A 72089-nucleotide genomic window follows, 5' to 3' on the forward strand; every position below is an offset into this window, starting at 1 on the left:
CCACAGTTGATATGTCTGTCAGTGAGTTCATAAACAGACCTAAGTAGTGATGAGTGGGGGTTGTGATCCCACTCAATTTTTTTTTTTCATTAATTTGGTTTGGTTTTTAGTTTGACCACCTTTTATTTATATTCACATTTTTTAGATTTGAGCTTACTCATTTACTTTTCCTTTATTTTATATTATATTAATAGAACTTGCCTTCTCTAAATTAATTTCTGGATCTGTCCTTGAGTTTATTGACTTTGTTTAAAGTTGTTGAGCACTTCAACACACATATTCTTTGGTATGATGCTCGAAGTTGAATTACCATTTTAAAACAAGTATGTTGAGGACTTAATGGGTTGAAGTGCTATCATTCTATTAAAGTTTAGTTACATATAATGACAATTTTTGTTCTTATACGGTTGATTAATTCTGGGATGTATTTGTAAAATTTTAAAAATTAGGACTTGAAGGAATTTGATAAACTTTAAGGTGTCAAGACTCCAGCAACAGAACAAAAAGCCAAAGCAAAAAAATTTAACACAAGAATATATTTTTTTAAAGAATTATAAATTTTATGGTAAAATATTTTTTTTTTAAATTTTAGAATAACCGAAATTATTTTACTACTAAATTTAAGGTGTAAATTAGACGATAAAAAATTAATTTAATATATTATTAATTTTAAAAATTCATATACGGCAAGTGATTTTATTATTTTTAAAAACGTTAATAAAGAAAGTTATTCATATACGGGGTTATATTAAATTTAACCATTTTTTGAAAAAAGGCTACAAGTAAAAATAAAATAAAGCACGCAACCGCCATTTTTCTAAGGCATGAAAGAAAATGTTCTTTCCATCAAATTATGCTTTCCACTGACATTCAACATTCCATCTACCCTTCAATCATCAAATTCAATCATTGCCTAGGTGGGTTTGTGCTTGTTTTGCGTCTGTATTCGTTGGTTTCAGAGAAAACCATAACTGAGGAAAAAAGAGAGAATTTTGGTGAAGAAAAATGGGGGATTCGGAGGAGGAGAAACGTCTCCTGATTTGTGAAGAATACGCCCTCCAACATTGCAAGATTGGAGGATGTGATGAGAATTCGAAAGGAAGGCAGAAGTATTTGGCTCAGACTAGGAGTCCCTCTGATGGCGGTGATGTGCGGTGGTTCTTTTGTAAAGTCCCTTTGCTTCCCAATGGTTAGTTTTGCTTTGGTTTGGTTTTGACCATGTGAACGTTTTTGTCTTTCTGTTGAGTTTGAGATTTGTTGGGTTAGTGGAATTAGTTGTTTGGTTTTGATTTGGGTTATGCATTGAGTTCCTTTGCTTTTTAATGGTTAGTTTTGGTTTTATTTTGTTTTATTCATGTGAAATTTTGTGTCATTTGTTGAGTTTGAGCTTTGGCAGGTTAGGGAGATGTTAGTGTGATTAGTTGTTTTGTTTTTTATTTGAGTTATGCATGAATTCCTTTGCTTTTTAATGGTTAGTTTTGGTTTGATTTTGTTTTATTCATGTGAAATTTTGTGTCATTTGTTGAGTTTGAGTTGTGGTAGGTTAGCGAGATGTTAGTGTGATAAGTTGCTTTGATTTTGATGTGGGTCTACATTGAGTTCCTTTGCTTTGTTTTTGTTTTACCCATATGAAAACTTATGAGCTTTATTTTATTTTATTTTTTTTATTTGTCGAGTTTGAACTTTGTTGAGTTTGTGAGCCGTGACTGTGATTAGTTGTTTCGGTTTTGATGTGGGTGTGCATTATTTTCTTTGCTTTCTAATGATTAGTTTTGCCATGGTTTGCTTTTGTTTTAGCCATGTGAAAAATTAGGTCTTTCTATAGAGTTTGAGCTCTGTTGGGTTATTAAAGTTATTAGTATTACTGTGATTAGTTGTTTTGGTTTAGATGTGGATATGCATGGAGTTCCTTTGCTTCCAAATTATCTGTTTTGCTTTGGTTTCATTTGGTTTCATTTGATCCATATGAAACTTTATCTTTCTAAAGGCTTTGAACTTTTTTGGGTTGATAAGCTGTTAGTTTGATTAGTTGTTTTAATTTAGATATGGGAATTCATTGAGTTCCTTTGGTTTGGTATTGCTTGTATGATAATTTTATGGTCTTTTGTGGACTGTGAGCTTTGTTAGCTAAGCAAGAACTTTACTTTTGTTGGTCATCGTGATTTAGATGTGGGTATGTCTGCATTAAGTTCACTTTGCTTTCCAGTGGTCTCATTGCTTTGGTTTGATTTGGTTTTACCCATATGAAAGTTTTGTGGCTGTCTATGGAGTTTGAGCTTTATTAGGTTAGCTAGCATGTTACTGTGATTAGTTGTTTTGATTTAGAAGTAGCCACAAGTATGCATTGAGTTCTGTTGCAGTGTTACTTTGCTTTGTTTTTACCCATATAACATTTTAAGTTTTTATCTGGATTTGAGCTTTGTTGGCTTAGTAAGCATGTTACTTTATTAGCTATTACAAGTTAGTTGTATGTGGAATATTTTATTTGATAAATGTAAGTACTATCAGAATGTTGAAGACTAAGTCATAGTGCCTCCCAGATGGGGTTCCATTGTGAGCAAATATTTGATTAATAGCTGCAGCAACACAAATTCTAGTGGTTTGTTTCTCTTTAATAGATTTAGTCATTAATATCTGTGTCAAATCAAAGATACGTGTGAGTTTTGATGAAATATTGCTCCTTTTGTGACTCTACAGAGCCAGCTGCTTCACTCCCTCGAACTGAGATAGTGGGAAAGAATGAATACTTTCGTTTTGGTATGAGAGATTCTCTTGCGATAGAGGCATCTTTCTTGCAGGTTTGTTAAATGATTATACCTTTCCTTCAATTTTTATTAGGATTTTGGATTGGCTTTCAGACTATCAACCTCTTTTGATTAACAAATAAGTTCCTTCTAGTTGATGTTTTGTTCTGATGCAAGATTTTATGAAATTTCCTTAAGATATTGAGGAGTCATGGTTAGAAGCAACCAATATAAGTGATTTAATATAAAATGATTTTTAGTTCTAAGAAATTTTTGTTGAGCAATATTTGCATGCTACTGTTAGACAGGTCTTTCTCACTAATGCAATTCGCTAAATGCTTATCTGTTGAATGTACCTTTACAGACAGAGGAAGAATTGCTCTCTAGTTGGTGGAAAGAGTATGCAGAATGTAGTGAAGGTCCAAAGGAACAACCTAGTTCCAATAAGAAATTGGAAAAGCAACCAAGTCTTGCTTCCTCAGAAATTACTCCTAGCTATATGTAGAAGAAGAAAGGGTTGGAGTTCCTGTAAAGGGAGGACTTTATGAGGTAACCCTTTTTCTGAGGTTTCAGCTGTAATTGTTGTGCGTGTTGAGTAAGAGTGAAATATGGCTTAAGACATGATTTATTAACTTCTTATTATTATTACTGTTATTTTTTTGTCATGTAGATCTGGATGCCATGTTTCTTGTTCTTTATTCATTTAGTTATTTTAAAAACTTATGTTTTGACCTTTTTAATTATTTATATATTCTGGTCTGCGAAACTCTGAACTTTTGAGCATAAATTTTAATTTGATTTTTTTAATTATTGATTTATATTTAAGAGCCGTCTTTTTTTATTACTCAACTCAGAGAATACTTCTGAAGATCAAATCCTTAAAAATGTTGCAGGTAGATTTGGTAAAGAGACATTGTTTCCCTGTTTATTGGAATGGAGACAATCGACGTGTTCTTAGAGGTCATTGGTTTGCTCGTAAAGGGGGCCTTGATTGGCTTCCACTTCGTGAAGATGTTGCTGAACAGTTAGAGATTGCTTACCGTAGTAAGGTTTGGTGCAATAATATCTGATACTGTGAACGATTATGTTATTTGATAAGTTGGAATCTATATAGACCTATTTCCTAGTTCATAATGTTAGTATGCCTGTAATTTGTATATATAATGACCTGCCCTCTGGGGTTAGGAAACTCATTATGAAAAGTGTATATATTTAAAAGACTGATGTAGATTGATTACCTTCTTTAATCTATGCAATTTTAGGATGCAATGGCTTTCTGACAATAGCAGTCTACAGTTTCTTTGTCATTTAAGTTGTACTTTTATTGTCATTCCCTTCTTTTAATTAACTGTATTCGGCATTATGCGTTGGTTTACCATTTTTGTATGGGAACAGTAAGAAGTTTGACTTTCCCTAGGTTTGGCACCGGAGAAGATTTCAACCCTCTGGACTTTTTGCAGCTCGAGTTGATTTACAAGGCTCTACCCCAGTATGTATATTGCCTTGTGGATGGGAATTTCCAATACCTGCTTATGAATGTCTGCTGCATATGTACGTGAAAAGATTGATGTATCTTGAAGTTGTGCATGTAGGGACTTCATGCACTTTTTACTGGCGAGGATGATACCTGGGAGTCTTGGCTCAATGTTGATGCTTCTGGTTTTTCTGGTGTCATTAGTTTCAGTGGAAATGGAATTAAGTTAAGGCGTGGTTATTCGAAATCCCAGTCAAAAAAACCAAGCCAGGTCTCTAATCTTTCCCTTTTAAAAATTTTACTAGCATAAAAACTTCTATCATCTTCATTTGTGCCTTATGCTTCAGGAATATGTAATTAGATCCTGGTTAGGGAATTTAATAGCATTTCTTTTCTTGGAATATATTATAAGTAATTTATGCTTGATTAAATAAATTCAGTTGGAACTTTCTGTCTTTCATCAAATTGGTCTGCTTCTGTTTGAAAATACTTTTGATTGGTGGTAATTATTTTTCTTTAAAGAATTTAAGTAATGTTATTTATGTGTATTCCAACTACATTCAGGAGGAATTGCGTCAGCAGAAAGAAGAGGAAATGGATGATTATTGTTCTCAGGTATGGAATCTGGCATTCCGCTTCTTGTTCTTATTTGTCTTTTTTTCACCATTAAAATTATGCATGCCATTATTAAGTTTCCCTGAAATGCATTTTGGCTATTTTTTCTTGATTATTAATTTGAATAATATCTTTACAAATTCAGGGTTTCTTATGAATAAAAAACATGAGGTTTTTTTGGGGGGCTAAATTTGTTATATTTGTAAGAAAGTCAAGGCATTGGTGATTGAGTGAGTAGGCAAATAATTTATTTAATCCTGACTGGGGACATTCTCTAGGATATAAACTCACACGAATATATGATTCACCTATCTGTCTTAGTATTATAACATGCTGGTCATTGTATCTAAGTGTAGAATATATGAACATCAAGCAAACTATAAGCGATAGACATAAATAATATTGCATCAGTAAAACACTCGCTGGTGTTGGAATATTTGTGGGCCTATAATGAAACCTATTTTTCTCAGTTTTTTATGGATTAAGTGATGCATTCGGTGCCCTTAGATGCTAGCATCTACTGCCATGTATTTGCTATGATCATGTTTATGGAAAGAATAGGGTTACCAGGAAGCTTGGCAATTTACAGTGGTTCTTATGAATTTTTGAGTTGAGCTTTGGCAGGTTAGGGAGATGTTAGTGTGATTAGTTGTTTTGTTTTTTATTTGAGTTATGCATTGAATTCCTTTGTTTTAATGGTAGTTTTGGTTTGATTTGTTTTATTCATGTGAAATTTTGTGTCATTTGTTGAGTTTGAGTGTGGTGGTTAGCGAGATGGTAGTGTGATAAGTTGCTTTGATTTTGGTGGGTCTACATTGAGTTCCTTGCTTTGTTTTTGTTTACCCAATGAAAACTTATGAGCTTTATTTTATTTTATTTTTTTATTTGTCGAGTTTGAACTTTGTTGAGTTTGTGAGCCGTACTGTGATTAGTTGTTTCGGTTTTGATGTGGGTGTGCATTTTCTTTGCTTTCTAATGATTAGTTTTGCCATGGTTTGCTTTTGTTTTAGCCATGTGAAAAATTAGGTCTTTCTATAGAGTTTGAGCTCTGTTGGGTTATTAAAGTTATTAGTATTACTGTGATTAGTTGTTTTGGTTTAGATGTGGATATGCATGGAGTTCTTTGCTTCCAAATTATCTGTTTTGCTTTGTTTCATTTGGTTTCATTGATCCATATGAAACTTTATCTTTCTAAAGGCTTTGAACTTTTTGGGTGATAAGCTGTTAGTTTGATTAGTGTTTTAATTTAGATATGGGGATCATTGAGTTCCTTTGGTTTGGTATTGCTTGTATGATAATTTATGGTCTTTTGTGGACGTGAGCTTGTTAGCTAAGCAAGAACTTTACTTTTGTTGGTCATCGTGATTTAGATGTGGGTATGTCTGCATTAAGTTCACTTGCTTTCCAGTGGTCCATTGCTTTGGTTTGATTTGGTTTTACATATGAAAGTTTTGTGGCTGTCTATGGAGTTTGAGCTTGTTAGGTTAGCTAGCATGTTACTGTGATTAGTTGTTTTGATTTAGAAGTAGCCACAAGTATGCATTGAGTTCTGTTGCAGGTTACTTGCTTTGTTTTACCCATATCATTTAAGTTTTTATCTGGATTTGAGCTTTGTTGGCTTAGTAAGCATGTTACCTTATTAGCTATTACAAGTTAGTTGTATGTGGAATATTTATTTGATAAATGTAGTACTATAGAATGTTGAAGACTAAGTCATAGTGCCTCCAGATGGGGTTCCATTGTGAGCAAATATTGATTAATAGGCAGCAACACAAATTCTAGTGGTTGTTTCTTTTAATAGATTTAGTCATTAATATCTGTGTCAAATCAAAGATACGTGTGAGTTTTGATGAAATATTGCTCCTTTTGTGACTCAACAGAGCCAGCTGCTTCACTCCTCGAACTGAGATAGTGGGAAAGAATGAATCTTTCGTTTTGGTATGAGAGATCTCTGCGATAGAGGCATCTTTCTTGCAGGTTTGTTAAATGATTATGCTTTCCTCATTTTTATTAGGATTTTGGATTGGCTTCAGACATCAACCTCTTTTGATTAACAAATAAGTTCCTTCTAGTTGATGTTTGTTCTGATGCAAGATTTTATGAAATTTCCTTGTGATGTTTAAAACTTAACCCTCCCTCAAGGGCAAGTAAATTAATCTTGTATAACAAATAATAAATTAATAATTGTGATATTTCATGGATTAAAAAAAAAAAGAAAGAAAGAAAACTACTATAGGGAATTCATAAGACTATTTTGAATCTGAAAAAAAAGTATTAATTTAACAAATTATTACTAAATATTGAAGACAACTTTCCCTGATTTGCACCCGAAAGCCCAAACCCGCTTATAAAGCCAGGAATCCGATCCAAAACAATGCCAGCTAGGAATTAACGACTATAATAATTAGAACTAAAAACAATACAAAAAACTACAAAAGGTAAAATTACAACCCCAAAACTTACTATAGACATTTGAAAAACCTAACAACAATACCCCGGAATTGAATATTATTATTACGCATATTAATTAACAAATAATGAATCAAATTTCTCTTAAGTAACGTAAAATCTTAAGTAACATTTTTCTCTCGAGTTTATATCAAATAAAGTACTTTGTATTTCAGTTGAGGGAGGTTGAAGAATAACCATATTTTAAGGGTTTTTTTTTTCTTGAAAAATAAGTCCTCTAAATAATTTCATGTAGGTCGAGCAACTATTTTTTATTTAACCAAATTCGAACAAACATAATATTTCTTAAGGTTACCTTCATTTTTTTAATAAGACGCTTAACACACTCAATAAAGTGTTAGCCACAGTTGATAATATGTCTGTCAAGTGAGTTCATAAACAAACCTAAGTAGTGATGAGTGGGGGTTAGTGATCCCACTCAATTTTTTTTTTTCATTAATTTGGTTTGGTTTTTTAGTTTGACCACCTTGTATTTATATTCACATTTTTTAGATTTGAGCTTACTCATTTACTTTTCCTTTATTTTATATTATATTAATTCGAACTTGCCTTCTCTAAAATTAATTTCTGGATCTATCCTTGAGTTTATTGAGTTTATTAAAAGTTGTCGAACACTTCAACGCACATATTCTTTTAGTATGATGCTCGAAGTTGAATTACCATTTTAAAACAAGTATGTTGAGGACTTTAATGGGTGTAAATGCTCTCATTCTATTAAAGTTTAGTTACATATAATGACAATTTTGTTCTTATACGGTTGATTAATTCTGGGATGTATTTGTAAAATTTTAAAAATTATAGGACTTGAAGGAATTTGATAAACTTTAAGGTGTCAAGACTCCCAGCAACAGAACAAAAAGCCAAAGCAAAAAATATTTAACACAAGAATATATTTTTTTAAAGAATTAATAAATTTTATGGTAAAATATTTTTTTTTTAAATTTTAGAAATAACCGAAATTATTTTACTACTAAATTTAAGGTGTTAAATTAGACGATAAAAAATTAATTTAATAATATTTTTTAATTTTTAATAATATAAATTTTAAAAAATTCATATACGGCAAGTCATTTTTATTATTTTAAAAACGTTAATAAAGAAAGTTATTTCATATATCGGGGTTCATATTAAATTTAACCATTTTTTGAAAAAAGGCTACAAGTAAAAATAAAATAAAGCACGCAACCGCCATTTTTCTAAGGCATGAAAGAAAATGTTCTTTCCATCAAATTATGCTTTCCACCTGACATTCAACATTCCATCTACCCTTCAATCATCAAATTTCAATCATTGCCTAGGTGGGTTTGTGCTTGTTTTGCGTCTGTATTCGTTGGTTTCAGAGAAACCCATAACTGAGGAAAAAAAGAGAGAATTTTGGTGAAGAAAAATGGGGGATTCGGAGGAGGAAACGTCTCCTGATTTGTTGAAGAATACGCCCTCCAACATTGCAAGATTGGAGGATGTGATTGAGAATTCGAAAGGAAGGCAGAAGTATTTGGCTCAGACTAGGAGTCCCTCTGATGGCGGTGATGTGCGGTGGTACTTTTGTAAAGTCCCTTTGCTTCCCAATGGTTAGTTTTGCTTTGGTTTGGTTTTGACCATGTGAACGTTTTTGTCTTTCTGTTGAGTTTGAGATTTGTTGGGTTAGTGGAATTAGTTGTTTTGGTTTTGATTTGGGTTATGCATTGAGTTCCTTTGCTTTTTAATGGTTAGTTTTGGTTTTATTTTGTTTTATTCATGTGAAATTTTGTGTCATTTTGNAAGCTTCTTTCAATCCAGGTTCCTTGTTTAAAATGACATTTTTCTGCACAGGTTCATGATAGTCTTTCTAAAGCTTTGGACCATAATTAGATGGGTTGTTTTGTAGTAGGGGATACCTGATCCACTATCTAAGTTTTGCCAAAGCAGTATACGTCTAAGTTTCCTATCAAAAAAAAGTTCTAAAATTGCTTCACATCCTATGCACACTAAACTGGAGCATTGGTCTGTTGGAGATATCTTGAGCATAGACTGTCACATTTTCTTTTGGCAAATATTATGCTATAATTCTTTATAGTCTTAAAAAAAGAAAAATGTAGCTGATGTCTTGAGCATAAAACAGTCACATTTCAGTCTGTTAAGGTTGAAATTTGAAATTTGTTTGAATTTTGAACTGATGAAGATGCACTTCTGCTCCTCCAGGTTTCAAACCAATTAAATTGGTTATATCTGAAATTTCTTAAACAAAATCCTGGTTATGACGGAAAGGTATGCAGCTAGTATCTATTTGTTAGGCTGTAATGATTAAGTGACAATTTAGCTTATATTAACATTTGTTTAGGTTTCTATATATGGTCATTCCTTGGGAAGTGTCCTCTCGTATGACATCCTCTCCCATCAAGAGAATCTATCATCCCTATTTGCAATGGATTGGAGGTACAAGGAACAACAAGATACCATTGAAGAATCTTCCCATGCCATGAACAATCAACCTTCTAATGGTGACTCTTCAGCTGATCTGAAGGGTAAAAGCTCCACTAAGACAAATGAATATGAGGATAAGGTGGGGTCTGCTGATGAGGACAAGATTTGATGAGTGTACAATCAACTCATCTAGAGCACGAGGAAGCACCTGCTGAAGATTTTTCTTCTCTTGTGGGTACTGTTGTGTCAGATACTGCAACAGCTATAGACTCTGAGCAAACAGCTAAAGAAGATATGGTCATAAGTATGGTCACATCCTGTTTAACGAGCCAAGGATATAAAATTGACCTTTTCATGCCAGATACTTTTTGTGAAATCTTTGGTTCATAATAATAGACACCACTTTTTAATGAAATTTTATGTGTTTCAGATTGGTTCCCTGAAAGCCAAAATAGCAGAGCTGGAATCGTACAATCAAGGTTGAGTTACGTGTAGGCTTGCATTGGGTTAATCTTTGATCTTCACTTCTATTTTTGGTTCTATGTTATGGAAGGGGCTCTTGTGTGTTAATATCTCTGGGTTTTATTGGCTGCATAAACAGAAAAATGCGTTACTTGCCACTGAGCCAAAGCAACCCATTTCTGAGAAGCTTGAACCTATGCTAGATGATGACCCAAAGAGTTATACCCCTTATATTAAGTACACAAAGCTCGAATTCAAGGTCAGAACGGAACTTCTTACGAGCTATAAATTTAAGATGGTGAATCTTGTTACTGATTTGACATTAATTCTTACATATCAGGTTAACACATTCTTTGCTGTTGGATCACCTCTTGGTGTCTTCCTTGCCCTCCGAAATATCCGTATTGGAATAGGTAATCCTCAATGCACTTGTATGATTGAAATTTTGATGACTGAATATTCTCACTGTTGCGACATGACATTCAGAGAAGTATTCTGTATATTTGTAAATATTTATATCATTTGGCCGTGGGTGTGGATAATGAAGTATACTTTTGTTCCTCATGGTTTTGAGAAATGCTTTCATCTTTAGAATCTCATTAGATCTTTATTGAAGTTTAAAGGTTTTCACGTTTTTTGTTATTGGACTTGATTTTACATCGATTNTGTCCTCTCGTATGACATCCTCTGCCATCAAGAGAATCTATCATCCCCGTTTCCAATGGATTGGATGTACAAGGAACAACAAGATACCATTGAAGAATCTTCCCATGCTATGAACAATCAACCTTCTAATGGTGACTCTTCAATTGATTTGAAGGGTAAAAGCTCCTCTGAGACAAATGAAACTGAGGATAAGGTGGGGTCTATTGACAAGGACAAGATGAGTATACAATCAACTCATCTAGAGTGCAAGGAAGCACCTGCTGAAGAATTTTCCTCTCTTGTGGGTACTGTGGTGTCAGATACTGCAACAGCTATGGGCTCTGAGCAAACAGCTAAAGAAGATATTGATCAATTGGTTCAAAGTTCTAGTGACACAATGTCATCAGACAAGGCTGGCTTCAATGAAGCTAACCATGTGAATGGTGGTGTCCTGGATGGTATACTGGAGAGAGCGGCTGAGGAAGAATCCAAAGATACATGTGATAAGGACAACAACACAATTGATCTTCTGAAGAAAGAGGTGCAAATTTGTACTGTTTTCTTCTTGGCTTTTTTTCAACACTAATGCATTTGTCTTTTATTCATAAGTGTGGTCACATCTTGTTTAATGAGCCAAGGATATAAAATTGACCTTTCCTTGCCAGATACTTTTTGTGAAATTTTTGGTTCATAATAATAAACACTACTTTTTAATAAAATTTTCTGTGTTTCAGATTGATTCCCTGAAAGCCAAAATAGCAGAGCTGGAATCGTACAATCGGGGTAGAGGTATGTGTAGGCTTGCATTGGGTTAATCTTTGATCTTCACATTCTATTTTTGGTTCTGTATTATGGAAGGAGCTCTTGTGTGTTAATATCTCTGTTTTATTGGCTGCATAAACAGATAAGAATGAGTTACTTGCTATTGAGCCAAAGCAACGCATTTCTGAGAAGCTTGAACCTATGCTAGATGATGAAACAAAGAGTCATACCCCTTATATTAAGTACACAAAGCTCGAATTCAAGGTCAGAAATGGAACTTCTTATGAGCTATAAATTTAAGATGGTGAATCTTGTTACTGATTTGACATTAATTCTTACATATCAGGTTGACACATTCTTTGCTGTTGGATCACCTCTTGGTGTCTTCCTTGCCCTCAGAAATATCCGTATTGGAATAGGTAATCCTCAATACACTTGTATGATTGAAATTTTGATGAGTGAATATTCTCACTGTTGGGACATGACATTCAGAGAAGTATTTTGTATATTTGTAAATATTTATATCATTTGGTTGTGGCTGTGGATAATGAAGTATTATTTTTGTTTCTCACGGTTTTGAGAAATGCTTTCATCTTTAGAATCTCATTAGATCTTTATTGAAGTTCAAAGGTTTTCACGTTTTCGTTATTGGACTTGATTGTACATCAATTTGAGTGGGAAATTCAGGATAAATTATGATTAGTTAGAAGAATTTAACAGAAACATTGATTGAGTTTTAATCTCAATACAAAAGCACAGAATAGAAAAACAAATCAGAACGATTTTTCATTAAGAATAACCAAGTCATACGAGAGTAATCGTCCACAAATGTAACAAAATATCTAAAACCAGTTTTAGACAGAACTGGAAGGGACCCCAAACATCAGAGTGAACTAATCAAAGGGAGAATTACTCTTTATTGACTCTAGACTAGAACTGACCTGATATGTTTAGCAAACTGACATGACTCACTCTAATGTACACTTTATTAACCTGAGACACATCTCTTCAGTGAAGGAAGAGATGGATGGCCCAAACGACAATGTGCTTGAAACGGGGATGCAACGCCAGAACAAGCGATAGGTGTAGATTTTGGTCTGTCGGAATATATAACCTCCGATTCATGTCCTTTACCAATAATCTACTTCGTCGTAAGATCCGAAACAAGCATAATCGGGAAAGAATAAAACACAACAGTTAGAGCACGAGTAAGTTGGCTAACAGAAATCAAATTGAAAGAAAAATCTGGTAAATGTAACACATTTGACAAGGGAAGCTATGGAGTAGGGGTAACTGTGCCAACCCAGAACGTAGGATGGTGACCCATCTACCAAAGTCACATTCGAAATGGTTTTTGATTGATAAGTAGCAAGAGACTGGGTACCTGACATGTGATCTGTTACAACCATGTCAATGACGAATTTGGAGGATGAGGAAATGAGACATGTATTTAGCTTACTTGGTCAACCATAGCCGTGACAGGAGTAGGTGAAGCTTTTAATGATTCCTGGTACAATGAAAACTTGGCAAATTCATCTGCAAGATAAGAACTGACTGATCCGAAGTATCATTAGTGGATGCAACATGGGCAGAGGGATTTCTTTTATTTCTGTTTTGAAGCTTTCTACAATCACGCTTTATGTGTCCTGGCTTATGGCAATATTCACACAATTCCTCCCATATTACTATTTGATCCTCCTCCTCTGTTGCTATTTCCAATTGTGATCGTCCATATCAGTCATTCTTTTGACTGACGGGAGCACCACTAAACTTACCGGTGGGTACCTTTTGTTCGAAGTACCCTACTAAAGACATCCTGCAACGAGAGGATCTCTAGACTAGCTAGAACCTGAGACTTACAGTCTCAAATTCAGAAGGAAGACCTGCAAGAAAACTCATGACTGCCATTTGCTCCCGTTGTTTTTGTTGACTTTGACATCAGCACTGAAGGGTAACAACATGTTCACACTTCATAAGTCTTCTTAAACTCCATAAAATAAGTTGTAAAAGACTTATCTTGTTTCTCTGCACAGTAGAATGCCTTACACACTTCATAATATAAGAAACATTCCCTTTTCCAGAATACAGAAACTCCAAATAATCAATCAGTTTTTAATAAACTCACAATGATTTAGGCCAAGTATCCGCCGTCAATAGAGTTCTGTATTTTAGAATCAACCGAGCATCATCCTGGAGCCATGTCTTTTTCGAATCATCCTCAGTGGATCTACAGTCATATGACATCTTTATCAATACTCCACAAATACAGTATAATAGTTTTACGCCAATCATGATAATTAGTTATCCATGAGCTTGTGTTCTGTAATTTTCGACATCGTCGTATCATTTCCATCACCGGCTTTGTATCAGACATGTCTTAAACGATGATAATCCCAATGCACACCCACAACGGTTAAAACAAAGCAAACTAACCAAATTTTAGTGAACCATCAAATCAATCAACAGCCACCACCAACCAGAGGCCACAGCACAACAAAAATCCAATAACCAACAAAAACAGTCCAAAAGATCACAACTAAATCCTCAGAAATATCTAACAAAGAACATCAGTGAACTAGTAAGAGATTACCCAATCTAGCACGAAAATGTTTGTACAGTACCGGCGAAGCTACAAGATAATCGGAGGAGCGTTAGCGTGGACGCACTCTTACGCGCCGATGCGTGGTACTGTTCACCAGAGTTTCAGGTGGCATGAGCTCACGTGTGGGGATACTGATGGCCGAACTCGGGTTTTGCCGTCGGCTTCTGAATCTCCTTAGGTGGCGGTGTTAAACAAATTTCAACCTAAGGTGTTCCCAATTTTGAAACCCAAACCCTAATTTCCCAATTTTGAAACCCAAACCCTAATAACCTTTTAAGGCTCAAATACCATGTAAATAAACGTACTAAGGATGAATATTCACACACACTTCTCATACATAGCTTAAAAGGATACTATTTATATACACTTGTAGTGTTCTAAACTAGGTAGGTGATCAATCTCTTTAGAATGCAAGTGATCCCTTAATCCAGGATTTAATGTGATCCCTATAATCTAAGAGTTATATACGTCTGTAACACTTACTTTTTGTCATGTGAAATTTGTAATCATTTTCCATCAAGAAAGATTTTTACTTTGGACAGGTGTCAAAATTTTTAGTCTACTGCCATCGGTTTGGAATCATTTAAAAGAGTCATGTCTGTATTGTTGTCATTTTGTATGCTAAGTGTGTTTCTCTATCACTTTATATTTGTTTCCATAGCAAAATCTTCTTCTCTTGTTTTCTTATATGTTGTTGTTGGTTCATTGAAGTGTGTTCCTTATGCCACTGTATTTGTGTTTCAGTGGAGAAAAGGTTTGAAGCTCAGTGCAAAACTGCAGTTGAAAAATTCCTTTAGATGGTGTACAGGGTTTGCGTGTCATGCTCATTGCAACATTTCATGATGTGTTATACTACATGAGCCCCATCTACTGTCAGGATATTATCAACTCGGTACTAGTTATTTTGTTTTCAATTTCTCACCTTCTCTTCTTTCATTTCTATTTCCCAATGACTAAGTTGTTTCATTATTCAACTATAAGCTTCTTTCAATCCAGGTTCTTGTTTAAAATGACATTTTTCTCAGGTTCATGTGTCTTTTTTAAAGCTTTAGACCATATTAGATGGTTGTTTTGTAGTAGTGGATACCTGATCCACTACCTAAGTTTTTCCAAAGCAGTATACGTCAATTTTTCCTATCAAAAAAAGTTTTAAAATTGCTTCTTCATCCTATGCAGACTAAACTAAAACATGTCTGTTGGAGATATCTTGAGCATAGCAAGACATGACATTTTCTTTTGGCAAATGCTATGCTATAATTCTTTGTAGTCTTAAGAAAAATGTAGCTGAGTGTCTTGAGCTAAAACGTCACATTTTCTTTTGGCAATGATATAGTTATAATTCCTTGTGGTCTTAAAAAAAAGTAGCTGATGTCTTGACATAAACGTCACTTTTAGTCTGTTAAGGTTGAAATTTGAAATTTATTTGAAGTTTGAACTGATGAAGATGCACTTCTGCTCCTCCAGTTTTCAAACCAATTAAATCGATTTATCTGAAATTTCGTAAACGAATTTTTGGCTATGACGGAAAGGTATGCGGCTGATATCTCTTTGTTAGGCTGTAATGATTAATGACAATTTAGCTTATATTACATTTGTTTAGGTTTCTATATATGGTCATTCCTTCGGAAGTGTCCTGTCGTATGACATCCTTTGCCATCAAGAGAATCTATCATCCCCGTTTCCAATGGATTGGATGTACAAGGAACAACAAGATACCATTGAAGAATCTTCCCATGCTATGAACAATCAACCTTCTACTGGTGACTCATCAACCGATTTTAAGGGTGTTAAGATATTAGGAAAATAGAGATATAATTTCCTAGATTGACTGTTAATTATTAGGAAAATAGAGATAGTATTTCCTAAATTGATTTGTGTAAATATGGTAGACTAATATGGTGTGTATATCCTTGATTATTTAGGATCATTCTTTCCTAATTCATGTAACTTGTACATTGTATAAATTCCCATCTTGCTTGGGAATGATCAAGCAACATATTTCACAATACTGTTGTTTCATGGTATCATAGCCAGGTTGGTTCTTGGCCTTCTTCTTCTTCTAAATCCATCTATTTCAAAAAACCCTAAAACATATCTTAAAGAGGTGCTCCTCTTGGCTTTTGGGGAGTTTATTTCTCGATTCTCTTGGTTCGTCGGCATCTTTTGGTTCTTCTCAGGCATCGGTTTCCTCCGTTCTTCCTTCTTTTGGTGATTCAACTCTAACAGAGGGTGTTTCTACCGTTTTGGATTTATCTCTCACTTCTCTTGATTACAATGGCAGAAGCATCAAAATCAGGTGATATCAAACCATTCTTCTCTTCTATTTCTAGTTCTCCAACAATTACTACAGTCAAGCTTCAGGGTAGTAGTAATTATGTGTCATGGGCTGCTTCAGTAGAGTTATGGTTTATGGGGCAGGGTTATATGATCACTTAAGCAAAACATCCTGATATTTCTACTACTGAGAGGGCTAGTTGGTTAAAGTTGATGCTCAGTTATGTAGTCTCCTTTGGCATTCTTTAGACCCTAAATGTCTAATTTGTTTCAATCGTAAAACTTGTTGTAAGGTCTGGACCAAAGCAAAAACTTTGTATACGAATGATGTGCAAGAATATAGAGTGTTTTCTGATATGTCCACCTTCAACAAATAATCAAGATATGGAGAGCTATTTAGGGCAGATAAAGACTTTAAAAGATCAATTGATTCCTTATGCCAGTATCGTATAGTACCATTGAACAAGAGAGAAACGTGACAAATTCTTTATGGTCCTAGCCTTAATCGACTACGATCTACCTTGGTTCTATTCAAGATCAAATTTTAGCTAGCCTACCATACCATCTTTGGAAGATGTATTTGCTCGATTACTGCGTCTTTCTTTAAACCTAGGCGGTACTAATGAGGTTGAGACATCTGTATTAGCTATTCAGGCAGGAAATTAGCAAGACAGAGTGGTTCTCAAAAGGGAAAAGGAAAGGGATCTAGACCACATTGCACCTATTGTGACAAGAATGGCCACAACCGAGACACTTGTTGGGCTTTGCATGGGAGGCCACCACTCATCTTCTAATCAATCCACCGCTCATATGGCTCAAGCAACTGGAGATGGACTCTTTCCCTTACCCGATGCTAAAGATCAACAATCCAACTCCATTACTTGTCTGGCTGATTATAATGAGTATCTTCAATATCAAGTTGTCAAGCAGCAGTCATCCTCATCTGGTGCTCCCAAACTGGTAATTCATTTGCCATCTGCAGGACCTCCTCCACTGGCCCATGGATTTTGGATTCCAGAGCATCTGACTACATTTCTGGTAATAAAATCTTTTATCTGAAATTACCTCTTCTCCCACTTTATCAAAAATTACTCTTGCTAATGGTTCACAACTATGGTCAAAGGGTAGGAGAAGCTCGACCACTTCCTTCCATCTTTAAACTCAATCTTATTCGCCCTTGACTGTCCATATAATCTGATTTCTATTAGTAAGTTAACCAATATCTTAACTGTTCTGTCACCTTTTTGCTGACTCTGTTGTGGTGCAGGATTAAACACAAGTCAGACGATTGGAACAAGACATCAATCACATGGACTGTACCACCTTTTCGATCCAAATCCGCCAGTTGCCTTCACCTCTGCTGCGTCTACCACATTCTTCATAGTCGCCTTGGTCATCCAAGTCTTACCAAATTTCAGAAATATTATCTAGTCTGTCTACATTATCTTCTTTTAATTGTGAGTCATGTCAACTTGGAAAACAAACTAGAGCTTCCTTTCCCAAGCGAGTCAATATAGGGCCATCTCAATGTTTGACATTGTTCACACAGACTTTGGGGTCCTAGTCGTGTTAGTTAACTTTGGGTTTTTATTATTTTGTTACTTTTATAGATGACTATTCTCGTAATACTTAGGTATTTTTAATGAAAACTCGTTCTGGGTTATTCTATCTTTCAGAATTTTTGTGCTGAGATTCGTAATCAATTTGGTGTTTCTATTAAGATTTTGCGTAGTGATAATGCTAAGGAATATCATCTTCTCCCTTTACAAAGTATATGTTTTTCTCAGGGTATATTCACCATACCTCTGTGCCTATACTCCTCAGCAGAATGGGGTTGCCAAACGCAAAAATCGTCATCTTATTGAAACAGCCTGTACCTTACTTATACATCATCATGTCCTCTTCGATTTTGGGGGGATGCAGTTCTCACCGCTTGTTACATGATTAACCGTATGCCTTCTTCTGTCTTGCAACTAAGAGTCCTCACTCTATTCGTTTCCTAGTAAAGACCCATACCCAATACATTTACGGGTGTTTGTTCATTTGCTTTGTTCATGATCACACTCCAGGCAAAGACAAATTATAGCCTAAATCTGTTAAGTGTATCTTCTCAGGATATTCTCATCTCCAGAAAGGTTACCGTGCTATGACCCAACCACCAACAAATATTTTGTTTCTGCAGATGTAACTTTCTTTGAGACATCTCCATACTTTTTGAAAACACCGTCAATAGCAATCTTATCCCTGCCACCTTACCTATCCCATCCCTCCTTCCTCGTCGATGGATCGTCCTCCTCTCTAAGTTATATCTCGTCGTCCTTGTCCTCCTACTAATCCCAAGTTTATTCTACGGTCTTTAATGGTCTCAAGAGTCACCTAGAGCATGGTTTGGACGGTTCAGTTCTGTGATTCAACAATTTGGGATGTCGCGAAGTACAGCTGATCATTCAGTATTTTTCCGCCGTAATGATCATGGTAAATTTATACTTGGTTGTCTATGTTGATGACATGTCATAACAGGTAATGACCAAGATGGGATTTCTCAACTGAACAGCACTATTTGCCACTTTCAAACCAAGGACTTGGGGAAGCTAAAGATTTTCTGGGGATTGAGGTAGCACAGTCTAAGGCTGGTATTGCTATATCACAAAGGAAGTATCCTTGGACATTCTTGAGAGAACAGGTTTGTTAGACTGTAAGCCTGTAGATTCTCCTATGGATCCCAATGTCAAACTTGTTCCTGGATAGGAGGAGCCATAGAAGACCCTGGAAGGTATTGAAAATTGGTTGGTAAGCTGAATTATCTCACAATCACCAGACCATATTCCTTTGCAGTTAGTGTGGTTAGCCAATTTCTCCAGGCCCCATGTAGTGGTCATTGGGACCAGCAGTTCGCATTCTCAAGTATATTAAAGGAGCTCCAAGACAAGGCTTGCTATATGAAATAGGGGTCATTCTCAAATTGTTGGGTATTCTAATGCTGATTGGGTAGGGTCTCCATCAGATAGACGATTTACTTTTGGTACTGTTTCATGATTGGAGGTAATCTAATATCTTGGAAGAGTAAGAAGCAAGATGTAGTAGCTAGATCAAGTGCAGAGACGAATATCGGGCTATGGCTCTCGCGACTTGTGAGCTCATCTGGTTGAAACAACTCTTCAAGAATTGGGGTGTAATGAAGTGAAGCAGATGAAACAATATGCGACAATCAAGCTGCTCTGCATATTGCCTCAAATCCAGTCTTTCACGAAAGAACAAAGCATATAGAGGTTGATTGTCATTTTATCCGACAGAAGATTGAATCCGAAGCATTGTCACAGTTTTGTCAACTCTAATGACCAGCTAGCAGATGTTCTTACTAAGTCTCTCAGGTTCCCGAATCGGATACATTGTAACAAGCTTGGAACATATGACATATGCTCCAGCTGAGGGGAGTGTTAAGATATATTAGGAAAATAGAGATATTATTTCCTAGATTGACTGTTAAGATATATTAGGAAAATAGAGATAGTATTTCCTAGATTGATTTGTGTAAATATGGTAGACTAATAGTGTGTATATCCTTGATTATTTAGGATCAATTCTTTCGTAATTCATGTAACTGTACATTGTATAAATTCCCATTTTGCTTAGGGAAATAATCAAGCAGCATATTTCACAAACACTGTTGTTTCAAAGGGTAAAAGCTCCACTGAATTTTCTGGAAAACTAGAAAATTATGTGATCATGTTGTTAAGAGGCTATGTAATTGCTTCATATTCAATGAATGAGGCATGCACATTTTATATATTATTTAGATGATGAAATGTTTTATGGCATTTCAATATGCCTAGTTTTTATTCAATTTGAAAGTTTCTTTTTATGTTTTCTAGTTAGAAATGATAACACCGTTTTGTTGTGAAGTATATCTCTTATTTGTCTATTTTTACAGATATATCATCATGTCGTCACTTATTCTTAATTGCTTACTGTAATTTAACGTACTAAGGATGAATATTCACACACACTTCTCATACATAGCTTAAAAGGATACATATTTATATACACTTGTAGTGTTCTAAACTAGGTAGATGATATATCCACATTATTTCACAAACAGCTTGTGCCATAGCCCTATATTCTGACTCTACACTTCATCGTGACACGACATTCTGCTTCTTGCTCTTTCATGATATTAAATTTCCTCCGACAAAGATACAATAGCCTAATATGGATCTTCTATCTACCTTGGAACCTGCCTAATCTGCATCTGAGAAACATTCCATATGAGAGTGACTATGATTGGCATATAATATACCACGTCCAGGGGCTCTTTTCAAATAACACAAGATCTGCTCCAAAGTTGCCCAATGATGAACTGTTGGGGAGGCCATAAACTGACTGACAACACTTACTGAATATGCAATATCTGGACGAATCACCGTAAGATAGTTCAACTTCCCGACCAATCTTCTATATTTCTCAGGATCTCCAAATAGTTCACCATCTTTCGTAAGCTGCATATTAGGAACCATCGGAACACTACATGGCTTTGTCCCCAATTTCCCTGTCTCATTTAATGAGTCGAGCACATATTTCCTCTGAGAGAGGAATATACCTCGTTTGCTCCTTGTAACTTCAACCCCCAAGAAATACTTCAATATCCCTAAGTCTTTTGTGTGGAACTGGGTATGGAGAAAAGACTTAAGAGATGTGATGCCCACACTATCACTCCCAGTAATAACAATACCATCCACATACACAACTAGAAGAATGATGCTAGTTTTAGACCGTTTGTAGAAAATAGAATGGTCAGTTTTACATTTTAGCATACTGAATCTCTCAACAGCCTGACTAAACTTTCCAAACCAAGCACGAGCACTTTGTTTTAAACCATACAGAGATTTGCGAAGATAACATACTTTCCCATACTCCCCCTGAGCAACAAACGTAGGAGGTTGCTCCATATATACCTCTTCCTGAAGATCGCCGTGAAGAAAAGTATTCTTGATGTCTAGCTGATGCAAAGGTCAATCATAAGTAGCTGCCATAGAGATAAACAGCCGAATAGAGGTGAACTTAGCCACAGGGGAAAAAGTATCAGAATAATCAACTCCGTAGGTCTGAGCATATCCTTTAGCAACCAGACGAGCTTTTAGTCGAGCAACTGACCCATCTGAATTAACTTTAACTGTAAACACCCATTTGCATCCAATTGCCTGTTTCCCTAAAGGTAAATCTACCAATTTCCAAGTACTATTGTCATCTAAGGCATTCATTTCCTCTATCATTGCATTACGCCAACCAGGATGAGAAAGGGCTTCATGAACAGTTTTAGGGATAGTAATAGAATCAAGGGAAGCAATAAAGGAGCATGATGAATGTGACAAATGATCATAAGAAACACAAGAAAAAACAGGATAAGTACACTGTCGTTTACCTTTTCGCAATGCAATAGGAAGATCATCACTTTAAACTGGATCGGATGATGAAGAAGTTGGTGCCGGACATGAAAAAGAAGGAGGTCGACGACGAGAGTAAACTTTGACAGAAGCAAGATCAGAGATAGGAGCCGATGTAGGAAGCACAGGAATAGTGACAGGGTCAGAGATAGGCATCGGTTCAGATATCGGTGCAGGAGAAGTGAAGGTATAAATTAACAAATCATCATTATCATTATCCTTTTGACGATCTGCAAGAGAAGAGCGAAAGTATGGTGTTTCTTCTAGAAAGGCAACATCAATGGAAACAAGATACTTATTAAGACTTGGACAATAACACCGATATCTTTTCTGAAGTCGAGAATAACCAAAAAAGACATATTTTAATGACTTGGGATCTAATTTAGTGACTGATGGTCGAACATCCCGAACAAAGCAAGTGCTATCAAAAACCCTAAGTTCAAGAGGAAATAATGCTTTGTTAGGAAAAAGAATAATGTACGGGGTCTCACCATGAAGGACAGAAGATGGCATGTGGTTAATCAAAAAGCAGGCGGTGGAAATTGCATTAACCCAGAATGGTTTAGGAACATTCATTTGGAATAATAAGGCTCTGGCAGTTTCAAGAAGATGTCTGTTTTTCCGTTCTGCTATTCCGTTTTGAGATGGAGTATCAACACATGAATTTTCATGAAGAATGTCATTCTGAGTCATGTAATTTTGAAAAGAAACTGACAGATATTCTTTTGCATTATCACTGTGCAATGTATGAACAGAAACATTGAATTGAGTTTTAATCTCAATACAAAAAGCACAGAAATAAGAAAACAAATCAGAACGATTTTTCATTAAGAATAACCAAGTCATACGAGAGTAATCGTCCACAAATGTAACAAAATATCTAAAACCAGTTTTAGACAGAACTGGAAGGGACCCCAAACATCAGAGTGAACTAATTCAAAGGGAGAATTAGCTCTTTTATTGACTCTAGGACTAGAACTGACCTGATGATGTTTAGCAAACTGACATGACTCACTCTAATGTAGACACTTTATTAACCTGAGGACACAATCTCTTCAGTGAAGGAAGAGATGGATGGCCCAAACGACAATGTGCTTGAAACGGGGATGCAACGCCAGAACAAGCGATAGGTGTAGATTTTGGTCTGTCGAGAATATATAAACCTCCAGATTCATGTCCTTTACCAATAATCTACTTCGTCGTAAGATCCTGAAACAAGCAATAATCGGGAAAGAATAAAACACAACAGTTAAGAGCACGAGTAAGTTGGCTAACAGAAATCAAATTGAAAGAAAAATCTGGTAAATGTAACACATTTGACAAGGGAAGCTATGGAGTAGGGGTAACTGTGCCAAACCCAAGAACGTAGGATGGTGACCCATCTACCAAAGTCACATTCGAAATGGTTTTTGATTGATAAGTAGCAAAGAGACTGGGATTACCTGACATGTGATCTGTTACACCAGAGTCAATGACGAATTTGGAGGATGAGGAAATGAGACATGTATTTAGCTTACTTGAGTCAACCATAGCCGTGACAGGAGTAGGTGAAGCTTTTAATGATTCCTGGTACAATGAAAACTTGGCAAATTCATCTGCAGAGATAAGAACTGACTGATCCGAAGTATCATTAGTGGATGCAACATGGGCAGAGGGATTTCTTTTATTTCTGTTTTGAAGCTTTCTACAATCACGCTTTATGTGTCCTGGCTTATGGCAATATTCACACACAATTCCTCCCATATTACTATTTGATCCTCCTCCTCTGTTGCTATTTCCAAATTGTGATCGTCCAGATTCAGTCATTCTTTTGACTGACGGGAGCACCACTAAACTTAACCGGTGGGGTACCTTTTGTTCGAAGTACCCTACTAAAGACATCCTGCAACGAAGAGATCTCTAGACTAGCTAGAACCTGAGACTTAGCAGTCTCAAATTCAGAAGGAAGACCTGCAAGAAAACTCATGACTGCCATTTGCTCCCGTTGTTTTTGTTGAACTTTGACATCAGCACTGAAGGGTAACAACATGTTCAACACTTCATAAGTCTTCTTAAACTCCATAAAATAAGATGTAAGAGACTTATCTTGTTTCTCTGCATGGTAGAATGCCTTACACACTTCATAAATATAAGAAACATTCCCTTTTCCAGAATACAGAAACTCCAAATAATCAATCAGTTTTTTAATAAACTCACAATGATTAATTAGGCCAAGTATCTCGCCGTCAATAGAGTTCTGTATTTGTAGAATCAACCGAGCATCATCCTGGAGCCATGTCTTTTTCGAATCATCCTCAGGTGGATCATCAGTCATATGACATCTTTATCAATACTCCACAAATACAGTATAATAGTTTTACGCCAATCATGATAATTAGTTATACCAATGAGCTTGTGTTCTGTAATTTTCGACATCGTCGGTATCATTTCCATCACCGGCTTTGTATCAGACATGTCTTAAACAGATGATAATCCCAATGCACACCAACAAACGGTTAAAACAAAGCAAACTAACCAAATTTCAGTGACACACCAAATCAATCAACAGCCACCACCAACCAGAGGCCACAGCACAACAAAAATCCAATAACCAAACGAAAACAAAGTGCCAAAAGATCACAACTAAATCCTCAGAAATATCTAAACAAAGAACATCAGTGAACTAGTAAGAGATTACCCAATCTAGCACGAAAATGTGTTGTACAAGTACCGGCGAAGCTGACGAAGATAATCGGAGGAGACGTTAGCGGTGGACGCACTCTTACGCGCCGATGCGTGGTACTGTTCACCAGAGTTTCAGGTGGCGCATGGAGCTCACGTGTGGGGATACTGATGGCCGGAACTCGGGGTTTTGCCGATCGGCTTCTGAATCTCCTTAGGGTGGCGGTGTTAAACAAATTTCAACCTAAACAGGTGTTCCCAATTTTGAAACCCAAACCCTAATTTCCCAATTTTGAAACCCAAACCCTAATTACCTTTTAAGGCTCAAATACCATGTAAATAAACGTACTAAGGATGAATATTCACACACACTTCTCATACATAGCTTAAAAGGATACATATTTATATACACTTGTAGTGTTCTAAACTAGGTAGGTGATCAATCTCTATTAGAATGCAAGTGATCCCTATAATCCAGGATTTTAATGTGATCCCTATAATCTAAGAAGTTATATACGTCTGTAACACTTACTTTTTGTCATGTGAAAATTTGTAATCATTTTCCATCAAGAAAGATTTTTACTTTGGACAGGTGTCAAAAATTTTTAGTCTACTGCCATCGGTTTGGAATCATTTAAAAGAGTCATGTCTGATATTGTTGTCATTTTGTATGCTGAAGTGTGTATTCTCTATCACTTTATATTTGTTTCCATAGCAAAATCTTCTTTCTCTTGTTTTCTTATATTGTTGTTGTTGGTTCATTGAAGTGTGTTCCTTATGCCACTGTATTTGTGTTTCAGTGGAGAAAAGGTTTGAAGCTCAGTGGCAAAACTGCAGTTGAAAAGATTACTTTAGATGGTGTACAGGGTTTGCGTGTCATGCTCATTGCAACAGTTCATGATGTGTTATACTACATGAGCCCCATCTACTGTCAGGATATTATCAACTCGGTACTAGTTATCTTGTTTTCAATTTCTCACCTTCTCTTCTTTCATTTCTATTTCCCAATGACTAAGATGTTTCATTATTCAACTATAAAGCTTCTTTCAATCCAGGTTCCTTGTTTAAAATGACATTTTTCTGCACAGGTTCATGATAGTCTTTCTAAAGCTTTAGACCATAATTAGATGGGTTGTTTTGTAGTAGTGGATACCTGATCCACTATCTTATTTTTCCAAAGCAGTATACGTCGAAGTTTCCTATCAAAAAAAGTTTTAAAATTGCTTCTTCATCCTATGCAGACTAAACTAAAACATTGGTCTGTTGGAGATATCTTGAGCATAGACAGATAATGACATTTTCTTTTGGCAAATGCTATGCTATAATTCTTTGTAGTCTTAAAAGAAAAATGTAGCTGATGTCTTGAGCATAAACAGTCACATTTTCTTTTGGCAATGATTATGTTATAATTCCTTGTGGTCTTAAAAAAAGAAACAAGTAGCTGATGTCTTGAGCATAAAACAGTCACATTTTAGTCTGTTAAGGTTGAAATTTGAAATTTATTTGAAGTTTGAACTGATGAAGATGCACTTCTGCTCCTCCAGGTTTCAAACCAATTAAATCGATTATATCTGAAATTTCGTAAACGAATTTTTGGCTATGACGGAAAGGTATGCGGCTGATATCTCTTTGTTAGGCTGTAATGATTAAGTGACAATTTAGCTTATATTAACATTTGTTTAGGTTTCTATATATGGTCATTCCTTCGGAAGTGTCCTGTCGTATGACATCCTTTGCCATCAAGAGAATCTATCATCCCCGTTTCCAATGGATTGGATGTACAAGGAACAACAAGATACCATTGAAGAATCTTCCCATGCTATGAACAATCAACCTTCTACTGGTGACTCATCAACCGATTTTAAGGGTGTTAAGATATATTAGGAAAATAGAGATATAATTTCCTAGATTGACTGTTAAGATATATTAGGAAAATAGAGATAGTATTTCCTAAATTGATTTGTGTAAATATGGTAGACTAATATTGTGTGTATATCCTTGATTATTTAGGATCAATTCTTTCCTAATTCATGTAACTTGTACATTGTATAAATTCCCATCTTGCTTGGGGAAATGATCAAGCAACATATTTCACAAATACTGTTGTTTCATGGTATCATAGCCAGGTTGGTTCTTGGCCTTCTTCTTCTTCTAAATCCATCTATTTCAAAAAACCCTAAAACATATCTTTAAAGGAGGTGCTCCTCTTTGCTTTTGGGGAGTTTATTTCTCGATTCTCTTGGTTCGTCGGCATCTTTTGGTTCTTCTCAGGCGATCGGTTTCCTCCAGTTCTTCCTTCTTGTTGGTGATTCAACTCTGACAGAGGGTGTTTCTACCGTTTTGGATTTATCTCTCACTTCTCTTGATTACAATGGCAGAAGCATCAAAATCAGGTGATATCAAACCATTCTTCTCTTCTATTTCTAGTTCTCCAACAATTACTACAGTCAAGCTTCAGGGTAGTAGTAATTATGTGTCATGGGCTGCTTCAGTAGAGTTATGGTTTATGGGGCAGGGTTATGATGATCACTTAAGCAAAACATCCACTGATATTTCTACTACTGAGAGGGCTAGTTGGGTTAAAGTTGATGCTCAGTTATGTAGTCTCCTTTGGCATTCTTTAGACCCTAAACTGCTTAATTTGTTTCAATCATGTAAAACTTGTTGTAAGGTCTGGACCAAAGCAAAAACTTTGTATACGAATGATGTGCAAAGAATATATAGAGTTGTTTCTGATATTGTCCACCTTCAACAAAATAATCAAGATATGGAGAGCTATTTAGGGCAGATAAAGACTTTAAAAGATCAATTTGATTCCCTTATGCCAGTATCTGATAGTACCACTGAACAAGAGAGACAACGTGACAAATTCTTTATGGTCCTAGCCTTAATCGGACTACGATCTGACCTTGGTTCTATTCAAGATCAAATTTTAGCTAGCCTACCATACCATCTTTGGAAGATGTATTTGCTCGATTACTGCGTCTTTCTTTAAACCTAGGCGGTACTAATGAGGTTGAGACATCTGTATTAGCTATTCAGGCAGGAAATTAGCAAGGACAGAGTGGTTCTCAAAAGGGAAAAGGAAAGGGATCTAGACCACATTGCACCTATTGTGACAAGAATGGCCACAACCGAGACACTTGTTGGGCTTTGCATGGGAGGCCACCACGTCAATCTTCTAATCAATCCACCGCTCATATGGCTCAAGCAACTGGAGATGGACTCTTTCCCTTACCCGATGCTAAAGATCAACAATCCAACTCCATTACATTGTCTGGGGCTGATTATAATGAGTATCTTCAATATCAAGTTGTCAAGCAGCAGTCATCCTCATCTGGTGCCTCCCAAACTGGTAATTCATTTGCCTATCTGAGCAGGACCTCCTCCACTGGCCCATGGATTTTGGATTCCAGAGCATCTGACTACATTTCTGGTAATAAAAATCTTTTATCTGAAATTACCTCTTCTCCCACTTTATCAAAAATTACTCTTGCTAATGGTTCACAGACTATGGTCAAAGGGATAGGAGAAGCTCGACCACTTCCTTCCACTTCTTTAAACTCAATCTTATTCGCCCTTGACTGTCCATATAATCTGATTTCTATTAGTAAGTTAACCAAATATCTTAACTGTTCTGTCACCTTTTTTGCTGACTCTGTTGTGGTGCAGGATTGGAACACAAGTCAGACGATTGGAACAAGACATCAATCACATGGACTGTACCACCTTTTCGATCCAAATCCGCCAGTTGCCTTCACCTCTGCTGCGTCTACCGACATTCTTCATAGTCGCCTTGGTCATCCAAGTCTTACCAAATTTCAGAAATTAGTATCTAGTCTGTCTACATTATCTTCTTTTAATTGTGAGTCATGTCAACTTGGAAAACAAACTAGAGCTTCCTTTCCCAAGCGAGTCAATAATAGGGCCATCTCAATGTTTGACATTGTTCACACAGACATTTGGGGTCCTAGTCGTGTTAGTTCAACTTTGGGTTTTTATTATTTTGTTACTTTTATAGATGACTATTCTCGTAATACTTAGGTATTTTTAATGAAAACTCGTTCTGGGTTATTTTCTATCTTTCAGAATTTTTGTGCTGAGATTCGTAATCAATTTGGTGTTTCTATTAAGATTTTGCGTAGTGATAATGCTAAGGAATATCTATCTTCTCCCTTTACAAAGTATATGTTTTCTCAGGGTATTATTCACCATACCTCATGTGCCTATACTCCTCAGCAGAATGGGGTTGCCAAACGCAAAAATCGTCATCTTATTGAAACAGCCTGTACCTTACTTATACATCATCATGTTCCTCTTCGATTTTGGGGGGATGCAGTTCTCACCGCTTGTTACATGATTAACCGTATGCCTTCTTCTGTCTTGCAACATAAGAGTCCTCACTCTATTCTGTTTCCTAGTAAAGACCCATACCCAATACATTTACGGGTGTTTGGTTGCATTTGCTTTGTTCATGATCACACTCCAGGCAAAGACAAATTATAGCCTAAATCTGTTAAGTGTATCTTCTTAGGATATTCTCGTCTCTAAAAAGGTTACCGTTGCTATGACCCAACCACCAACAAATATTTTGTTTCTGCAGATGTAACTTTCTTTGAGACATCTCCATACTTTTCTGAAAACACCGTCAATAGCAATCTTATCCCTGCCACCTTACCTATCCCCATCCCTCCTTCCTCGTCGATGGATCGTCCTCCTCTCTAAGTTTATTCTCGTCGTCCTTGTCCTCCTACTAATCCCAAGTTTATTCTACGGTCTTTATATGGTCTCAAGTAGTCACCTAGAGCATGGTTTGGACGGTTCAGTTCTGTGATTCAACAATTTGGGATGTCGCGAAGTACAGCTGATCATTCAGTATTTTTCCGCCGTAATGATCATGGTAAATTTATATACTTGGTTGTCTATGTTGATGACATTGTCATAACAGGTAATGACCAAGATGGGATTTCTCAACTGAAGCAGCATCTATTTAGCCACTTTCAAACCAAGGACTTGGGGAAGCTAAAGTATTTTCTGGGGATTGAGGTAGCACAGTCTAAGGCTGGTATTGCTATATCACAAAGGAAGTATTCCTTGGACATTCTTGAGGAGACAGGTTTGTTAGACTGTAAGCCTGTAGATTCTCCTATGGATCCCAATGTCAAACTTGTTCCTGGATAGGAGGAGCCATAGAAGACCCTGGAAGGTATTGAAAATTGGTTGGTAAGCTGAATTATCTCACAATCACCAGACCATATATCTCCTTTGCAGTTAGTGTGGTTAGCCAATTTCTCCAGGCCCCATGTAGTGGTCATTGGGACGCAGCAGTTCGCATTCTCAAGTATATTAAAGGAGCTCCAAGACAAGGCTTGCTATATGAAAATAGGGGTCATTCTCAAATTGTTGGGTATTCTAATGCTGATTGGGTAGGGTCTCCATCAGATAGACGATTTACTTTTGGATACTGTTTCATGATTGGAGGTAATCTAATATCTTGGAAGAGTAAGAAGCAAGATGTAGTAGCTAGATCAAGTGCAGAGACAGAATATCGGGCTATGGCTCTCGCGACTTGTGAGCTCATCTGGTTGAAACAACTTCTTCAAGAATTGGGGTGTAATGAAGTGAAGCAGATGAAACTAATATGCGACAATCAAGCTGCTCTGCATATTGCCTCAAATCCAGTCTTTCACGAAAGAACAAAGCATATAGAGGTTGATTGTCATTTTATCCGACAGAAGATTGAATCCGAATGCATTGTCACCAGTTTTGTCAACTCTAATGACCAGCTAGCAGATGTTCTTACTAAGTCTCTCAGAGGTTCCCGAATCGGATACATTTGTAACAAGCTTGGAACATATGACATATATGCTCCAGCTTGAGGGGGAGTGTTAAGATATATTAGGAAAATAGAGATATTATTTCCTAGATTGACTGTTAAGATATATTAGGAAAATAGAGATAGTATTTCCTAGATTGATTTGTGTAAATATGGTAGACTAATAGTGTGTGTATATCCTTGATTATTTAGGATCAATTCTTTCGTAATTCATGTAACTTGTACATTGTATAAATTCCCATTTTGCTTAGGGAAATAATCAAGCAGCATATTTCACAAACACTGTTGTTTCAAAGGGTAAAAGCTCCACTGAAACAAATGAAACTGAGGATAAGGTGGGGTCTGCTGACGAGGACAAGATGAGTGTACAATCAACTCATCTAGAGCACAAGGAAGCACCTGCTGAAGATTTTTCCTCTCTTGTGGGTACTGTCGTCTCAGATACTGCAACAGCTACAGACTCTGAGCAGACAGCTAAAGAAGATATTGATCTATTGGTTCAAAGTTCTAGTGACACAATGTCATCAGATAAGGCTGGCTTCAATGAAGCTAACCGCATGAACGGTGGTGTCCTGGATGGTATACTGGAGAGAGCGGCTGAGGAAGAGTCCAAAGATACATGTGATAAGGACAACACCACAATTGATCTTCTGAAGAAAGAGGTGCAAATTTGTACTGTTTTCTTGTTGGCTTTCTTTGAACACTATATGCATTTGTCTTTTATTCATAAGTATGGTCACATCTTGTTTAATGAGCCAAGGATATAAAATTGACCTTTTCTTGCTAGATACTTTTTGTGAAATCTTTGGCTCATAATAATAAAAACCACTTTTTAATGAAATTTTCTGTGTTTCAGATTGATTCCCTGAAAGCCAAAATAGCAGACCTGGAATTGTACAATCAAGGTAGAGGTACGTGTAGGCTTGCATAGGGTTAAGCTTTGATCTTCACATTCTATTTTTGGTTCTGTGTTATGGAAGGAGCTCTTGTGTGTTAATATCTCTGGGTTTTATTGGCTGCATAAACAGATAAAAATGAGTTACTTGCCACTGAGCCAAAGCAACCCATTTCTGAGAAGCTTGAACCTATGCTAGATGATGAACCAGAGAGTTATACCCCTCACATTAAGATATACCCCTTATATTAAGTACACAAAGCTCGAATTCAAGGTCAGAAACGGAACTTCTTACGAGCTATAAATTTAAGATGATGAATCTTGTTACTGATTTCCCATTAATTCTTACATATTAGGTTGACACATTCTTTGCTGTTGGATCACCTCTTGGTGTTTTCCTTGCCCTCCAAAATATCTGTATTGGAATAGGTAATCCTCAATACACTTGTATGATTGAAATTTTGATGAGTGAATATTTCACTGTTGGGACATGACATTCAGAGAAGTATTTTGTATATTTGTAAATATTTATAGCTTTTGGTCGTGGGTGTGGATAATGAAGTATTACTTTTGTTCCTCACGGTTTTGAGAAATATTTTCATCTTTAGAATCTCGTTAGATATTTATTGAAGTTTAAAGGTTTTCACGTTTTCGTTATTGGATTTGATTTTACATCAATTTGAGTGGGAAATTCAGGATAAATTATGATTAGTTAGAAGAATTTGTTTTTATTACTTTGCCTGTAAGTTTGGCAGTTTTTGTTATTAGCAATTGTATGTTTTTTTAAAAGCTCATAGATATGTAATATGTAATAAATTCTTGTGTATTTTGATGCTAGTTCAGGCAATCATACATTTTCAACACAAAAAATTCGTATTTTCAACTATCCTCTAAACATCTTCATCTTTTGTTGATTTTAATTTTAATTTCTGCTTTTTTCTTCGGAACTTCTATTATACTTGGTTCCATACTTGAAGCTCCAGAAGTCCAGTTTTTTAGTTCTTTTTTCCTTCTCTGTTCAGGAAAAGGACAAGATTATTGGGATGAAGAAAATACAATTGAAGAGATGCCGGCTTGTTGTCAAATGTTAAACATTTCTCACCCATATGATCCTGTAGCAAATAAGTTTGTCTTGCACATCCATTACAATGCTACAGTATACTCTATTTGTTTTTTTCTGACCTTTTAAGTGGTGGACTGTATTTCGCCACAAAATGCTGCAATAATGGCATGTCATTATTATTTGAAACACCTCACCGGCACTGTGAAAGCCTGTGAATGCAATGAGGAACCATCATATTTAAAGTTTTGAAATTACCATTGGTTTATGCTAAGCAAAGAGAAGTAACAATGGGAATTATGTGATAGATTTTGACTATTTTAACTTTTCTTCGGGAATAAGATTGTTCTTTTTTGTTTATACATCTTAACTGGGAAGGGATTTTGGGTTAATATGTATAGTTTGGTTTCATTTGGCCAGGATAAGGAAAATTATCACCACCTAGTTTTTATCTTCTTCTCTTGTATAGATTTGTTACCCCTACCCTGATTTTTTTTGTTCTTTTGTTGGCAGCTTGTCCACCAGTGTAACTCATGTTGTTCTAATACATATTATCAATTTCTTATAAGAAAAATCACCATCTATTTATTCAGACTTATTTTGTATATGTTAACATTTTAAATGTATATATCTTAGAATGACGTGATATTTAATTTTATTAAGTTTTTTCTTGTAAACATCATAAATAGAAATTTGGGATATTTCATTGTTTAGCAAACTAGGAACATTTTTATCTAAAGGGATATTGTTCTTGTACTTAAAGCTTTCTAAAGCCCATTAAAGAGTCTATACGGTAATAGTAAATATATAATTAACAAAAATCAAGAATATTGGAAAAATGAATTTAGTCTTTCGCTATTTCTCCCTGTTTCTTTTCCCTCTCTCTCTCTTTGCTCTCTTACAAGTTTATGGTTTTTTCTTCCTAATGTCCCACCTCTGCTGACATCCTCTTTTTAAATCAAATTAAAAAATATTTATTTGGTTCAAAGTTTGCACATTTGAGTATTTTATTAAATGCCAAAAAGTCTTGCACAAGGTGAAAAGAATCCAGTAACTCATGTTACACATGCGTTTGCACATTTCTTGACTCAGAACAAAACCCATGTGACTATGATTATTTTGAATGCTTTATTTTCTTGTGAATGACATGTATGTTTTTATACGTTTTTTTCTTTTCTATTTTTGTCTTTAATATTTTATAAATCTGGAAAGTATAATGGATGTTGTGTTGTGGTTTCTTACAGAGAGTAGAGCCACTTGTTTGTAAAGAGTTCCTCACCGTACATCCAGTTATTATTCCTTACCATAGAGGTGGAAAGAGGCTGCATATAGGATTCCAGGTAAGCTCCCTATAGCACCACACAATTAAGGTTTTAAAATTTTTCCTCTTTCTCTCTTTGTGCAGCATTTTTTGTTTAAAAGAAATTTTCCCACTTTCTAATGCGTCCTTATATATGTGAATTAGGAATTTACCGAAGAAGTAGCTGCTTGTTCTCAGGCAATAGTGGACCAGTTCAACTCTGTAAGGGTGCGTTCTGATACTATTCATTTTAGTTTCTCTTTTCAACTTCTTCAAAGGCATATTTCTTTTTTATTGTTCAGTTTTTGGGCTTATCTTATTTCTTTACACTTACTATAGAGCATGACGGTGTTCAGGCCTTTCATTTCTCAACTTTGTAATATAGACTATGCTACATGTTTATAAATTGAGCTTTATCGGTTTATGCTTTCACTATCCTGCTCAGACTAATTAATAATTTCTATATATACATGCATAGCCAATATAAAATGACCAGTTTGAATTTAGAGTTAAGTATTGTATTTGCTTAAGAATTGAGACTCATTGTTGTTCTTTATATCTCCCTCAGAAGTTAAAATTCTGTTTTTGAGAATAACTTTTATGATAATTAAATTCATCAGAGGTTCAACTTTGTCGGTGTAGCTCTTTTTTTACTTATCCCAGACTGAGCATAATCGTCAGACTGTCATTTTTTTTCCTCTCAATTTGAACTAAATATTATGTATGTATCTAAGGGTGGTTTTTTTTGTTCACTGTTAGAGAAAATTAATTTTGATGAAATTCCGACTCAGTAGCTATTCATATATATATGTTTTTATGTATATATAACATCGATGTATCTATTTAATATTAGTTGACCTTTAGTTCTTAAGTTTACCCAAAATTATCATGTACATGTTTTGAAGTCTTTGGTTTCTGATCATGTGCGAGTATTGAAGCTCTGAGTTTTATGCTATTGAAACAGGCTAAAGTACTTACAGTTTGTCAATCGAGAAATGCAGATGCCCTAGAAGGTAATATAATCTTCTACTGCTATTGTTTTAGTGCTTTTCTGTTTCCTCATGTTGTCCTCCTTTTGTACATATGAGTAACAATGGCTGAAGGGACCCACCATTCTCTTACTTACGGTTCCTCTCCATTGTTCAGTAGTAAAAAGGATAATATGAAAAATAAACAACAAAGCTCTGATCCCATAAATGAAATTTCACTTAATCTATGTTGATTTCTTTCCATATTTTTTTAATGTAGTCAACAATCTTTTTGTGTGTATTGCAGTGGCAGAAAATGCCGAAGAAAGAGAAGAAAGATCATATGGTGTTATAATGATGGAGAGGCTAACTGGAAGTGCAGAAGGACGGATAGATCACATGCTTCAGGTTTGTAGTGCAGTTTGATGCTTGCATTTACTACTATATCATGTTATTGCTAATTTTTTAGTGTCTATACCACTATTATTCAAGCTTTTAAGTTGATGCCTACTACCCTCCATTGATGCCTATAATTAGTCATAAATTTGACCCATCATTTTCCCTCCCGAAGGTCTTAATGTTTAACATTGATTAGCCCTTTTGAAGAGTTTATAATCTTAGTTTAAAGATGTCTTACCTTCACAAAATTTAGAAGAAAAGAAACGAGTTTATAAAGGAAACTATATCTCAGGAGCTTTCCAAATTCCTAAGTATTGTTATCATCAGAATATCATAGCTCCATTGTCATAGATGAATTATGTATCTGAAGCCCCTAAGAGTTATTTTGATGGGCTATGAGGGTAGTTGGGATTTGGGAATGCTGGTGTCTTATTGTTTGTCCTTAGCTTCGTAGCCTTTGCTACCATCAATTTGCAAAATACCATGTGAACATAAATATTTGCCAATTGCCATGAGAAGAATGTTCAAAAGGTGATGGACACAGTATAAGATGCTTATTAAGTACATTGAGGATATCGAGTTTCCACTGTCGAACATTTTGCCTGAATGGTGCATTGCTTATTAATAATAGACATGATATTTTACTTTTGTTTTATACATCGTCACTGCAAGCTCATTTGCAGACTTCTGCTAATGTTCATATTGATAATGCAGGATAAAACATTTGAACATCCTTATTTACAAGCCATTGGATCGCATACACTAAGCTAATTGGCCTTGAAGCAGCTGCACTCTGTTGCATCTGGATGGCCCATCACATGGTCTTGAAGGCTTCTTTAAACAAGAAGCATAAAAATTGTTTTTCATTAGAAATCAGAAAAATTACCCTTTCTACTTTTTGTGCTTGCCCTGCGTTAATCATACGAACTCATTAACCTTGCTTCTTATTAGCATTCAAAAAGTGTTTGTAAAGTGTAGTTTCTGACACAGTAGATTGCTTTGTTTCCCAGTTCTTTCTGCACATAGGTAGGCGTATGCACCAAATCAAGTTACTATATGTTACTTGTAACATAAGTTATGTGTTGTAGAAATGGAGATGTACTTGTAACATAAGTTATGTGTTGTAGAAATGGAGATGTACATAGACTACAATAAAAAGCTTTTATGCTTTGTTGGATTTGCCAAATTACAATTTATAACTATGTTTACTGGGTTAAAAAAAAAATATATGATTCATTCCATGCTGATAAGGGTAAAAATGGTATTTAATTGCTCTATGTATGATAACGTAGATGGGTAAAAATGTTGACAACCGTTTATAGTAAAATTGACCCCTAATCTAGGGGTAGTTTATTAAAAGGTCATATGAAGTTTGAATTTAATTAAAAAGCTATCAAGTTTTAAAGTGTTAACTAAATAACAATATTATTGATTAAGGGTAATTAGTGCTTAATTAGGATTAATGAAGTATTATGTAATCTTTTCAAAATTATACTATATTCCCAAAAACCCGAAATTCTTGCAAACAAACCCAAACACCTTTTTCTTCCTCCCGCCATTAACGCATCTCTACCTTGGTTGCTGTTTCTTCTTAGATTCGTCTACATCTTCTCCTTCCTCTGCATCTTCTTCTTCTTCCTCCTTCCTCTTCATCTTCTTCTTTCTCATTCCTCTATATCTTCTTGTTCCTCCGCCATTAACACTTTCTTCTTCCTCCACCATTAACATCTTCTCTATCAAAGATCCCTCTCCTCCTCATCTTGACATTTCGTCTAAATATGTGTATCTCCTTTTTACATTTTATATTTAGATTTACAAAGATTTAATAATCGATGGGGTTTGGGTTATGATTTTGATTTAGTTGTTTAGGTTGTGTTTGATGTAATGCAAGTTGAAAAGAGTGAAATTTGTTGAAAATTTGTTCTGGGTATATATTCTGGGTATGATGGATCGATTGTAGGTGGAGATGACTGAAAATGTGTTTTAGGTATGATGGATCGCTTAAGCGATCTGGTAGGTCTAGTAATACAGCAGATAGATCGCTTAAGCGATTTGGTAAAAGTCTAGTGTATACGAGCAGATCGCTTAAGCGATCAGTAAATGGTATAAGATCGCTTAAGCGATACAGCAAACCATGTAAGCGACTGTGCAGATTCTTTTTAAAATATTTGAACCCTTAGTACAGCATTTAAGAATATTTTTTTTTCTTGCATTACAGGTAGTTGGCTATTATTACACATGGGACAAGTTATTTTGGGTGTTAAATATTTTGGTGAGTGGGTGGAGGAAGAAAGTAGCTGGAAGTGGATTGGGAAGAGCAAAGAAGTTATACCAATTGCTGTGAGCACAGAGGTTAGTTTTGATGAGTTAATTGATGAAATAATTAGAAGAGGTAATTTGAGTTGCTCGCGTAGTGATATAGTTGTGAAGTATGTTTTAAGCAGAGTTCCTGAACATTATAAGGTACCTCCTGCTATATTAAAGTCGGATGAAAGTGTGAAGTTATATATGATTGATGTGGCTGATAATGGTTCGAGGTCAATTTTAAGGGTTTCTTTTGTAGAAAAACCGTTGGAAGTTGGTTTAAAGGAAGGAGATAACGAGGAAGTAGCCGGAAATTTGTCTAGTTTTAATTCGAACTACCAGGCCATTGATTTGTTAGTTGAAAAATCAAGAGTAGACGGTGAATTGGGTGGTGAGGAAGACACTGTAGAAGAGGTTGGTGATGGGGGGCAGAATGAAAATGTTGAAAAGGAGGACCCCGTAGATGTTCCCACAGATGTAGAGATTCCTTTAAATACAGATTATGCAGAAGGCGTAGATTGTGAGGAAGAGAACACTATGGTCGTTTATGCAGGTTCAGAAGGGGCAATTGGAGGTAGTAGTGAATCAGCTCATGTTTTTACGGATGGATCGGAGTTGCACATAGGGTATTTATTTGACAACAAATAGGAAGTGGTGAGGAAGCTAAAACTTGTTGCCGTAAGGTAATTTTGAGTTCATCACNTGTCAAATCATTCCTTTCCCCGGGCTTTGCAAGACTTGTTTTGTTACTGTATTTATTTTTTCAACTTTTTCTGTTTAGAAGATTTTTCGGTTTTGCTTACGAAAATCATTTTTTGTTGTTCCAGAGTAGAAGGAAATAGCATAATAGGTTAGCTTAAATTCATTTCTGATTAATTCTGCCAAGCAAAATTTCATTCGACCCATTCATTGTGAAAAAGGGAACTAAAGGTCCCAATATCGCATTATACTATAAAATATCAAATTATACTCTTCACATCTCTAATATTACAGGAAATAAATGATCTATAGTGCATTTGATTGGATTAGTATCATTGTATATGTTCATGCAAAACTTTTGTTTTCAATGTGTTCTTTATAGATTATGATTTATTGATTTTGCATTAGTTACAAGTTTTATTTTTTATTTATTTATTTTTTTTTTTTTTTTGCTTTAGAAAGAATACTCTTGATGATGAATTTAACAAAAAAATAATGTGACAGAGTGCATTGAAAAAATGGGGTGTTGAGAGCATTGTTTTAAAAACCGAATCGGAGGGCAAACCGCTTTGATGGTCAACGGTTGGACCGCTAACATCTCACATATCATGATAACATCAGCACATTTTAAAAAAAATAAATTTTTTTTTTTAGATTTTTATTTTTTGATAAGACAATAACTTAATTACTGTCCAACATGATTTAAAGTTCAAATTCAATAACAATTTTAACATAATTTAAGTATTTAACAACAATTCAAAGTTCAATTTCAAATATGATGTATTTACATATCAAATGACAAAATACATAATAATTAATAACAAAACATTTGATGCAAGTATTTTTTCTTTGATCCGTCTCTATGTTGATTAAGTGTCACACACTAGCATCAAAATTCATCACCATTATCTACGCAAATTTCAATAAAAAATAGAAATCATAAGTTAAAACTTGTAATTTAATTTAAATAGATACTGAGTTGTTTAAATAATTGAAACCAACCTTCTGAACCATCGGTTGAATCATAAAAAGAAGGGTGATAAAGAAGGGTGATCAGCAACTCCAATAGGAATAGATCCTTCTCCATATAATATTTGTTCCAACTGCTCATAATTAAGTTCACTGACCTTTTCCTCCTCTTCATCGTCAACTATCCAACCTTCATCAATAGGATCCAAACTTATTCTCTTGTAACACTTCCTAAAATNTTTTTTTTTTTTTCATTTTTCAATATTTTATATTATTTTAGTTTTTTTTTTTTTGCATTGATGAGTAACATTGTATGATTAAAATATAGAGTTTTGTATGAGGATATATGATAAAAAGAGTTTGAGAATATTAAAGATATATAAAAATAAATAAAATGATGACTTTGATAATTTGGTGACTGTTGTCACACTTTGTGTACGATAATTTAATATAACGTAGTTTGTACATATATTTGAATAATGGTACAAAAATAATATGAGTCACTTATTTTATTAATTAAATTTGTTTAGGAATACTTTTAAACGGCTTGATTAAAAGTGTGTGATTTCTAACTCATTCTAACCTTGACCCCTTTTTTTTTTTTTTTTTTTTTCTAATCACCCGAGGTGTTTAGACGAATTTGCATGCATCTCAACTTCCCTCATATATATATTGTTCAATAGTAGCTTATAAATTGTGTTATATTTTGGGTAGAAAAGAAAGGGGTTGCCGAATTCTTAGCTATGGGAATTTCGTAACAAGTAAAAGATCAATGAGACTATGTCTTCCTATTAAATTAATCTCATTACAACTACATCCATCAGTAAAACATTAAATATCAAATGTATTCATGTAGTTAAACATGGGTTTTGCTCGGAATAAGCTGATAGAAGACCAAGAATGCTAGTATTTTTAAGGACTTGTACACTTGCACCTTTTGTAAAGAGACCTAACACCCTCTGTTTTCAGGATTTGAGAAAATGCATGCAATAGACTCTTGTACTTGATAGCTTCTCTTGATCTCATCATCATTTTACAATGTAAAGTATCAAATGGGTATTTAACCAACTGAACAAAAGTTTGAATCCCATTTATGAGTACTGGAGTATGCCACCAAGAGTCATACTGCCAAAGAAAGAAAGTATTAATTACGTAAAACGGACAAAATGTATCAATTGTATGTACCTACGTACATTTATTTTCATGTTTCTACTAACCTGCAACCCAAGTAACTTGAGCAGAGTTGGGATTCTTTGAAGACTGATTCCTAGTAAATGTGCATCATTCAACAAAATCTTGACATATGAAACATTATAATGTAACGCCCCACTTGAGGTACGTTGTTATTGTTTCCTCTTTCGCCCTTAATCGAGTTGGTTTTTGTTATATTTGTTTGTTTGAGTGTTATGTTNCTTATCTTGACTATTAATTTTTTTTTAACCAAAGGTATTTAGATAAGTTTGTATGCACCTTAACTAATTTATTAAGATTTAAAATTGTTGATAGGGTAAAACCTATAATGATCACTTCTAGTAATACTCTTTCTCCATTAATTTTTCTTTAATCTAAAGGACATAAACTTGTGTTAAATAAGAGGGGTTGTGGAACCTTCCCCCCTATATATATATATTGTTCAATAGCTTATAAATTGCGTAAAAAAGAAGGGGGTTGTCGAATGCTTAGCTGTGGGAATTTTGTAACAAGTAAAAGATCAGTGGGATTATGTCTTCCTATTAAATTAATCTCATTACAACTACATCCATCGGTAAAACATTAAACATCAAATCATTGTTTTAAAACTCGGACTGGAGGGCAAACCGTTTTGCTGTCCGGGTCAATCGGTCCAACCGGTTGGACCGGTTGGTTGGACCGATGACATCAGCAATATTTTATTTTTAAAAAATTACATATTAACCCCTTAAATCTCAATATATTACAAAAATTTTCCTAAAAAAGTTCAAATTGGTCCCTAAAATTTTTATTTATTCCAAAAATACCCCAATAAAATTACCATTTAATCCCTAAACTTTTGACATATCTTCAAAATACCCCTATAAAATTACAAAGTAACCCTCATAATTTTAAAATATTTCAAAAACCCCCCTGAGACCTAAAGCGGACCGGAGAAGCTACCGGTTCTTGGTCCAACCGGTCCGACCGGCCGGTCCGGTCCGATTTTTAAAACAAAGCATCAAATGTGTTCATGTGGTTAAATACATTGTTTTAAAAACCGAATCGGAGGGCAACCCGCTCTAATGGCTGGGTCATGGTTCAACTGGTCCAACCGGTTGGACCGGTGAGGTCATCACACATCATGATGATGTCAACACATTTAAAAAAAAAAACATTTTTAAACTACACAATAATATGATTTCTTTGTTTCCTTATACATGAGCCCCTTTTATATCTAACATATTCCTTTTCTGGTTCTCTTTTTAATCCATTTGTACGTATTCTTACAGATAAGATCAATCACAGCCCTCCATTATAGTATCTTTTTTCCTTTGTTTTTTCCCACATCAACTTTGCTTTTTAGTGTTCTTTTTTAAGATTTCGGTGGTGGTTAAACCAAAGTATATAATGTAGTGGATATGGTTGATGAGATCGATTGATAAAGAAAGAAAGAAAGAAAGGTTAACTACATGAGAAACCAAAGCATATAATCGATTGATCATGCAACATATTGTCGTCATAAGTCTTTATTCCATCCACAAACATACAATAGAAGTAAAACATAAACATTCGAGTACGGAATTCAAATACATAATCTGGATTATCTACATGATAATTTTGGTTAAAGCAATATTGCACATACAAACTTCAAATACATAATCTGGATTATCTACATGATGATTTTGGTTAAAGCAATGTTGCACATACAAACTTCAAAAACATAATGATAATTTTATCCAAAAAAAAAAAAAAAAAAAAACATAATCTGGATTATCTACATGATGATAATTTTACTGCTATCAATTTCGTCCCGATCTCACTGCTTCAAAAACCAAACTTCAAATGGGCATGCAAACTTCAAATGAAAGGATTATCTACATGAGAATTTTGGTTAAACCAATATTTGATTATCTGGAAGAGAAAAACAAAATCAGGAACAGGTGTAGGGTGAATTCAAATACATAGTCTGGAAATAAATGCACATACACATTACTCTAGATAAAGTTTGCAACGAAATCATTATTGATTATTGAAGCTGGACCGAGGAATGACGTGTTTATTACTTGGATCGAGGAATGGAGCTATCGTCAACAAATAGAGCTGTCACCATCGATTTCCAGCGAGGAACGGAGCTGTCATCGTCGATTTCCGGAGAGGGAGAAGACATCGTCGATTTCCGGCGAGGGAGAAGACGTCGTCGATTTTCGGCGAGGGAGGAAGACGTCGTCGTTGATTTCAGAGAGTTCAGATACGATTTGGGTGGGATTTCAGAGAGAACAGAAGACAGGGCCAAAACCGTGAGAATTTTCGCAGAGAACAGACAACAGAGACGAAGTTGATAAATTTTTGTAGACCGGTCTGATTGGACCGGCGGTTCACTGATATTATGTGGTTTTTTAACGGTTTAAAGCAGCTCAATTAATAATGGCGGTTTTAGGGTTGACTCGAACCAGACACGTGACCGGTTCCTGGACCGGCCGGTCCGATCCGGCTTTTAAAACAGTGGTTAAACATCACAGCTCTCCTGTAATCTCAAATGAAAAATAAAGCATAATTTTTGTTTTTTTTTTAATCGTCATATCATGCCTTGACCGACATCTCAACCCTTATTCCATATAACAATACTAATTAACTGGAACTTCCTTCACCATTTTCATCACCAGACTTACTATCTCTGGCAGGTGATTTTGCTCGGAATAACCTGACACTAGCCCATAGAAGACCAAGAATGATAGTATTTTTAAGGACTGTACACTTGCACCTTTGTAAAGAGACCTAACAGCCTCTGTTTTCAGGATTTTAGAAAATGCATGCAATGAACTCTTGTACTTGATAGCTTCTCATCATCATTTTACAATGTAAACTATCCAATGTGTATGTAACCAACTGAACAAAAGTTTGAATCCCATTTATGAGTACTAGAGTATGCCACGATGAATCATACTGCAAAACAAAGATGGTTTTAATTATGTAAGACGAACAAATCGTATCAATTGTATGTACGCACGTACATTTATATCTCAGGGGATAAAGAATATAAAGAGATGGTTTATTTTCAAAGACATTCCTCAAGTTCCCGATGCGGTTTGAAGACTGGATTACGGAGGGTTACACAGAATGGTTTTTGCTTGGTTGTGTTTTTACCATTTGTAATCAGTTTGATCTCCTGTTTTTCTTTTAATGATCCTAACCTAGGGAGGTGTCCTATGGTAGGTGGAATTTGTCGTGTTCTCATTGCTTTCTTCGTGGTTTTTATCTTCCTACGTGGTTTAAGATAAACTCCAAGAGCAAATGGCCATTTGTAGGCTTGTTTCTTTTGATTCCTGTTTTTGGGGCATGTCCCAAAATAGGCTGGTCACCCTTTATCAGGCCTTTGTACATTCTTCTCTTTTTTTAATATTATTACTTACTTAATATATATATATATATATATATATATATATATAAAGAGATGCACCTATTGATAAACTGATTGCTGCGACCAATCTCTTCAGTTAGTCACTTTTGTCTGGCTTGTGCTTTAAAGGTCTCTCCAAATAAGATTCAGTAGCTGTGTTTTGAGCCTGTTTAGTGACATTAACCAATCAACAACGAATCTTTTTGCAAGCTCATGATTTCAAAATCGGGCAGATGCTATGTTAATGATTCAATATGAAGATAAATGAGATTAAAGGAAACTTATAAGTAAGCAAAAAATAAAATAAAAAATACCTCAAAAGCTAGGAATTCAAGGACATGTATACTGTTGCCACTCCAAAAAGAAATGACACCCATGATGGGACATGATTCAATGATTCAATAAGGATTGGAATAAGGCAGCCATGATGAGACATGTTTGGAATCTTAATAAATTACGTAGTGGCTTCGAATGGGTTGAGTGGATCAAAGCAACTTACTTGGCAAGGAAGAGTTTTTGGGAGATTCCTATACCTTCGGATGCTTCTTGGACTTAGAGGAGCATTTTGAAGCTTTGAAGGGAAGCTAGAGAGCACATCAAAGCCATCATCAGAAATGGTCAAGCAACTTATGTTTGGCATGATAATTGGCACCCAAGAGGCCCTCTCAAGGATAGATATGGCAGCCGCATTGTGTATAATTCGGGGCTACATCATCTTGCTAAGGTATGTGAGATTTGGGATGGGACAAGGTGGAGATGGCCAACGGCTAATTCTTGGGTTTTGATGGACATGAAAGATTCTATCGACTNAAAAAAAAAAAAAAAAAAAAAGGTTCATATCAATTATGTTCACAGAAAAACTAATAAAAACGTAATTGCAGCAAGATGGAGCATTAAGATTCCATATGTAACCTGATTCCTCCAAAAATGACTATAAGTACAATATAACACAACAGGCAACTCCTGTATCTGATGGAAAAGGGGTTCAAGCACATGCCTCATTGTTGTAGCTTCCTTAGCCAACTTGGCTATATTATTCAAGCAAACTTTGAACCAATAAGAGTAAGAGAGGTTCTTGGAAGTATCACTGTAAAATTGGCATATAAAGCTAAGTATGTTAACTACATTTAAGAAATCTCCTTATATAAAGAATATATACCCAAGAAACAAAAAATGATGCCTTACATTGTTGAATACAAATTAGGATTAGTCACAGGGTTCTGGAGAGAAGAAAACCTCTTACTCCTATCTAGAAAAGATGAGCCATGAGATTCTTCTTTAAGCACCCTTTGAACCCACTGGTCCTGAGATTGAGAACGTTGCCTCGCTTCCTTACCATCCTTTGGTTTCATTTGAAGATTGAGATAGTACTCCAAAGTCACTTGAAATAATCTATTTTAGAATGGAAAATTACTTCAAATTAATATGAAAAGAAAACACTGTGCACACTTGGTGTGTACCTCATAGTCCAACTTAAAATATAATAAGGAAAAAAAATGTTTTCCAAAATTCACGTATAAACTAGATGACATTAATTATACATATAATGTAAGTAAAAAACACTAATAAGAACCAACAAGAGGAAAAACAAACTCACATTGTCAATTTCCATTGAGATATGTGATTGCTCACCCATGAACCACACCTAAGCATAGGATGCGAGAAAAGATTATTAAAAGCGGCACAACATTAGCAAATGAAATCTCTACATTTGAACCAAAAAATAATTAAGTTTGTCAACAGAATACGTTGGAGCTATGAGAAAAGAATTTAATAATTATCTATTCATGTATTAAAGGCCAAATGATAAAATCAATTCAACATCTTCTACATCTGATAAAGGGGCCAGTTGACAAGTAGAAGAAGTGACAGACAATGTGGTCCAGAAAGGTAATGTAGAGAACTAGCTTGCTACTAGAAACAGATTTCATGTTCAATCACCGTTTCCTGCAAGCAGGAAAAAGTGATGCCACACTCACACTCTTGAACAAGGAATGCAAGTCAAAAGCAAAAAATTATTCTTATTCACTAAAAGGTTAGCTTGTCTCGTTTTAGTTAGATTTTAATTAAAATTAATTAGGTCTTTATTATCTCCTATGTAAGAAGGACTAGAAAGTGTAGGGCTTGGACTACTATGTACCTAACCTTACCAAATCCGTACTTCAACAATCATGTTAAGTCGCCTCATCAAATGCCTTAGAGAAGTTTAGAAGTAAAAAAAAGCAAAAGATTACAAAAACAAAAAAAAAAGTGTATACAGCTAAAAATGGTTACGGCATTTCGAAGCAGATATAAGTACCAAAAACCAATTAAATTACAACAGTCTGCATAAAAAAAATTTAAATTACAACAGTCTGCATAAATAGATTTTAAGCATCAGAAGAAAGAAGAATTTATAAAAAGAAACTTAAAAGAACTAGCCATAAAGATTAACGTGCATTAAGTCTGATTGTATGTGTATCTAAATGTGCATTTATAAAGCTAGGTAAATAAACTGTACCATGTTAGAGAGAGGTTGCATTCCAGTAGGTATGTGCATTCACAAAGTAATACACTAGGTAAAAAAACTGTACCATGTTTGCGAGAGCTTGGATTCTAACTGAACGTGGGCATACAGCTCTTTCATCATCTCCCACTTCTTGAGCCAATTGACAAAGTTTAGGAATGAGACCTTCTAAGTTGAACATGTATGTACTATCCATCTACTTTCTTTATTGAATGAATGAATGAATTCTCTTGTTTTAATTTAAGTTGCACTTATATAGTGCAACAATTAAAACCCTATTCCAATAAGAAATAGCCATGGACTCCAATCCTAATTTACCTTTGCAACCAAACACACCTTTTATGGTATTTTAATTAATTAATTTTTATTATAATTAAAATCAATTAATATATAATAATATATTAACATTTAATTAATAATAATAATTCATTTAAATATATGCATAGATATATTTAAATATAATCTTAGTAATTTAATTTTAATATTAAAATTAAATACAAGCAACAACCTCAACAAATTTAATTGCACTGTGAGATTACTAAAATACTCTTTCATCTTGAAAGACGAAAATACTCTTCTCACAAATTTATTCTTAAATTATCTTCTAAGTGTGTGACCCGTAGGCTCCTCATCATATCGATAGTGTGTAGTATCGTGACTAACACCAATTGATCGTCTCATTACACACAGACCAAGATTGACCCCTAGCAAGGCATCATGGCCACCCGATAGATTCAGATTTAGCGAAACCGCAGCTTGTCAATGATATGGTTACCGTGCAATCAAATCATTTCATCATCTATTATCTCATCGAGACTGAGGTACAGACATAATGTCAACCTCAGATATCCTCGACATGTTTGTATTCAGTTAATGGACCAATGACCGGAATAATAAATTGGATTGAGCAATAACTCAATCCTACTGTGGCCACAGATTTAGTGTCATTGCCATTTACTAAATTACTCAATGAGATAACTTCTCCCGTACCTAGGAGTGATAAATCCTTTGTCGAGTCCACCATAGTCTCGATGCACTTCTTAATGTAGCCAATCACTACTGTATTGATAGCTCTGAATAGAACTACATTGGGCTAGTGTCAAACTACACCAATTGGTGCACAAGGCGCTCCGGTGATCTCAAGTCTAAGGATCACATGCATCACCATCCGTTAGAGGATTTAGTCCATAGACACTAGGGTTACCATCCATATGGAATCCTTTGGTGGGTTTGTCTAGTGAACTTGCCTCTAGCAAGCACCCATGTGTTACACCAGGTTGTCGGCAAACAACCTTGACAAGTGAGATCAGTCATTGCCTTTCGACAGGGTCGTTCAACACTATGACAACCTTACCGTATTATCTGTGTCCTTGGTCAGAATAATACTAGGGCTACAGACATTTTTAGAATGGCCACCATATGTGATCATAAGGTTCTCACTATTAAGATTTGAAACACTTGATACCCTCGTCACGATTCTACCATCCTAATGACATATATCATTACATATAACTATGATTTACACAATATAGAAGAATATGCCTTTTATTGATAAATAAACATTTATTACAAAGTCAATTTTTCAATAATAGATTGGCTTTAGGGTACCTACTCTAATAATCTCCCACTTGCACTATAGTTAATCATTCATGTATTTAATACCGAATGACCTTAAGTGTTTTTCATGCTTCTGCTGCGACAGAGGCTTCGTAAATGGATCGACAAGATTGTCATCAGTATGCACTTTACTGATATGTACATCTTTCCTCTCAACCATTTCTCTGATGAGATGAAAATGTCTGAGCATGTGTCTGGACTTCTGGTGAGACCGTGGTTCCTTTGCTTGAGCAATTGCTCCATTGTTGTCACAATAGACATCTATTGGATCAACAATCGTGGAAACCACACCAAGTTAGGTAACAAACTTCTTAATCTAGACTGTCTCATTGGCTATATCGGATAATGCAATATACTCAGCCTCCATTGTAGAGTCTGCTACAGTGCTTTGCTTGGAGCTCTTCCAGCTCATTACACCCCCATTGAGACAAAATACAAATCCTGATTGTGATCAATAATCATCTTTATCCGTTTGGAAACTAGCATCACTATATCCTCTTACAGTGAGCTCATCTTCCCTCCATAGACCAAGAACATGTCCTTAGTCCTCCTCAGGTACTTAAGAATGTTCTTGGCAACTATCTAGTGATGCTTACCTAGATCCGATTGATATCTACTACAAGTAGAGCTGGGCATTTGGGACCGGGCCCAAAAGCCCAGCTCTAAAACCTGGTCCTAGGACCGGTCCTTGAGAGGACCGGACCTAGGAGGCCTGGTCCCAAAACGGGACCAGGCCTAAGGAGGAGGGCCCGGGCCCTCCACTGGGCCCTCCTCCAAGGCTCGGGCCTGGGCCCAAAAAAAATTGTATTTTTTCAATGTAGTCCCTATCAAATTACATAAAACCCTCTGTTAATTTTAAAATAAATATAAATTACGAGGGCTAAAATGAAATTTTATAAAATTTATAAAAAAAAAAAAAATCTTCCAGGTCTAAAAAATATATAAAATTTATAAATTTTACCCCTAAAAAATACTAAAAACCCTCTATAAAATTTTGTTTTACCCCCAAAATATAAAAAAATTGAGGGGGGAAAATAAAATTATCCAAGGCCCATGGGACCGGTCCTAGGCCCATGGGACTAGTCCCGACCAAGCCTAGGGCCTGGTCCGGGTCCTGTTTTTTCCCATGGGCCTGGGACCGGTCCCAGGCCCATGAGTGACTGGTCCCATTTGGGACTAGTCCCAAGGGACCAGTCCCAAACAGGCCCAGGCCTGGGCCAGCAAGGGATCGGTCCCTTGCCCACCTCTAACTACAAGTGCTCAATGCACATGAGACATCAATCCGAGTACATAATATGGCATACATGATGGATCCAATTGCTGACGCATATGGGATCCTCTTCATTCTATCTCTCTCATTGTGTGTTTTAGGACACATATCCTTAGAGAGATAAACACCATGTGACATTGGAAGAAATCCGTTCTTGGATTCTTCCATACTAAATCTTTTCAGTACCTTGTCAATGTATGTACTCTGACTTAGGCTAAGCAACCTACGTGATCTATCTTGGTAGATTTTTTTTTCCAAGGATGTAGGCTGCCTCTCCTAAGTCCTTCATGGAGAAGCACTTGGATAACCAAGTCTTAACTAACTACAAGTTTGGTATATCATTCCCAATTAGAAGTATGTCATCGACATACAACACCAGGAATGCCACTGCGCTCCCACTCACTTTCTTGTAAACATAGGGCTCCTCTTCGTTCTTGATAAAACCAAATTCTTTTACAGCTTTATCGAAACGAATGTTTTAGCTCCTTGAAGCTTGCTTGAGTCGATAAATGGACCTCTACAACTTGCATACCTTATCAGCTTGACCATCAAGAACGAAACCATTGGGTTGTGTCATATACACATCCTCTTCAAGGTTTCCGTTTAGGAAAGTTGTTTTGACATCCATTTGCCAAATTTCATAGTCATGATATGCAGCAATCGCAAGCATAGTCTGGATGGATTTAATCATGGCAACTGGTAAAAAGGTTTTTTTTTTTCATAGTCAATACCATGAATTTGTTTGAAACCTTTGGCAACCAGTCGTGCCTTATAAGTGTGCACCTTACCATCCATGTCAGCCTTCTTCTTGAAGACCCATTTTCACCCTATGGGTTTTACCTCTTCAGGTGGTTCCACCAGAGACCATACTTGGTTCTTGTCCATCTCAGATTTCATGGCTTTAAGCCATTTAACGGAATCTGGATCCGATATAACGTCTTCGTAGGTTCTAGGTTCATCGTCTTGGTAGACTAGTACGTCACCACGTTGAGTCACGAGATAATCTATGTAGCTCATGTGCTACTTGAGGTGGTTCACTTTGATCCACAAATTGTGGAGTGACCTCCTCACGATGTTCAACCACTTCATGTGGCACACCTTCCCGTCCTTGGTCTAATGTATCTTGTGGTTCTAGAACTTCATCGAGTTCTACTTTTCTCCCACTAGTATCTCTTAGGAAAAATTCCTTTTCTAGGAAGACACTAGTATGAACGACACAAATTTTGTGCTCTTCTGGGTGGTAGAAATAGTACCCTTTGGTTTCCCTAAGATACCCCACAAAAATGCATCTCTCAGATTTTGGGCCCAGCTTGTTCGAAGTCAATTTCTTGATATAAGTTTCATAACCCCAAATCCTTAGATAAGATAAGTTGGGCTTTCGCCCACTCCATAGTTCATATGGAGTCTTATCTACAAAATTTGATGGCACACGGTTCAATACGTGAGTCGCAGTCTCTAGGGCATAACTCCAGAATGATGCAGGCATGTCACTAAAACTCATCATAGACCTAACCATATCAAGTAAGGTCATATTCCTTCTTTCAGGCACTCCATTGTGTTGGGGTGTTTACGAAGGGGTGAGTTGTGTTATTATCCCACATTCTTTCAGGTATTTAGAAAACCCTAAGCTCAAGTATTCACCTCCTCGATCCGACTGAAGAGCCTTAATACTTTTGCCCAACATATTCTGTACTTCATTCCTGAATTCTTTGAACTTATCAAAGGCTTTAGATTTATGTCTCATGAGGTAGACATAACCATATCTACTGAAATCATCAGTAAATATGATGAAGTAGGATTATCCACCTCTGGCTTCAACTGTTAGTGGACCACATACATCACTATGGATGATGTCTAACAATTCAGTAGCCCTTTCACTTTGTCCTGTGAAAGGTGACTTGGTCATCTTGCCTAAAAGGCATGACTGGAAGTCAAAAGGGTCCAAAACTCGATCCCTTTGAAGTTTTACAATGTGGGTATGATTAACATGACCCAATCTACAATGCCAAAGGTATGTATGGTTTTGATCACTATGTTTAGCTTTCTTAGTTTCAACATTGAGAATATCCTTATTGTTTAAATCAAGAACTTATAATCTGATATATAATCTTGCAATTCCAAATAGAATACCATTCAAACTAAAGGACAACAATCCATTAGAAATTTCAAAACAATATCCTATATTATCCAAAACGGATACTGAAGTAATGTTTCTAGAAATTGCAGGTACATAATAACAATCTTTGAGTTCTAATAATAAGCCCGTAGGCAAAGATAAACAATAAGTCCCTACAACTAATGCAACCACATGTGCTCCATTTCCAACTCGTAGATCCACTTCTCCGTTGGCGAGCAATCTACTCTACCTTAGTCCCTGCACATCAGTACAAATGTGAGTAACACACCCTGTGTCAATTACCCAAGATGTTGAAGGAGATAAGTTAATCTCAATCATGTGCATACTTGAAGTTGAAGCGTCTTACTTCTTCTTATTCACGAGGAAAACTTTACAGTGTTTCCTCTAGTGGCTAGGCTTGCCACAATAGAAACAGACTACATTCCCACATTTCCTAACGCCACCCTCAAGCTTGAGAGCATCTTGTTTTTTGGGCTTGGGCTTGGGCTTGGGATTGGCCTTGGCCTTTCCCTTGCCCTTACCCTTTCCTTTACTGGCAACAACTAGTAAAACAGGCTTGGACTTTTTCATGTCTTGCTCTGCAGTCCTCAGCATGTTCAGAAGCTCTAACAGAGGTTTCATCATGGTGTTCATATTGAAGTTCATTATGAACGATGAAAAAGTATCAAGTCAGGATTACAAAATTAAATCCACTTGTAATTCTACATCCAACCCAAATCCCAAAGTCTCAAGCCTTTCCATGTACCTAGTCATCTTGAGCACATGAGGACCAACTTGGGCTCCCTCAGTCATGCGACTTCTAAACATCGCACTTGACACCTTGTACCTCTCATGTCAAGCGTTTCCTTCGAAAAGCTCCTTAAGGTGCAGAATTATGGCAGTAGCATCCATATTCTCATGCTGCTTTTGCAGCTCAGGTGTCATTGAGGCTAACATAAGGCATTGAATAGTGTCAGCATCGTCAAGGAACCTTTGGTATGTTTCCTTTACTTCTTGAGTGGCATCAGGATCAGGCTCAGCCAAATAAGGCTTGTCAAGGATATATAATTTCTTTTCGGACTTCAGTACAATTTGAAGATTTTGATACCAGTCCGAGAAATTAAATTCATCCAGCCTATTTTCTTTCTCGATTATCGATCGTAGGTTGATATTGCTCATTTTAAATGAATCTACAATACAGAAAAGTAAATTTATTATCATGTTTATTTTCATTATTTAATAAGGTCTTTTATTAAATAATTGCTCCCACTACTTTTCTCAAGCCAATAGCCCTCACTATTAACTTGGGAAAGCCCGTTGGCTTTCCTAATGGACTGAGATCCCATCTAGCCCATTTCAAACCTTCGCTTTGGCGAATAAGCCAAAATAGGTTGATTAGGTAGGCCAACAAACTTAATCCACACCAGTTGATAGCCCCCACTACCAACCTCAAATATGAAGCAAGCCAACAAGCCAATCACACAATCCAACGGCCTAGCCGTCGTCCTCAAGTGTGATTCCCAGTATCAGTAGAGTGGACACTACATGTCACCATGTACATAGAATATGTGTACTACTCTACTATGCCCATGACGTGTTTACCAACCTTCACTTTGGTGAACAAGCAAAGCTATCATTTTAAGTCGCCCCATCACCATTAAGGAAAACTCTAATGAATTTTAACCTCTCACTGGTAGAAGTGTACCCTTTGCTTTGGCGAACAAGGTTCCGATGAACAGTTGTTTGATTAAAACCATGGTGATGGAAGGCAAACGTGACTTAGTATACTTAAGTTGAGGGTTTTTATTTAATTTCTCACCAGATTATTATCTTTGTTAGAATGTCATTGTTTGGCATGTTATTGAACATTTAACTTTAGTATGCATTCTAAACAAAATAAAACATGCTGGGACATGGCCCACTAAAATTGATTTCCTTAGGCCTAGAGGAATCGGTGGGTCAACCTAGGGGTTTAAAAGTAAATCTTGGGTCTTCAAGTTATTCCTCTTCATAGCTCATTTGTTTCTTCTTCACGATTATTACAAAGTATTTTATAATAAAACCCGATTCTAATTTACATCGATAAAAAAGAAACGTTGTGTTACATACGAGGGGAGTGAGATGAGAAGAAGAAATACATGGAGATATAAGAGAGAGAGAGGTAGGGCACGTAGGTCCAATTTCTTTATAAATTACAAGCAAACCCAAAATTACAAAAACATACCAAAGGTCTAAGGCTCATGTACCGGGCACCATGCAATTTCAAACACGAACATTGCATACATCCAAAAATTAACATTTTGAATTTGGGTGGGTGGAATTATTAAATTGCCCTTCTTATATGTGCAGAATTATTATTGGCTATATAGGTTCAAAAACTGCAATTTGGCCCCCTGTACGAAAAACAGAAAAGCAAAATGGAACAATAGCTTTCTTGTCGCGGTGAATAAATTATTCGCCTTGGTGAAGTTTATACACATGGTCGCTGTGATGAAGTTTTATTTCATAGTGGCAAATGTCATAAACTTCTAGAAAACACAAAAACGTTCCAGAGAGTTTCATACCGCGACGAAGTTTTATTTCGCCACGGCGAGATCTACTTTTCTGGCAGGTTGCCATGGTGAAGGTTTATTTTGCCACGACCAGATTCAGTTTTTGCCTCTCGCTGCGGCGAAGTGTTATTTCACCACAGCTAACGCTGCAAAACAGTGAATTGCATAGTACGCCCTTTTACAGTTTTTCACGTAACGACACGGATCCAAATCGGATCGAATGCACAAGCATTTGACCAGGACACCAACCAACCAATAAATCATTCACCAACACATTATTTAATCAATTGATTAACCAAATCATGCAATGAACGCAGATTTTACAGATTTTAAAAAACAGTTTACACTAACATGTTATCAAACAAGCCACATGTTATCAAACATCAGTAAAAACGTTATAATCAATTAACCTGGCTCTGATACCACTGTAAGTGAGTGAACAGATTTGCGCAGTGAAAACGACAGAATATAAAACAAAACGAATCTAATCATCACATTAACGACCTAAAATTCGGGTAAAGATTATAACGTTATAAACGAAAACCAGCGTAAACAAGATCTGTAAAATCAAAGTCTAACGCATACAAGGATTTGGAATACATTACCAATATTTGGAGGCTCCTTTAATATCTCTGATTTGATTTCGCTCCCGATTCAAAGTAGAATCGCACTCACATCGTCCACACGAAGATAATCCATAGAGCTATCAAGGGATTTGCTAAATCCTCTTGATGACTTCAAGAATCAAGGTTTTCAATGAGTTAAGAAGAGAAAGGATATTTCTCTTCAATCAATGAGTGGGGCGTGAGAGAGAGAGTAAAAATGGTGGCTAGGGTTTTTAATTATTGAATGAATGAATGAATTCTCTTGTTTTAATTTAAGTTGCACTTATATAGTGCAACAATTAAAACCCTATTCCAATAAGAAATAGCCATGGGCTCCAACCCTAATTTACCTTTGCAACCAAACACACCCTTTATGGTATTTTAATTAATTAATTTTTATTATAATTAAAATCAATTAATATATAATAATATATTAACATTTAATTAATAATATTAATTCATTTAAATATATGCATAGATATATTTAAATATAATCTCAGTTATTTAATATTAATATTAAAATTAAAATTAAATATAGGCAACAACCTCAGTAGATTTAATTGCACTGTAAGATTACCAAAATACCCTTTCATCCTAAAAGACAAATATACCCTTCTTACAAATTGATTCTTAAATTTTCTTCTAACTGTGTGACCCTAGGCTCCTCCTCATATCGGCAGTGTGTAGTATCGCGACTAACACATATTAATCGTCTCACTACTCACAGACCAAGATTGACCCCTAGCAAGGCATCATGGCCACCCGATAGATTTGGATTTAGTGAAATTACAGCCTGTCAATGATATGGTTACCGTGCAATCAAATCATTTCATCATCTGTTATCTCATCGAGACTGAGGTACAAAAATAATGTCAACCTCAGATATCATCGACATGTTTGTATTCAGTTAATGGACCAATGACCGGAATAATAAATTGGATTGAGCAACAACTCAATCCTACTGTGGCCACAGATTTAATGTCATCGCCATTTACTGAATTACCTAGTGAGATAACTTCTCTCGTACCCAGGAGTGATGAATCTTTTGTCAATCTACCATAGTCTTGATACACTTCTCAATGTAGCCAATCACTACCGTATTGATATCTCTAAATAGAACTATGTTGGGCTAGTGTCAAACTACACTAATTGGTGCACAAGGTGCTCCGGTGATCTCAAGTCTAAGGATCACATGCACCACCATTCATTAGAGGATTTATTTCATATACACTAGGGTTACCATCCATATGGAATTCTTTGGTGGGTCTGTCCAGTGAACTTGGCTCTAGCAAGCACCCATGCATTGCACTAGGTTGTTGGCAAACAACCTTGACAAGTGAGATCAGTCACTATCTTTTGACAGGGTCATTCAACACTATGGTAGCCTTACCGTATTGTCTGTGTCCTAGGTCAGAATAATACTGGGGCTACTGACGTTTCTAGAATGGCCACCATATGTGATCATAGGGTTCTCACTATTAAGATTTGAAACACCTGATACCCTCATCACAGTTCTACCATCCTAAGGACATATATCATTACATATAACTATGATTTACGCGATATAGAAGAATATGCCTTTTATTGATAAATAAACATTTATTATAGAGTCAATTTTACAATGATAGATTGGCTCTAGGGCACCTACTCTAACAGCCTTTGTATCTTCATGAATATTGAAGGATACAATGATCGTTGTTCCATTTTATACCAAAGTCTACTGAATTTTATTAAATCAATCAATTAATCAATAAAGAGAACAACCCATGAATTGATTATCATATTCTAATTTTGGTTTATACATAAGCTCATAATCATAATTAAGATTGTTTTGGGTTGAAAAAGAAAAAGGCGTGCTAGTTTATTAAATGGTGTTTATTTCATTTATCCTGCTACGAGATTGCTTACAACAAATGTATCTATTATTAAATACCCATGCTGGTTGTTCGCTAGGTGGCATGTTTTGTAACTCTAGAATTGTTCCATTTTGACACATAGGATTTGTGGTTGTTATGTGGTTGAATTTTATTGGTGATGTTGTAGAAGATGTTAATTGCTGAATTGGTATTCCAAATCCAAAGGTAAAATTGGTTTAGGGTTGCTCTCTCTTGCTATGTTGGATGTGTGGTTTAATGAGATATTCTTAACTCTAAGATTCATCATGAATACCTATGCGGATTTTTTGCCATGTGGCACATTTTAGAAGATCTAGAATTGCTCAATTTTGACACATTGGACAGTCAAATTTCTCTACTGGGTTGGTATTTATTGTGTCATCTATAAATAATATTTAATAATAATAATAATACAGGTGTATTGCATTGGCATTCCAAATATGTGAATTAATAACAAGTATACAGGTGTATTAGATTGCTATTACTTATTGCATTGTATTGACATTGGAAAATTGTCTTCGTATTTAATTGCGTTGGTATTCGAAAGGTCTAAATAAGGGGTTATTAAAGGGGCACATGTTCAGTTGTGGATCATCACAATTTGTTAATTGGTGTCAACAATACGTCTGGTCTTTTGTTAATTGTTTATAGATCATGTTAGTTTGTGTCAATAATATGTCTGTTCTTTATTTTTTTTTATTATTTATGTTTTTGTTGTTGTTTACAGGTCAAAGATCATGAATCGGCACGGAATAAAGGCACGATGTACGATTGATACTGTCAGATGAGTTGTTATTTTGATTTGTGCTTCTGAACTGTAAGTATATCTTCCGAACGGTCAATCTGTTCCTTGATAATTTTAATATGAAAATTAATTAACTTTTGTTGTTGCCGTTTCTAGGTACCAGTTTTTATATGAATGCATAATTGTTTGTTAACGATGTTGACATGAAGGTCGATTACTTTTTATTGTGTTTGTTTCAAGGGGATGAGGATATGCGTTTGTTATTTCGTTTATAGAGTCATTTTTACGTTGAGTCCATTTTGCCGATCAACCGGCATGAGATGTTAATTTGTTGATTCTATTGATTTCATTTTTAGGTTACAGGAGAAAAAGTTGACGTGTTCATACAATGGTCAGCGTGTTCTATATCAAGTTGTGTTTAGTAAGTCTTCGGTGAGGTTATTGATTTGGTATGTCTGTGGTTGCAGCTGAATTGTGTGAAGTACATGAAATAACATGAATCAATCGGCTTACGGTTTTGGTCGAACAATGAGTATTTGTTGTCGGTATATCATACTATGGGCAATTAGTTTTTCCCTGTATTGTTGACGCTGAGTAACATTAAACGTTGATAATTTGTATTTTATTAAACATTTTTTTACTATTTTTACTATTTTTTCCATCATGCTATCCATTTGTTCTAGTCGATATGTGAGTATTTGTTTTGGGACTGAACGTTTTATGTTAACAAGGCTTCTACCAGTGCAGTTTTTGCTGGCTCTGTACTTAGGTGACACAATCGGCCCTCAAATATTATCCATTTGTGCTGCTTGGTGCACCGTTGTCACAAAGTAGCATTATCCGATAGTAGTTGAGGTTCGATTTCGTGATTTATGAATGGAATCTTATTGTATTGGAGTTGGTCATTGTGGATGTCAACGATTCATTCAAGTCAACGGGAAAGTCCACGACATAAGATTTGGTTGTTCTGGTTTAGTGTTGCTGGATTGTGATAGTTGCTTTTGTGCAAGTTATTTTACCTGCATGAACATTTGCAGTTTGAAATTTAATTATTTAAAGGTTTGTTGGTTCAATTCAATATAAGGTGATTTTGAGATATTCAACCGTGTCTCAATCATCTATGTATTTATTAATACTCAGGCAATATATCAAAGGTGTGCTTTCTGGATCATGATATTTTATGGGAATGAATTATAACAACAAATCAATCTTTTTAAACAAATTATAAACGCAATTAATTACATAATGGTTATGATTTGGCAATGCAGTGTAGACCTTGATGATACCTTCATCTATTGAAATTTCAAGCATTCTTAAATGACGGATGAGTTAATATATCAAAGGTGTGCTGTCTCGATCATGATATTTTATGGGAATGAATTATAACAGCAAACCGATTTTTTTAAACAAATTATAAATGCAATTAATTACATCATGGTTATGGTTCGGCAATGCAATGTAGACCTCGATGATACTTCATCTGTTGAAATTTCAAGCATTCTTAAATGATAGATGAATTATATATCAGTGTTTGCCTTATTATTATCATTCTATAGCCAAATTGATGGTAGTGAAGTTATTGACCACAACAGGCTTTGAGGAATCATAATTATGGACGATGGTTGGGCAACAAATTCCATACAATTTGTTAGACAATTTTTTAAAGGTGCCTAACTATAATATTAATAAAAAAAATTGAAATGGTTCGAAGTCTCTTTCAGTTAAAAATTTTAGTATCAGTATATAAACGATAAAGTTTATGATTTGCATTGTAATAAACCATTTGCTGTAAGATATATATTTATCCAAAATTGATAGGTACAGTGTACTGTTATGTGAGACTTTCAATGTGATATTAGTATTAATGGTCAGGATATAAGAATTTTGGTTTAATTATAGGTTAATGTACTTTCTTTTTGATTGATGTGTTCAGTATTACGATGATGTTTGGTATTATGATATTTAATGTAATGTGATACTTTCAATGTGATATTAGTATTAATTGTCAGGATATCAGAATTTTGGTTTAATTATGGGTTCTTGTACTTTCTTTTTTTATTGATGTGTTCGGTATTACGATGATGTTTGGTATTATGATATTTAATGTAATGTGATACTTTCAATGTGATATTAGTATGAATGGTCAATGTACTTTCTTTTTTATTGATGTGTTCGGTATTACGATGATGTTTGATATTCTGATATTTAATGTGGTTCTTAATATTGTGTTTTTATTAAAGTGTTGATAAAATAGGCGGTACTGTTTATGTCACATAATAGTATAAGTTTGTGTCATATGCGATTTAAATAAGAATTACAACTGTCTACATAAATAATTAGAATTTAATTTTGTTATTATGTTTTGTTATTTATTAAGTGTTACTGAAGTTGATGCAATTTTGTGGATATATATTTATCTGAAAGAAATTGATACATTGTATTTGCTATGTATTATTGTTAACGCGAAATTAATGTGAATTGTGAAGAGTGTTTATCAGAATGTGAAGGGTTTTATAGATAACTCTTGAAATTAATGTGTTTGCACAACCTTAATTCGTATATCAAGCATTCTTATATCAAGCTATGCAAATTTTGTCCATCCTTAAATCATGGGTGAGTATGCAAATCCATGGTTTAGCATTCTTCCCAGAAAAGTTATAAGAAATTATAAATGTAATATATCATGATTATGGTTCGGCAATGGAATCTGGGTCTCGATGAAATTCTAAGCATTCTTAAATGATGGGTAAATTATGGATTGGTATTTGTGCTATTACCATTCTATAGCCAAATCAATGGTTTGACAGTGAAATTATCGATCATAGTAGGCTTTGAACAATTATAATTATGGATAATGGTTAGGCAACGAATTCCATACAATTTGTTAGTCAAATTTTTTACGATGCCGAACTATAATATTAATAAAACATGGAGTGACTTAATTTCTCTTTGAGTTTGTATCAACAAAGTTGATTGATGCATTGTATTGTTATGTGATACTTTCAATGTGATATTGCTGTTAATGGTTAGGATATCAGAATTTTGGTTTAATTATGAGTTTATGCATTTCCTTTTTTATTGATGTGTTCAGTATTATGATGATGTTTGGTATTCTGCTATTTAATGTCGTTCTTAATGTAGTGTTCTCATTAAAGTGTTGATGAAATAAATGGTATTGTTTATGTCACATAATAGTATAAATTTGTGTCAAATGCAATTTGAATAAGAATTACATTTGTCCACATAAAAAAATTAAAAAGATAAAAAGATCCCAGATGTTATTTAATTTTGTTATTATTGTTATATTGTTTACTCATTGTTATTGATGTTGATGCAATTTTGTGGATAGATATTTATCTGGAAGAGATCGATACATTGTATTTGCTATGTATTATTGTTAATGCGAAATTAATGCAAAGTGTAAAGAGTGTTTATCTAAATGTGAAAGATTTTACGCATAACTTTTGAAATTAATGTGTTTGTTATATATATGTGGTTGTTTACGTTGTCGTACACGATTAAGAGGAACAAGTAAAGGTATTTGAAAGTACATCATTAGATCATTGTTTCAAAAAAAAAAAAAAAAAAAAAAAAAAAAAAACAAACAAACAAACAAACAAATTGCTAGCATAGTTGAGATATAGTTCGTGTTACAGGTAAATGTGATACCTTCAATTATTTGCATTCTTCTATTGTGATACTACATATGTTGGGTTATGAATTCACCTATAAAAGCTACTAATTTGTGTATAATAATATTATACAATTGTAATAAAAAAATTGACAAACAATATTGTAGTAACGATTGTAAATTAGTAAGTTCTTTTCTAGAGTTTAAAATTACAGTGCCGAATAAAAAAATCCCGCATACTATTAGATTGTGATAAGAAATATTTATAGTATGAATTAGATTATAACATTTGCTTTAATTGTAAAATCTCCATTGGGTATCGTTATTTCTTTTATTTGATTGTATTAAAGATGAATTTCTTTTTGCAGGCAATTTGTAACAATGTCTAATAATTTTCTTAAAGATATTTATGAATCAAGAGATTATTGGATAGTTACTGTCAGAGTATCTAGATTGTGGGAGTGTAGGAATTTCAGAATGGGTGACAAACTTATGAGCCTTGACATGATTTTGATTGATCAACAAGTATAAAATATACTCTGAAAATATTGTAAAGATTTTTATTTGCGATTTATACAGGTTTGTTGAAATTTGTAGTTTTCATTGGTTTTTTAGAATCAAGTTATGCACGTCTCGATACCAAAGAATAGGACTGCAAGGTTTAAAAATCAGCTTCATGAAGGGTCGATATATTTGATCAAACATATAAAAGTTATACCATCTGCTCCCTCTTATAAACCAGTTGAGGGATAATATCATATACAATTTCTCATGATCACGACTGTAGAAGAATTAAAAGAACCGAGGATTGTTATTTTGAGATATAAATTTGATTTTGCTGGTCTTGATGATCTTCAGAAGAGGACAAATGATATAAGGTTAATATCAGGTACAATTAATTTGAATATTTATATTTTAAATGCGTGAGAATTATTTTTGTACATCAAATATGATAAATTATATGCAGATATCATTGGAGTTTAATGCAATAAGAGAAATTGAAGAGATCAGATCAACAAAGACTGAAAAAAGAGACATCAGATTGCAGATGACAAAGTAAGTTCTTTTGTTAATATTTTTACGTTCTTCTTCCACTTTAAATAATTTATGCTTATATTAATTTCAGGGAAGTAGTTGACATTACGTTATGGGGAAAGTTTTCTAAAGAAATAGATGAAGATTTGCAATCAGCGAGTACCAGCCCAATTGTCATAATAGTTACTTCAATGAATGTTAAAGATTTCCAAGGTAATAAAATTATATTACATGGAATTAATATATTTTCGATTACTAATTTATGTTTTTTAATAGACAGTATGATTATATCTAAATGCAACCTCGGCATCTGGAATTTATATAAATTTAGATATTAGGGAGGTGCATTCTCTACAGAAAGAGTATGTATTTAAGAAATAGTTCTTTAAAGTAATTTCATTGATAAAATGATATTTAATAGTTTATCTACTCTCGGTTATTTTAGAATGAACATTCTGCTGGTAATTCAATTACAGAAAAAGGTTCTGAATCGAATTCCGATTGAGAAGGAAATGTTTGAGAATAGAACATCACTGAAACATGTTACCAATCTCCTGTGGCATAATGTTGATGAGGTACAGTATTCACTCAAAACGTTAAACTGATTATTATAACATAGTTTGTGAACAAAAATTATAATTGTATAGGTGATGGAGTATACAATTAAGGCCAAGATAATCAAAGTTGATGATAGATATGGTTGGTGTTACAATTCCTACACCTATTGCAAGAAGAAAATTCCTGATATTAATACCTATTTATATTGTGACAAATGCAGCTAGGAATCGAAATCTCCTTAGATGAGGTATAACATTGTTTGTTTTTTGGTGTTTGTAATTATGTATTGTCAATGCAATAAGGAGTATATTCTGATTCAGGCATTTATTTGTAACAATGTTTAGTCAATGTTATAATAGGTACAAGGTAGAAATGAGAGTGTCGGATGGAATTGCCGAAGCAACTTTTATATTGTTTGATATAGTGATGCAGAGATTGGTTGGGTTATCATGTTCACAATTGTTGAACAAACAAGGTAATGATCAGAAGAATATCCCAAAAGTTTTAAGTGAGCAATCTGGACAGATGTTTGTTTTTAAGATCACGTTGAGAATTATGGATCTGAAGGAAGGATACGAATCTTATACTGTGACGAAACATTTTTCAATTGATGAGAATCTTGAGGATGAATATAAATTACAAGAATTGCAAAAGGTCAGTATAATTTTTATTCTTAAATAGTTAATTTTCATAATTTTGAAGTGATATCAATGTTTTGTAAAAAACAATAGGCAAACAATGGAGAATATGGATCACAATCCTTGATGTCATTCGTGTCTGAATACGGAATATTAACACCAAAAATCAAGGATGTGTCTAGAAAGTGATGGCAGGAGTAGATGCTGATGATGTTAAAGAGAGAATAGAGAATTCTTGTACAAACATGTTAGACACACCAAAAGAGAGGGAACGAGGAAATGAATAGAAAGAAAATGATGATGAGAATGTTAAAAGCAGGAGTAGGAGTTACAAAAGCAACCCGAGAAAAAAGTTGAAGTCTTGATAAAGTGATCATGTCACATTTGATGGATTAAGTGTATTGTGTAATTTCGACTTCACTTGTGTAAATACTTTATCTTGATTGATGGATGACAACATAAATAAATATAACATTAAACCACAATTAGTATAAAAAAAATGACATCAAAATCAAGATATGATTGTTGTAATCCCGTATGTGTATTATATGGGATAAGAACAATTATATTTTGATTTTTATGATAGTTTTTAACACAAATTTCATAGTAATTACATAGACATTCAAAAATTTGGAATTGAATATTCAGCATTCAAATTTTTTATTCTTAAATAGTTAAATTGATTGAACCTTTGACTCTATTTTTTTTTAAATAATAATGAAACTATAAAATTTCTAATCAATTATAGTTTTCAAATTATTCAATTTTTTGTTACTGTTTTAAATGATAAAAACAAGTATAACATATGTTTGTGGTTGGTCCCGCAATAGGACCATTATCCATTTAATTTTAGCAAATTTTATAGTAATGTTATATCAGAAAAATGTAGATGTGATTGTGTCTGACAGAATTGTGAAAGTAATTTTTATGTTGTTTGATGTAGTAGTCCAAAAATTAATTGGATTATCATGTTCTCAATTATTAAACAAACAATTTTATTGAATAAATTGTCTGAATTTAAATAGTTGATCTTGATAATATTCAGATGATGTTAAGTATCATGCATAATTCACTGTAAAATATTGACATAGAATATCAAAAACATGTCTGCAAATATAATATCGATTATACAAGCAGATGATGCTGAAAATATAACTAGGACGTTTTTATACGATCATATTAGGGGTATTAGAAAAGAGAAAAAGAACTATAAAAGCAATCCAAAAGAAACAACATAAGATTGCAATATTCATGCAAAAAAGCTAGCCAAATGTTTTTTGGGTTCACATAAAAACTATAAAAGTAGTTCAAAACAAATAACATTGAAATTTTCATAAAAGTATTCATTTAGTACTGAATAGATTAAATACATAAGCAAATTGGGTCTTCATTTGTGAATATTCTTTCTCTTGCTTGATGGGGGTCTACCTTTGCGAGGAGGTGGTTGTTTATGTGCTGGTTGAGAAAGCACATTGACTGTGTCTTGAACTTCTACTGAATCTCTTGGTAAGATCATGTTCTTCTATTTACTTATCAATTCCAGACATAATCCAGTGTTTGCAGGCAAACAAAATAAACGCAATTTTTCTGATCTTCTCAAGTTTTCAAGTTCGTTTCACCAATTTCATATATTAAATATGGTTTGTGCAAAGACATATTATTTTGCTATAAAAATATTGTGAGTTTATAAAACATAATAATGTGTAGAAGTCATACTGCTTCAAGTTTTCCAGATGCATTTTGTAGTTTCAAAGCCAATTGATGATTTTCTTCTGCTAAGGTTTCAACCTAAATTTGAGTGAAAAGAAAATCATTAAGATCATCAACAACACTTAAATAGATATAACGTTTTAAATTATCTAAAAAAGCAAATGATGTTCTACCAGGATCTCTATACCTTAATCTGGGATTCAAAGTACAAATCTCTGTATCTGGTTTGCTGATTTTTATTACGTGTATCAAATGATCAACCTTTGCTTTTAAATTTTCAATTGCATTACTTGGTTCAGGCTCTTTTATCTACTGAGGTGATTGCAGTTCGATCTCTTGGTCGCTATCAGTGAAAACCACCGATTCTATCACACGCTAAAAAATCGGCGCGTGGGACGACGATCGGCGATGAAATTTTTAAGTTTTGCCAGCGAGGAGAAGACGAACAGGCTGGTGTGGTCAGAGGAAGGATGCAACACTAGAAGGAGAGAGACTGAACTTCGTCGGAAAAAAAAGTCGCTAGAAAAAAAATTTATTTCTAGGGTTTCTGATTTGGCTCTGATACCATGTAATAATCAGAAGAATTTTCTATATGTTTATTGTGAACACAATACAACAATTTATACACATTCAACAATCCAAATAAGGGAATGAAATAATCTAAACTAGGAAAGGGTTGATCTAATTTCCTATTCTAAAGATCCTATTCCTAAAACATATGATCCTATTCCTAAAACATATGATCCTATTCCTAAAACGTTTGATTTGTACAACTCAACAGATTTGTACAACTCAACAGAAATTATTTTTGATTGGTTAAACAATAGGATTGCAATATTGTAATACTATTATTTCAATATTTGCTGATACAATCCAAGTTAATGTTCTTAAGAGTGTACCAGCGATTAACCAAGTACGAGCTGTATAGCAATTACAATAGCTCTACACATAGTTTAGTAATAATGTATAAGGGAATATTTTTACAGATACAAACATAAACCACTATGAAACGCAACCCTGTAAACACCATCACTCAACATAATCCTTGATGATATCAATAGCTCACCAAATGGATTCACAAATCGACACCTCTCAAATGTGAATCGAATCGCCCATTAGGAAAATTGATATTTCCAAAACAAAAAATCTAGATCTGAACAAAAAAATCTCATACAGGTACTATAAGAATCAGATCCGTAAACAAACTATAAGTAACAGCTAACTTCAAGGAATGTCCATGTTTCAATCCTCTGTTACCAAATTTGTCTCTTCCTCTTGCAAGAAAAAATTCTCTAAGAGACTGAAATCTTCATCAAGAAATCTGGACTTAAATGCATCACAATATACTTCTCGAGTGTTCAAGAACATGCGTGAGACAATATCAGAAGCACTATCTCTTTCCTTTTCAACTACAACAAGGCTAGATTTCAGCTTGCTGTTGCAATCCAATAATTCTTTCTCCTTTCTTCCAAGAACATCATTTTCTAACTTTGCATTTGAACATGATTGTTCAATCACTGATAATTTCTTCCTATGAAACTCCAATTCATTCATAGCTTCTCCCATCTATTTCTCCAAATCCATTATTTCCTTTGTGATTTTGTCCCTCTAAACAACAAATCTTTTTTTGTTTCTTTCCAAATCTTCAATGATCTTATTGGAGGCCAGCCATCACCTTCTGATTTCCAAATAAGCCATAATTCTTTATGCCACAAACATGTCAACAACAACAACAATAATATAAATTTTTTAATAAATTAAGAGTAAATCAAATTTATCAATTTTAAATCACATAATTCACCTCTTCTGATGTAAGTTCTTCAAGATCTTTTTTAGACATTGTTTTTAACCTATTGGGAGGGACTGTAACTTGAACTTTCTCATCACACACCTTTTTATGCTTGGTTTGTTTGATCAATGGTAGCTCTTCTATAGCTTCGTATTTATCTTCATTTTCGAACGTAGATGGTCCCATAAAAATAGCGTCCATCAATTTGGGTGTAGAAGTTGATGTTGAAGCTGTTAAATTTGGGGATTCAATGTCTATATCCACTACAACCAACGAAAAAAAAAAGTTACATGAGAATCAGTTAATAAAGAAATAAAAAGTGATGATATAAAAAATTATAATACCTTTTTTGAATTGAAGAATGGATCAAAAACATCGAATGTTTGTTGATTTTGAATAAACTTCTCCAATGTCTAGATGCCAGCTTCCTTCACATATATTTTATCGAGATTCTGCTGGGGTATTGTAGCTTTTGTCCATTGTGTAGGTAGTCCACCCCAACCTTTTTTGCAACCCAACAGAAAATATCTATCACTTCATCCTCGCACTTTATTTGATAATCTAGTTAACAGTACTCGGCCTTTTCTACCCTCGATAAAATAAAATGGACTATTCAGCCTCTTTTTCAATGCATAGAAGCAGTTAAAAATATAAAACATGGGTAGAATATCATGCATTAAACACAGAATTTCAAAACTCAAAATTAATCTCCAAGCATTGGGATTGAGCTGAGTGGGTGCAACGTTATAACAAATCATGACTTCTTCCACAAATGAAGAGAAAGGAGGCACTAGACCACACTGAAGAAAAATTTCAAAAAAAGTGAAAAACCCAGGAGGGGTCTCTGAATTTATGAAAGATTTAAAACCATCGCATGGTAATAGATCAAAATCGTCGGCAATATTGTAATGTTTTTGAAATTGCAAAAGATCGGTACAAGTAACTGTGCTAGGAATTTCTATGTGCAACATTGTCAGACAGAAAAATGAGATACAGATAAAACCTAGTAGGAAAGACTGTAATTACCTACAAATTGTTGGTTGATGCAAGTAAAAACAAAGTTAAACAATAATATGAGTCGATAAAAACGATCAATTTTGAAATGCAGATGTGATTACAAAGTCAACGATAAAATGCCCTTAATCCCTAATTTGCTTTTAAAGACAATGAACATGTTAAACGATGACGTTTTAACGAAGCGGAAGATGTCCAACTCCAAATATAATTACACCCGATAAAAATATAATTTATTATGAATTTCATGGTTTCATTATTATTTAAAAAAATATAAAAATATAAAAATATAAAGATATATCGAACTATTAATTTCCTAATGATTTATTTTGTAAAATTTAATTTGCTCATTAATGTATTGCTCTTAATAAACTGCAAGTGAGATGAATCTGATCCTATAAATAAATGTTGAGGTACAATACGAGGCATTTATAAATACATATATGCATAGTTATGTGAATTTCAACAGACTCATATATTGTAAATGTTATAGAATATCGTGTTTGATTGGTTATTGAAATTAATAACATCTCTCTCTCTCTCTCTCTCTCTCTCTATGTATATATATATATATATATGAAAGAAAGAAAGAAACAAAAACACTTGCACCATTGAGAAATTTTGATTCTAGTACAATATCAAGCAGAGCACTTACACTCACAATGCTTGGAATACACAACACTTAAAGGAAAATTTTTAAAGTTGTATGGGAAATATTTCACAATACCAATTGTAAACAAGAGTAACAAACAAAAATTTNACTACTTTTGTTTCTTAAATAATTTATGCATAATAATATTTACATCCTTCTTACTATTGTATTCCTCTTACATCTTTATTCTATTGTTCGTTAACGTAGATATATACAGTTGGATTAAACGATTGCTCCTTATAGTTACAGTGTGATTCCTATTAAAGGTAATAAATATATTCTTTTTGTGACCTATTATTATACAATTGTTAAATCGAATATTTATTGTAATATCAGATTCATATAACTCAAGTTTTTTATACAAGTGAATTTGACTATCCTAATTTGTGAAAATATTTATATAAATTATTGGAAAACCAATAAAGAACAAATTCAAAACTTCATGGTTAATCATATTTTTTCATTGGAATTGTAATCAATTAAGGTTTCCATGAGGTCAAAATTTAATTTATGAATCATTTATTTATATAAAATTTACCTGTAAAATTGTGATGAGTTAACAAGAATACCATAATATAAGTATGATTGTAATAAATGCAGGTGTGTTTTTCGTTTTAATGCCACAATCGATTATATTCTTAGTTGTCCAACCAACAAATGGATGATATACTTTTGATAGACCATTGCCAGACCAACAGCTTATTCATATTTATGATAATAAATGTTTCCTTTGTTTGGAAATCTCTATGTTGCCGAGCTATTTTAATGTGTGGCTGTAACATATGAAACTTTGTTTTGGTTCAAATCTTGCTGCAAGATCATATTATTCTATGTTATAAAGTTTTAATAAAATATTTGTCCATCCATAAATTTACATATAAAACTAAAGTAAATCATCTGTTATCAATTTTTGCATACAATTATAAAAATCTGGACTCGGCAGAGGTGAAAAAAGGAATGCAGTTAACACAATATATTTTTTGTTTTGGTCAGGTGCAAGATTATAAAATGGTTCTTATGGATGAAGACGCGACAACTATACAGTCATACATTCAGGAATTATATTTGCAAGTGATTGAAAACTATAGATTGGCATATGATTCTGGACAAATAAGTATTGTTGATTTCAGAACAAAAGTATGCAAGGAGAACAGAAAATTGAGAATGTTTATATGGAACTAAAAAAGGCCTAGATTTCCAAAGCGAGTCAGAAAGTCAATCTATAAAAAGAAAAAAGGTATATTTAATATTAGAACTTCATATAATTATTTAATTAAAGAGTAAACGAGTTCAGTCTATGTCTTTGTTCTTTTAGTTTTTTATGAACTATATATTGGTGTTTTTGACGTATGAATTTCACAGCGAAATGATCCATAATAAAGTATCCAACAAAAGTAACTACCTTATTTATTTTGGTATAGTCATACAAATATTTTGTATATTACATTGTTGAGTAAATCAGTTTCTGTTTTCTTTAATGATATAATTTGTTATGTAACATAGTCTCAATCATAAAACTTGTGTATCGAAGACAGAGAAAGATCCAATAATTTCTTTAAATGCTTCTATAAATATAAATGAGATATTTAATTACTATTTTTGCCTTTGGTTAAGCTTTTCAATTATATAATTTGTTGCATGGTATAGTATTAATTCTGTTATTATTATTTTTAAACTCATATGAGAGATCTAAATAACAGAAACAATGTGTATCAAACACAGAGAAGTGTTCTACAAGTTCTTCAAATGCTTCTATAAATGTAAATGAGATATGTGAGGAAAATAGAACAGAGAGAATGTCCGTATTAAAAAGGAAGAGAGGAAAAAAAATATTATACTAGTGGTTACCTATATTTTTTAGATTATGATAACTTAAATTGACTAACTAAATCTATGTTTTTCAGGTGCTTCTCCGTGTGCAGAGCCTGAATCTAATATTCCAATTACTAATGCAGAACAATACAATCGTGAGCCCAAAATCTGATAACATATGTTTAAACCATCAGTTTGTTATATCTTAAAAACATAATGTTATTTCATTATTTTGTAAAATAAAGGTGCAGAACTTTGCTGAACAATTATGACATTGCAAGTGTTGTTGAAAATTGTGATGATTTTTTTATTATTATTTTCATTCTCAGGTCAGACATTGAAAAAACAAAAGAAATCTTTATCGAAGACAAATAGAGGTTCAAAATCTCGCTTGACAGAAAGAGGTAACAAGTGTCACATTGTTAGTTATACATATTTAAATGTTAACTCAAGTATTAAACTTAGTAAAAAAAAATGTCATTCTGAGTTTCTAAATTAACAGAACACGTCAATTACTTTCTAAAAATAACACGTTATTTCTTTGCACAGTGCGAAAAGAGTATTGGAACTTTGGTGAACCATCCTAAAAGTGCATTCATGATCAGTCATGTGGTATGAAGAGCGAACTGTTAAGAACCAAGAGCTAGCCATCCCTTTGTTTTCATTATGTTGTATGGATGGCATAGTTACCATTATTGAAAGAACCGCTAGAACCATTAAAAAAAGGTTTATTGGATGTGTCCAGTGGTAACAAAGGGATTAGTTTCAGGAGTAAAATAAGAATATACAATTCATTGTTCTCATTTACATCAATGGGAGGGCATGTTGACCATGAGATTAACCAAGGGGATGGTCCATACGTTTTCAAACTTTACGAACAGAATTACCACCAAATAGGATCGTTACTTCCACCCAAAGGAAGGAAACCTCAGTTAATGTAGCTTTATATTTATGACACAGAGTATGAAACCAGTCATAGATCAAATTCTGTATGAGGTAATACAGTCGATGCTACTATTGACATGGAATTAGTAAAAGAATTGCAATTGATGTTTGATGTGAACAATGAATTGGTTAAAAGTTTTAGTTCTATCAGGAACCATATTTATTGGAATGATATTAGAGATGTGCATTTGCGATTAAAAATGAAAAGGGAAAAGGATGGAAGACAATACAATTTGCCAACTGCATCTGAAATTGCGGGTTTAATTGTCGGTGATATTGGAATTTCAGAAACTGGAAAAGATGTCATTATTCATCATTCGAAAAAGGGACTTCAAAGAATTTCTGACTTGCATCCAAGCTTTATGGCATTAAGTTATCCAATATTATTTTCGTATGGAGAAGATGGATACAGAATTGACATTAACCATAAAGACTTTCCTAACAAAAAGTCTTCAAAGAGAAACAGACTAAGCATGATAGAATATTATGTATTTCGATTGCAGTATAGATTATTTACTCTGTTGAAATCAGGTAGATTATTGCAGCAATATATTGTGGATGCATATATGGATGTTTAAGAGGAAAGATTTCATTGGATTAGAAACAATCAGAAAAAATTGAGAAGTGATTTGTATAATGGGTTGATGGATGCCATTTCAAAGGATGATGTTAATGCACAGCATCTAGGAAAATCTACGTTGCTCCCTTCGTCTCACAATGGCAATCCTCGATATCGTGTTCAGAATTATCAAGATGCAATGGCAATTTGTAGATGTTATGGATATCTGATATTTTTCTGACTTTCACCTGTAATCCCAAGTGGCCGGAGATACAATATCTACAGAATTGTATTGAACAATGTCATCAAGAAAGTAGAATAATTGCAGTTTGCAGAGTTTTTGAGATCAAATTGCTTGAGCTAATGCTAGAGATAAAAAAAAGGTGAATATTTTGGTGAAGCAGTGGCAAGTAATTATTCCAACGAATAATATTTCTACTTTCTTTACAAATTACAGTTCATTGATAATTTATGATATGAAATTATGTTATAACAACTATTGTTGAACAAGTTATAATTGTTTCTGTCAGTTATCTACACTATCGAGTTCCAAAAGAGAGGCTTCCCATATGCTCATGTGTTGGTTTTTCTACATTCCCAATATAAGAATCCTTCGGCATCTAAAATAGATGAAATAGTTTCTGCTAAAATTCCAAATAAGGAAATTGATGGTGTTGCCCTTGCAGCTGTGGAGAATCACATGATCCATGGTTTGTGCGGTGATGTTAACAAGAATTCACCATGTATGGAGAGAGGAAGATGTACAAAACATTTTCCAAAGAAATTTGTCAATGAAACATCTGTGGATGACAATGGATATCTGATGCGTTGAAATTACAACATGCAATGTGTAGCAAGTGCACTAGTCGTAAAAAGTAATAAAGTGAT

At 34.4% G+C, this 72089-nt stretch overlaps 3 protein-coding genes and 1 long non-coding RNA gene across 4 annotated transcripts; 3 read left to right on the forward strand and 1 right to left on the reverse strand.

Annotated features, from left to right (window-relative positions):
- The first annotated feature begins 1005 nt into the window (after positions 1-1005).
- Positions 1006-31299, forward strand: LOC116106623 (phospholipase SGR2-like). The gene is made up of 11 exons (XM_031392982.1): positions 1006-1189; positions 2698-2798; positions 3240-3293; positions 3638-3793; positions 4162-4233; positions 4337-4489; positions 4783-4833; positions 25353-25502; positions 26097-26162; positions 26236-31050; positions 31245-31299. The coding sequence occupies exons 1-10, from the start codon at positions 1006-1008 to the stop codon at positions 26434-26436; spliced, it is 1188 nt and encodes a 395-aa protein (XP_031248842.1). The 3' UTR covers positions 26437-31050; positions 31245-31299.
- On the forward strand, positions 9155-10587 carry LOC116106521. Its single transcript, XR_004124328.1, has 5 exons — positions 9155-9549; positions 9623-10009; positions 10136-10184; positions 10307-10426; positions 10508-10587. It is a non-coding gene; the product is annotated as an uncharacterized LOC116106521 (long non-coding RNA).
- Positions 31300-32349: 1050 nt separating the features above from the next.
- On the forward strand, positions 32350-36187 carry LOC116106624 (phospholipase SGR2-like). Its single transcript, XM_031392983.1, has 6 exons — positions 32350-32439; positions 33588-33683; positions 33809-33871; positions 34608-34656; positions 34919-35019; positions 35725-36187. The coding sequence occupies exons 1-6, from the start codon at positions 32350-32352 to the stop codon at positions 35779-35781; spliced, it is 456 nt and encodes a 151-aa protein (XP_031248843.1). The 3' UTR covers positions 35782-36187.
- An 8204-nt stretch (positions 36188-44391) lies between these two features.
- LOC116106677 lies at positions 44392-46253 on the reverse strand. Its single transcript, XM_031393026.1, has 4 exons — positions 46126-46253; positions 45150-45197; positions 44738-44944; positions 44392-44639 (listed from the first exon to the last, which is right to left on the reverse strand). The coding sequence occupies exons 1-4, from the start codon at positions 46179-46181 to the stop codon at positions 44402-44404; spliced, it is 549 nt and encodes a 182-aa protein (XP_031248886.1). The 5' UTR covers positions 46182-46253; the 3' UTR covers positions 44392-44401.
- Positions 46254-72089: the final 25836 nt, after the last annotated feature.

Source organism: Pistacia vera, unplaced genomic scaffold (genome assembly GCF_008641045.1).
Source record: "Pistacia vera cultivar Batoury unplaced genomic scaffold, PisVer_v2 Contig52, whole genome shotgun sequence".
Lineage (NCBI taxonomy): Eukaryota > Viridiplantae > Streptophyta > Magnoliopsida > Sapindales > Anacardiaceae > Pistacia > Pistacia vera.

Excerpts from the sequence above, each read along its gene's own strand:
- LOC116106623 (XM_031392982.1), top strand. The coding sequence starts at position 1,006 with ATGGGGGATTCGGAGGAGGAGAAACGTCTCCTGATTTGTGAAGAATAC. Across the intron at positions 1,190-2,697 it reads AGTCCCTTTGCTTCCCAATG|AGCCAGCTGCTTCACTCCCT; the intron begins GTTAGTTTTGCT and ends GTGACTCTACAG. Across the intron at positions 4,490-4,782 it reads AGTCAAAAAAACCAAGCCAG|GAGGAATTGCGTCAGCAGAA; the intron begins GTCTCTAATCTT and ends AACTACATTCAG.
- LOC116106677 (XM_031393026.1), bottom strand. The coding sequence starts at position 46,181 with ATGATGAAAGAGCTGTATGCCCACGTTCAGTTAGAATCCAAGCTCTCG. Across the intron at positions 45,198-46,125 it reads TCCAAGCTCTCGCAAACATG|GTGTGGTTCATGGGTGAGCA; the intron begins GTACAGTTTTTT and ends TCCTATGCTTAG. Across the intron at positions 44,640-44,737 it reads CCTAATTTGTATTCAACAAT|TGATACTTCCAAGAACCTCT; the intron begins GTAAGGCATCAT and ends CCAATTTTACAG.
- LOC116106624 (XM_031392983.1), top strand. The coding sequence starts at position 32,350 with ATGCCGGCTTGTTGTCAAATGTTAAACATTTCTCACCCATATGATCCT. Across the intron at positions 32,440-33,587 it reads ACATCCATTACAATGCTACA|AGAGTAGAGCCACTTGTTTG; the intron begins GTATACTCTATT and ends GGTTTCTTACAG. Across the intron at positions 33,872-34,607 it reads ACCAGTTCAACTCTGTAAGG|GCTAAAGTACTTACAGTTTG; the intron begins GTGCGTTCTGAT and ends CTATTGAAACAG.